The sequence below is a fragment of the Schistocerca americana genome, chromosome 5, assembly GCF_021461395.2.
Source record: "Schistocerca americana isolate TAMUIC-IGC-003095 chromosome 5, iqSchAmer2.1, whole genome shotgun sequence".
Taxonomy (NCBI): domain Eukaryota; kingdom Metazoa; phylum Arthropoda; class Insecta; order Orthoptera; family Acrididae; genus Schistocerca; species Schistocerca americana.
Window position 1 is genome coordinate 310511874 of NC_060123.1, and position 72089 is coordinate 310583962.

Consider the following 72089-nt stretch of genomic DNA (forward strand, 5'->3'; position numbering starts at 1 on the left):
TCAATGGTAGGCTGGATAACTGTTCGCATAAGGACGAGATGTGGACCAATCCATTATTAACTTTCTGAATTTGTACGGTCTTTCTCTTAAATAAATCATCCATTTTTTCTGAATTGTAATCATTTGTTCGCCTGTACATGTTCATCACAACTACCAATTTCTACCCCATTCGGATAATTTCTTCGTGGTGCGTCTTTTTTTTGTCTTTGAGTATATAATCGCGATTCGTTTTGTGCCTTATTAGCTGAAACGACACACTCCTGCTGTCGTTAGTGGTAGCAGCAGCGCCAAATTTGGGAACCCTGATACACTTACCTATTTATCTCTTGAATTTGTCACCTCAATTTTTCAAGTAATTTTTTGATGCTGCTTAATACATCGCATTTGGTTATTTCTTGTGCAGGGGGCATTGTGTAACTCCGATGCTTTTTGTTTTTCATCAATGCGGAATTCTGCTGCTAGCCCATGCATGACTGTCCCCTGCAACATGGTGAGTGCACATAGGGCGCTGGTCGCTGAACCGGAAGATCACAGTCCGCTGGCCGGCGCGTTATCCCGTTTGCACGCTTTGCAGTCACCCGCTGCGCGCGCTGCATGGCTATGGACAGTCTGCTGGCCACAGCAGCCGTATCGGCAGTGTCCAGTGGTGGGGATTTACAATTTCGTTGCAAGTATTTACAACATTATCACTTTAAAATTCGAATCGTATAATTTAGAGCACGAAAGGAACCTGCCACGTTTCAAAGTTCCCATGTCTACTGCCTCTCTGCTACTCATAACAGTTCCGAAAGGCCCTGTGACAAACAAAAGGGCTGATCACTATGGGACTTAACATCTGAGGTCATCAGTCCCCTAGAACTTAGAACCACTTAAACCTAACTAACCTAAGGATATCACACAGCCAGCCGGAGTGGCCGTGCGGTTCTAGGCGCTACAGTCTGGAGCCGAGCGACCGCTACGGCCGCAGGTTCGAATCCTGCGTCGGGCATGGATGTGTGTGATGTCCTTAGGTTAGTTAGGTTTAATTAGTTCTAAATTCTAGGTGGCTGATGACCTCAGAAGTTAAGTCGCATAGTGCTCAGAGTCATTTGAACCATTTGATATCACACACATCCATGGCCGAGGGAGGATTCGAAACTGCGACCGTAGCGGTTGCGCGGTTCCAGACTGAAGCGGCTGTGACAAACATGTAGTGGAGAAAGATCTACTCTTTCAAGGGAAGCATACACGCAACGGGTCTCCAATTTTACTCATCTTTCACACTAATGTAGTTCATACGTTAGATTTCTAGTCCTACTCGTGCAGCTACACTTAAAAACTAGTGTTTTTAAGGCTACTAGTCCACAGAATACAAGGATTTGTCCAGAAGAAATGATTTTAGGTTAGACTTAAAAATTGCTTTGCGATCTGTCAGCCTTTTATCCTCTTCGGGAAATGGTCAGAAATAATTTCTTGCTGCATATAGAAATCTTTTTTGACCCCCTGACAGCTTCAATGATTGGTAATAACGGTAAGTTGTTGGTATAGTTTTGTAGGTATGGACACCAATGTTCTTCTCAAATCGTGATGAGTTATTTATGATGAATTTCATTAGGGAATATACGTATTAAGATGGTGCAGTTAAAATACTTCTTGAAGAGGCACCTACAAGACAATCGCGAATCAACACCACATGTTGTCCTCACTGCTCGCTTTCGTATAAGCAATACTTTCTTCTTGCGTGATTAATTACCGCAGAATGTCATTCTGTAAGATATTATTGAGTGGAAACATGCAAAATATGTGAGGAAGTTGGTTCGTTTGTTTCCATGACTAGCAATTATACGAGGAGCAAAAGTAGCTGAAATTAGTTGTATAAGCATCTCAGTGATAGTGTTCTTCCAGCTGAACTTTTCACCAGCATGTACGCTCAAAAATTTGGAACCGTTTGAACGGTTAACTAACTCCTTTTCTAGTAGTACGTTAATTGTTGGTATGACGCTATGAATGATCCCATAATTGAACCTTTTAGGACTTCCTTAATGATTTCTCCCAAATCGCAAACTTTGTTTCTTCTTGCAGTACTGTTTGAGCTACTTAGCACTAATTTTTGCGCTCTGTTTAAGTATGATTCGAACCAGTTGTGGTAAAGCCATCATTTTCATGAAACTTGAGCTTTTCTGAGGAAGTAACACGATCTACCCAATGAAATGCCTTGAAGAGGACACAAAAAATCCAACTAACAATATCTTATTGAGGCTGGCAATATTTGGCGAGTCAATTTGTAAACAGCAAAGGTGCCTTTCTGGAATCCAAACTGGTATGTGCTAAGTAAATTATTTCTAAGTTAGAGACTACTTTTGAATACATCACTTCTTCTAATATCTTGGTAAGAGATGTCAGTAAGGAAATTGGGCGATAATTATTTAAGTCTTATTTAAGTCTTTCTTGGTACCTTGTCTTTTTTTAATTTGTCTCGAAGACTTCCATGTGTCAGCAGTGATGCATTACATATATCACTAAAGACGTTGCTTATTAAGTTACAGTAACTTTTCCGAATTCTGTTTCAAATTCTATAAATATTATATGAGTTTGTTTCTTTCTTTTTTTGTAATATATTCTCTTGCTTATTCTCCCGTATAATTTAATCCGATTCTTGATGTTACATTTAGAAAGTGTAACGAATGCTGCTCTAGTATGATGCACTTCTCAAGATTTTCAGAAAAATCAGGATTCAAAGTTTTACGGGTCCATTTAATATGATAATCAGCACGAGCAGTCTAGCAGCAGTGTTATCTCTATGCTACTTTCGTTTTCCTGGGAACACTGTTCGCAGATCTTCATGGCGCTACAGTTAGGTGGACAACAGTGCCGCCTGTGTTGGAATCCATTGCGTGCTATCGCTGTGTGGAAGTATTTTCGGTACTCTTGGAGGAATTTTGGGGTTGCAAACGCGTCTTAGTTCTGCTCACAGATATGCTGAATATGATTTTTCAGCTAAAAGACCATTCATTTCTCGGAGTGACAGTTTCCAGAAAGAACATATAGTTAATCAGAAATGATAGTGAGATGATACTGTGAATTGTGAAGCCAGGGAAGAAAAAACAAGGTAACCAAATAGAAACTGGGTAACATTTTTTTTACGTTGTAATAGTCTTTCAGAATATTTATTTTGGTATCAGTACTGTTCAGCAACGTCAGATTTCCCTCTAATTTAACACAACAAAACCTTACTAAAATTGATGCATTATGGAGAGATCTTTAATGTGGTGTAGCACTGGAAATGCATATTTTCGTAATACACAACTGTAAATACGACAACCACCAAATATGGCCTGTAAGCTTCGCAGACCTGTATCAGTATGGCAGTTGTTCAGTCTGATTCTGCCAGTCAATCACAGCACACGACATGAGACCTCATCAGCGAATCACGGCGTAGGGTACATGACGGATTTGTCACAAACTGAATACATTAATCTGATAACTACTTGTTTCACTCGCAGTAGTGAATGAATTGAAAATATTTTCAGAAATATTAAGTATGACTAATGTACCGAGAAAACAAACAATTGCACAACAGAATAAATAAAAAGCCCACATAGTAAGAAAGACAGAAATCATTAAAGCAGCGTTAGAGTAAGATGGTGGTGATGCTGTTATTGATATTCAGCCTAAAAATGTACAGTTTATCTCTGCAGTATATACAGGGTGTTTCACAATTCACGTTACACCCTTCTAGAGGTTGTAGAGGGGCTTAGTAGATCAAGTTTTACGTAAGAACCAATGTCGGGAAACGTCATCCAACGACGCTACAGGGCGTCGAAGTTACAGGCGCCGGCGCCGATATATATATGTATACATATATATCGGTGCCGGCGGCACACACACACACACACACACACACACACACACACACACACACACACACACACACATATATATATATATATATATATTCGTCCCAAGGTTCCCATGTACATTGGTACCTTTAACATTCAGACCCTAATTCAACCTGGAAAATTACAAAACTTAGTAACAGAGCTAGACCAACAAAAAATTAAGATCTTAGCGTTACAAGAAACTAGATTCACGGATGAAAATACAATAGACTATGGAAACTATCGCATCTTCAAGAGCAAGACTGACAAACGAATTGCCAATGGTACGCCACTCCTGGGCATGGCATTTGCGGTGCACAGAAATACATTAGGCTCAATTAGAGAGGTCTCTTCCATAAATAATCGCCTCATGACCATGCGTATCCAGTGCGCCAACAAGAAATACACATTGATAAATGTTCATGCACCCACAAACATAGACAACAAAAAACGCCAGCTACAAACTGAAAAATTCTGGACTAAACTTGAAGATGTCATGGCCAAAATTCCCCGGGATGATATCAAAATCTTAATGGGAGATTTCAATGCACAAATTGGCAGAGAGAAAGAACACCAAAAAACTGTAGGAAAATATCCAGCACACAGATTCACCAACAGAATCGGACTGAGATTTATTGAACTATGCCAACAAAATAATCTAAAAATAATGTCTACATCTTTGAGAAAAAAAAACTAGAAAACAAAAGACTTTGAGGTCCCCCATACAAGAGATCGGCGAATATCAGATTGACCACATTGCCATCTCCTATTTCGTACAGAAAGAGATCCATGATGTCCAAGTCCGCAGAGGGGCGAACATTGACTCAGACCACTACTTAACACGCATTAAAGTGAAATTCACCCCAAAAAAATTCTATCCGAAGAAAACACACATGATGAAATTTGACACACGAACAATCAAAGAAACCAATCTGAAGGAGGAGTGGGAAAAGGAACCAGCTGACTCTTGGGAAGAATTTCGAACAAAAATTACAAAGAAGGCAAAAGAACTGATCCCATTGAAAAAGAACACAAAACACCCCTGGTGGGACTCTGGATGTGAAAAAGCGCTGGAAGAAAGAAAGAAAGCCTTTCTGAAGTATAACAGTAAAAAATCCCCAGAAAATCTAGATCACTTCCACAACACCAGAAGACAAGTGGCAAAAACAATCAGACAAGTCAAGAGGAAGTACCTCAAGGAACAGTGTGAGTCTATTGAAGAAAATTTCCGTAACTATAATGTACGAGACTTCTATAAGACCTTTGCTGGGAGACTCAATGGATACGGCTCACGAAACCTATGTTTCAGAAAACCAGATGGAAAACTAGCGCTCACAAATCGGGAAAATGGTGAGGAGCTGGCAAGATACTTTTCCGGACTCCTCAATTGCCCTGAACCTTCTTCAAGATTCCCTCAAGAAACTGCTATCTTCACAAATCCAGAATCCCCACCACCTACACTAGAGGAGATCCAAAGACATATTCATAGACTGAAAAACAACAAGGCATCCGGAGAAGATAATATCACTGCAGAACTACTTAAAAATCTTGGACCAAATTCCCTCAAAGAACACACTCAAATCATCAGACATTTGGCAGACAGAAAAACTACCAGAAGATTGGAAATGCGCCCTAATTCATCCACTGCATAAAAAGAGAGACATGGCAGATATAAACAACTATCGAGGAATCTCCCTTCTCCAAGTCACTTATAAAATCCTCTCAGCTTGTCTTCTTCAACGAACACAAGAACAACTCGAACACAGTATTGGTGAATACCAAGCTGGCTTTCGCCCTCACCGATCCTGTGCAGAACAAATTTTCAATTTGAAGACAACACTAAAATACAAAGCAGTCAGAAACAGTCCGATCATTTGTTCCTTTGTTGATTTCGCAAAGGCTTATGATTCAATCGATAGGCAATCTCTCTTTATTACCCTTGAGGAGGTAGGACTCGATCCGAAAACCCTAAACCTTATCAAAGAAACGCTCACAAACACAACTTCTAAGATAAAATTCCTGGGTGAAATATCAGAGCCCTTCCTGATCAAAACCGGCGTCAGACAAGGTGACGGCTTGTCTCCACTCCTCTTCAACCTTGTCTTAGACAAAGTCATCCGAGAATGGGAAAAAGAACTGAAGAATCAAAATTACTGGAAGCCTATACAACTAGGAAGATCTAAAGATGGAATTAAAATTTCATGCTTGGCATTTGCAGATGACGTGGCCATTCTAGCAGAAAACGAGACCACAGCAATTAAACAGATAGACATTCTCAAAGAATGCGCCGAAAAAGATGGGCTACAAATTTCCTTCCAAAAAACCAAATTCATCTGCTCAAAATTTGAAACTCAAAAACTGACTACAAAATATGGACAAATTGAGAGAGTTCCATTCTTTAAATACTTAGGCGAGGTCCTAGAACCCACAGGGGGAGAGAAAACTGCACAAAAAGTTCGACTGCAAAAACTGAAAAGAGCATACTGGAAAACCCACAACATCTACAATAAGAAGTGTCTCTCCATTCACTCAAAAATACGACACTACAATACAGTAATCAAGCCCGAAGCACTATATGCCAGCGAAACACTCACACTCCATAGAAAAGGCGACCTGGAAGGCATCCTGGAAGAGGAACGCAAAATTATCAGAAAGATTCTTGGCCCAAAAAGAACGGAAGATGGATACAGGTTACAGTCTCGGAAAACTACAGAAAAATTATCTAACCTCGCCGCAGACATCCGGAAAAGAAGACTAAAATTTTACGGTCATATCCACAGACTCCCAACACCCAGACTCTCCAACAAAATTTTAATATACATTGAAAAATTGAAAACCATACCCTGGATACAAGAAACCAAAACAGATCTAGCAAATGCACAAATAAATTCTTCAGAAGTTATAAACAGAAATGTATACAGGCAAAAAATCAATAGTTGGAAAGTACAACCCGAGAATGAAGTTTGCAAGAGACAGGGGACAAAATGGACAGAGGAAAGAAAGAGAATTCATGGGGAATGAATGAGAGAAGTTTGGAGAATTAAAAAATTGAATCGGAAAAGCTTTGCGTGATCCGTATGGGTCCAATCGCACATAATAATAATATATATATAGGATGATGGAGAAGGATAAATGTATCAATTTGATGTGAGGGTCACTGTAAAGGAAACGACCGTGCCGAAAGTTATAAGCAAATACGTTCTGATACTTGAGACAGTAGGATACATGTATTGGTACTGTTGTTGCTAAGATTGTAGGACAGGCAGCTTTCAGAGGTAGTAGTATGGACCAAAACAAGAAACAAATGTCCAGTAAACATGGGCTCTGAAATGCATAGCTTAAGAGCTACCAGCATTTGTTCAATAAAGGAGATTTGTTTTACAGTAACGATGATGGAGAAGTGCTCATAGCTCTTAAGGTATGCATTTTAGAGCCCACGTTCATGTTACATTTGTTCCTTGTTTTGGTCCTTACTAACACCTCTGGATTTTGTCGTACCCTGCGGTCACAACTACAACAGTACCAGTACATGTATTCCGCTGTCAGAAGCATCAGAACAGTTGTTGCTTATAACTTTCGACTCATTTGTTTCCGATACGAGGACCCTCACCTCAAGTTGATACATTTACCCTCCTCCATCATCCTAGAAAGTTTGTGATATCATCACAGAATCGCCCTGTATATACATACATTTACAGGTGTCGGCGTATATAACTTTGACGCTTTGTATCGTCATTGGATGACTTTTCTAGACATGGGTTCCTATATAAAACTTCATCTGCTACGTTTCCTCTGCAACCTATAGAAGTGTGTAACATGAACTGCGAAACACCTGTGTAGCATTCTCAGTGAATCAGTGGTATAATTAAGACTGCTCACAGTATTGGCTGTAATAGAAAATAATGCTCATACAAGAGAAACGTTATCAAACATTTTAGAACTCCGAGGAAGACACGTACTAAACAAACATTTCTGCATAGGCATGTTACAATAGGAGAGTTGGATGATTTATGATAGGCTAATCTTGTAGATATGTAACGCTATTAATGGGAGAATAAAGATTTTAAACATATTTTAATGCTCATCGATACATATTATGGAAGTCTGGGTATCGGGAAGTGTATGTAAAAAGATGTCCTTAAATAGGTGGCCCGAATTAACATCTTCCCTATCCTGGTCGCAGAAGGACTATAGAGCCTGAACCAGCTGCAGACGCTGTCAGAAGGGGCTAAGTTTAAGAATTATGTTCACTTAAGCTGTTGTGAAACATGCGTGAGCTGTTATCAATTCCTGCCAGTGGCTGAACGTTTCTGGTTTCGTTCTTTTCGTTCTCTAGCTGCGACCTACATGGCGTCTTGCTAGGGGGCAGCCGTGTGGCCTGAATGGATTTTAATGGGTGTGTGGTGTCTTGTCTTTTCTGGCTGTTTGTCCCGCACACTAACAGGGCTGGCTCTTCGGGGACGGAGGTGTGATTATCGTGTGTTGGTTTGCGTCTATATAATGTGGAGAGTTTTCTGACGCCATCTGAAGAATAATTTCTTCCCTCTGCCTTCGCAGACGAAGGAGGTTTCCTTCTGCTGGGTGCCGGGGCACGTGGGTATTAGAGGAAACGAACTGGCGGATGTGGCTGCCAAAGATGCATGTTCCCTCCCTCACGTTGTTGCATGCGCCGTCCCCCTCCATGCTGTTACCTCCCTCCTGCGTTATCGCGTTCTACGTCAGTGGGAAGAGGAGTGGCTGGCAGTCGGTGAAAATAAGCTGCGTCTGGCCAAGGCCACCACGCGGCCATGGCGCACGTCCTACCAGTCATGCAGGCGGGATGAGGTTCTCCTCACTCGCCTCCGCATCGGGCACAGTCCCTTAACGCATGGTTTTTTACTCCGGCGGGAGGACCCCCCAATCTGCAGTGCTTGTGGCGTCCAGATTACTGTCCGCCACATTTTACTTGACTGTCTTTTATTCTCAGACCAGAGGGCGGTGGTTTCTTTGCCACGGGATTTGCCCTCTATTTTACAAGATGACGCAACGACTGTAGTTAAGGTCTTACGGTTTTGTGTCCTGTCCAATTTGTTGCCTCGGATTTTAGGGAGAGGGTTTTAATGTGCTGCTGGTTGACTGGCTCACCCAGGTTTTAAGTAAGAGGTCAGCCAGTCACGATTACCTCCCTGTTTCCCTTCGGTTTACGTTCTCTTTTCCTTGTTTCCCTTCCTTTTTAGTGTGTCCCTTCTCCTCTTGTTTTGCCTCTGTATGTGAGGATTTGGAACTGCGTCAGGTCTGTGTCTTTTAGCCATTCTCCTTGTTCGCTGTTCGTCTTAGTCCCTTCACTGCATGTGTTCCTGTTTATATGCGTTTGGGCGCTGATGACCACGCTGTTTAGCGCCCGTAAACCTCAAACACACACACACACACACACACACACACACACACACACACACACACGCCTTCGCAGACAGGGGTTGCGTCTTCTGAGTCGGCCATTTCCCATTTGTACTGTCTGGGCTGATGGATGTGGTCCTGTCAGCATTCTTTCGGCTCCCCGATCTGGCACAGAAATAAATGGTGGGCTCTTCGTTCCTGATTAAGTGTTGGATGCTATTTGCGGAATCCCCTGTTTTTTGCAGAGCTCTGGTAATTAAAACTTGTGTTGGGCTCTCAGCTATAACATGTATAGCTCTCCCTAGCGGCGGTTATTTGGCCTTGATTTTATAGGTGGATTCGCATCCTCGAGAATTATAACATGCAAGAGTTATTTTTAAGGCAACTGTTCAGGGTGTCGCATTTTAGCTGGATGTAGTTCCATTTTACCTGATTAATCACTGAGATTGTTTCTTTGTACCCCATACCTGTGTCTTACAGCGAACGTTCAGGATTTCAAATCTTGTATTATATTTTGTATTTAAAGCACTTTCATATTGATTATTTACAATAATATATGAATTTTATTCTGAATGATTAGATGTTCAAATTGTTTTAAAATATTTCTGTATTTAATTGTGTTTTTGCTTCTGTGAGCCAAACGGTTTCTCTTGTTCTCAGGGCTAGCACTCACGTGCAATCTATAATCTGCACCTGTTATGTAATTTTAATGTTTATTCGGCATATGTTTGAGAATCTGAGCTGAACCAAGTAACTGTTGATGCATTGCCAGAGCTCAAGTTGATAACCTTACCTTGATTAATGTATTACATTTCAGTAACATTTTAACTATGCTCTAAATCTGTTAATCAAAGTATTTGTTGTTCCTTTGTGGTGATTAACTCATTTACAAATTTCCATACTTTGATAACTTTTACTGTCTCAGTAAATTTAAAAGATTACCTGAATTAATTCATTTTTTGGATTTAAAGATATTTCCTTTAAATTTTTATGATGGTTGTTCTAATGCTTGTGTTAAAGTCGCCTTGTAATTGTATTTCAGAACTGTGAACAAATGCCTCTGATTTTGGCTCTTTGGTGGATTGTCTTTTAAATGCGTATTTTCTTAAATGTTACTCGTGTTAAAGTATCCTTCTGAGGAAATTTCCAAATCATCGTTAATAATCATAACTGACTCTAAGGCAAATTCTTAAATGTTTGTTAGATTTGAAAAATCACATTTCAAAAATAAGTAAATAGTAGTAAAAGTATGAAGTGCTTGAGCCTTGTATGCCCAGGATCTTACCGCTCCCAAATTCAGGCTCCCTACCATTTCATGTAGGCTCCCTACCAGTTCATGTTGTAACTGATTAAACACCTATCGAACTGCAAATTATAGTACATTTTTCTTCACCCTGCACAAGCTAAACGTTTTTTTAGTCTCAGACATTAAATCATTTTCAAGGAATAAAATGGTCAGTGCTAATTTACGTATCAATTACACTTCCAAATAATACTACTCAACCTATAAAACTTCAAGCAAAAGATAAGATTGCAATATTATCACTCAATAACCTTCTATTCCACAAAGTTCAAATCTACTTATCAGAAAAACAAAATTCTTCATATATTCTTCCAACGTATATGCCATAAAATCCCTGATTAGTTTTCGCTTCAATATTAAGTACATTCAACACTGAGTATAATCTTGGGCTGATGCAACAATCGCTGCTCAATACAACACAACGAAGAACTCAATGTACAACATAAATTTCTCATATATTTCCTTACACAGCTATATGGACTGAAATTCTTTGATGCTTGGGATTGTATCCCCGCTGTCGTTGCTTGCTTATTCTGCACCAAATACTGTTTCCTAGACCAGCATGTCAGAATATAATTTGACTCATTCCAGTACATAGATAATAGAGTCTGTAACACGTTTATACAAACATTAGCTTAAATATATTTCCCTATTAGAAGTTTGCCTGATTGCTCACCAGTCGTTATCAATAAAATTCTTCTGTTGTTACCATTTACTCAAGGTTTAAAATAAATGTTGTTGGTGCACTAGGTGAACTTTCATATTTCTTCTTGCTATGATGAAGTAAGGGTTTCCAAATACTACCGAGTCAACTCAACCAAACCTGCAGCAAGGTCAATTTGAACTGGCCTTTACAGTAAGACAGTTATAACGAAATCCCTTTTTGAAAACTGCATATACTACATTTTTTTCATTCTTAATACATTATGAATAGTATCACTATAACTATTTCCTCATTAGAGCTGAGAGTGGGAACCACAACTACTGGCTCAGTATGTCCTGGTAATGTTCTTCCCTGTAAAAAGTTATAGCTTATACACAAATTTAATTATTTTATCTCACGTCTCTTTTACTCCTATGTATACTTTCACCATTATTATTTTTCTACATTCCCTTACTTCCAACTCAATAAAAAGTAACCCATTCCTCATCAGTCTCTCTCCAGATTCATGATATAAATTAATTTCAATTACTCTTTCGTGTCATCGCTGAAAAATAAAAGTACCGTTACTTCATTGTACAGGTTTACTAAACACCGGTTGAACTATCCCATTTCACCACAAAATTACATGTGATTTTAATTTTAATTCAGAATAACTTGTGTGATATGTAAAGATATGTCGATTCCTTCCATTACGATAATAATTAATTCACTGAATCTTTTCCAACTACGCAGTTATCATTTGCTGATTCCCCTCATTCATTGTTCTTGCTAAATATCACTTAACATAATGTAACATAGGTTCATTATTTTACTTTTTCATTACAACCCATTAACAATGGTGTTTATCATTCTACACATTGTACGACTCAGCACTAGTTTAGCTTAATTCCATACTTTTTCACATAATATACATTTATTCTTAAAGGGATAATATATCCATAAACACAACACATTGTAATTATGTTATATGCCAGCATGGCACTTATTTTATTTTTAGTATGATAATACACTAATGGAAAAATCGCAACACCAAGAAGGAACTGTGCGACATAACGAAAGTTGAAGGCGTGTTTCTACGTCTGAATGATGAATGTCTATTCAAATATAGCGTCAGTCGCATACTAATGGCGCTAGTAAAGCCACTATGAGGATGCAAATCACGTTTGCTTTAAATACACGCTGTAACGGTCGCGAGAGTTAGATACTTTCGAGATTGGACGTGGAGTGTTCGCGTTAGTCAACAACGCCTTTAAAGCGATAAAGACGCCCTTATCAATACATCACTGAGTTTGAATGAATTCGTGTAATAGGGCTATGAGAAGCTTAATGTTCCTTCTGCGATGTTGCAGAAAGACTGCGCAAGAATGTAGCCACTGTACATGATTGCTGGCAGCAGTGGTCAAGAAACTGTACGGTCGCCAGAAGATCGGGCTCCGGACGGCCATTGGCACTATCAAGAGGAAAGACCGCCGTATTCGGCATTCACATCGCACACGTCTTCAACAGCAATCTGAACAGCAGTTGGAACGACAGTGACACAACGAACTGTTACAAATCAGTTACTTCAAGAGCAGCTCCAGGTCAGCCTGTCTGTGTGCTGCACACGCTGGACCTGTAACTTGAGTTTTGGTCTTGGGTGCAATTTCGTGTGACAGCAAGAGCACTGTCGTGTTTGTATGGCGCACTTTGACTACAAATTTGTACGTCAGCCTGGTGATTCGACCTGTTATGCTGCCATTCAGGAATAGTATCCCAGTGGGTCTTTCCCAACAGGATAACGCTGGCCCGCATACAACTGTTGTAACCCAATATGATGTGCAGGTTGTCGACATGTTGCCTTGCCCTGCTTGGTCATCAGATCTGTCTCCAATCGAGCACATATGCAACATCATCGGACGTCAACTCCAGCATCATTCACAAACAGCATTAACCGCCACTGAAATGGCCGAGCAAGTGCAACAGGCATGGGACTTCATCCCGCGAACTGACATCCGCCACCCGTTCAACACAATGAATTCACGTTTGCTTGCGTGCGTTGAACATTCTGCTGGTTATACCGGTTTTAATGTACCAGGCTTTCATATTTGCAATGAATTCTCATGCTTACATTAACCTGTGATATTGCAATATTAATAAATTAAATATGTGACCTAGATAAATGTATTCCCGAAATTTCATCACTGTAAATTAATAAATTTTTGGTGCAGCAATATTTTCCGTCAGTGTATTTAGTTATTGTACTCGATTAACAGTTAAGAAGTGCAGTCAATCTTCAAATACCAAAACAGCACAGCAAATGAGCTGCAAGATACCTTCTTTCAGTGCATATCACCGTTGGAACGAATACCCTAGATGTCACCTAGTTACGTATGAAGACCTGTGAGGGTATTACTTACCCTTGTGTTTTAGTGCATACACACTAGGCCAACAATTGTAACTACACAACTATATCTCACAGTTGCTAAAAAAATAAAAGCACGTCAACATCACATGTCACATTCTTTGTTACGCAGACATAGTTGCTTAAAAAAACAAAAAGGACGTTAACATCACGTTTGTTGTTACGCTACATGCTATTCAAACTATTCATTATATTCTTTTCAATTAACCAGAAGTAACAGAAAATAATGCCAGATACGCCTCTGTACGTATATAAATTACACCGCAGGATCATATTCTTCGTTAATATCACTTAGTTCAATGTAACATACCTTCCAACTATACAGATAGAAAGGTGTTAAGCCCACGTATTTTAGAGTGCCTCACATTACCAAAATTCTTTCTCAATAGTAAAAATATGCGTTCGGTTTAAGATTCCAATCTAACAGCAACGTTTTAGCGCATGCAAAGAATTAATTTAACGGTGAACTTACTATGAAGTTAAGAAAGGAGATAGCACTATAGACTTTACGCTGTACGTTGTTTTGAAGCCAGAGTGGGCGGGGCCTGCAACCATTTTAAGAAGACCAAAACATTAGCAGAGTATTGTTTACGATTGCTTCTTGCTCATTATTTTTGTAGTGTGCATGCAACAAGTGCTTCAAATACTAAAAATTACAATGCTTGTTTGAGTAACATTGTATCATGCAGGCATTTTCAAACGTTTTTCTGTTCTTGAATTCGTATTTGCTTTAGCAATACGGCCACATTTGGCAACCGTTACTATAACTTGATTTGTTGATGTATTTCGAATAACGAAGAAGAGAAGGATGTGATGTGGAAGGAATACTTTCGTAATGCATTTTATTCCACTTTATTTTTACCGATAGCAGATGAAGCTGGAACTCCGAAACTAATGCCTGCTTACTTACTGGCACTGCTTCTTGTTAGTCACATTTTCTGTTTTCAGCTCGTACGCACAACATTTTTAATGTTCATGTCTCCAAAACTAGTTAACTACGAGTTCTTTGCTATCCCAGAAACGTGTGCAATGAGGAAAGAAGCATGGAATGCTATCGTATCTTGTGCACGCCAACAAAGTGAACGATTATTGAAACGTCAAAGAAACCTCCATGCAGAATAGACTTCTTGTTTTATTAGATTGGCAGTGAATTAGTTTCACTGTAGTTTACATATCTTCTCACTTTGGAATCTTACCTTTGATGCGTCATTTAGTGTGTGGCCAATAATAGCGACAAAAAAAAAAAAAAATAGCTCTGAGCACTATGGGACTTAACTTCTGAGGTCATCAGTTCCATAGAACTTAGAACTACTTAAACCTAACTAACCTAAGGCCATCACACGCATCCATGCCCGAGGCAGGATTCGAACCTGCGACCGTAGCGGTCGCGCGGTTCCAGACTGTAGCGCCTAGAACCGCTCGGTCACTCCGGCCGGCCCAGTAACAGCAATTTACAGAATAAGAAAGATATATTTTTTAAACGTCTTCCAACATTATGGAATGCTACAAATGTGATTGAGGGAATACTCTCAAACGCTTAAGGCCCCATAAAATGGATGGTTTTCTTCAACACGTTTGTGAGTAATTTTTTTCAGCAATGATTGATAACCTGTCTAAGATGTGGGTCAATCTTTCGAACAGTAGCGTATTTGCTTCTTTTCCCGGAATTTTTCTCGCTAGTAACACTGTCAGTGTTTTCAGGAGTAGCCGAATATATCACAATATGAATGTACATCTACTTTGATCACCTGCGATACAGCCTACCAGCTTGATTTTACTTTTGAATTTCATTTTAAAGTTTTCAAAGTATGTACGCCTATACCATGTTTTGTGATATACCAGTAGTTAGTTAGATAGTTAGTTAGTTAGTTCCATGTTCCTTGTATCATTTGCATTATTAATCGTATTGATGTGGAACAAGTCATCATGTTTGCGAAACAGACATAATGTCTGAGGGGATAGCAGCAATCAGTGATTGTATAATGTTACTTATAACCCGTCTTGATTGCAAAATTTTTTTAAATTCATATGACCGGTTTCGGTTCATTCAGAACCATCTTCAGATCTGTAACGATAATGATACTAATTTACTATTTCACGAAAGCAAATCTTTTTCATCCTATCTAATCAACATCAAATGTACCAGAACGTACCCGATATTTCAGTTACAGGAGTAACCCGTCCAAATCTAGCAACTTTCACATGCTGCGTCACATAAAATTGGTTGGCAGAATGCACGTCATTTATATTAATTATAACACTGTTACCGACAGGTGGCGTCTGGTACATTTGTTACATACCATTTGCACATACTGTATACTGTAGATTTTTTTGATTAACTTTTATCTCCAAAAATACTTAATTAAAATCTGTAGATGTCAAGGTTAAAATCTGTACTTATCAAAATTAAAAAAAAACAGTAAAATTATCATTTTTATACATCTGAAAAACATAGGGCGATTTATGTATCTATGGCGCTGGTGTGGACTTGTTTTCCTCTACGGTCTGCTTCCGTGGTTCCCGCCATTTCGGTGTTGTGCCGCGGTCCGCTCAGTCGTCTGAGGTCCATCGCCGTGGGCAAGAGGGCCACGCAGGAGGGCCCCGTCAACGACGCCAGGCGCTGCTCGCGTCTTCCAGCTTCTCCATCACGCACCATCTCTCATTTCTCGGCCTGGATCTCCACACGCAACAGTTGTCATCTTAGTAAGTAGTCATAAATGCTAAAATAGGCGTTATGATTGAATGCGCTTTGCTGGTTGAGGATTAAATCCGTATCTTTATTTTTGTGTATGTGTGTTTCAATTTCTACCAAAATGTTACGAAAATGTCCCTCATGAGCTCTATGCAGGATGTCTAAATTGTGTTCAGTGTTCGTGACTGAGTGCTTTGAGGCAGCCATATGCGCCCCAAAAGCTGTTTTGAGAGTAGGTGTGCTCCCTGAATCTGGTGTCAAAGTTCCTACCAGTCTGCCCTATATAATGATTACAACAGTCAATACATTTGATCTTATATACACCTGAATCCCGAAATTTACTCCTACTATTACATATTTTGTGCTGGAGCTTCAATTTTAACGTGTTATTTGTTCAGAACCCTATTTTAACGTCGGATTCACGAAAGCATCTTTTAATCTTATCTGTAATTCTTCCACTGCAAGTGAGAACCACATATTTTTTTGTTGTTCCTCTTAACTGCGACTTGACTTCCTTCTATTTGTTTCATTTGCCTCTTCTTTATCTTCCTATAAATATTCATCACCTGCTTACACGTATATCCGTTCGTTACGGCCACTTGTTTTAAAATTCTTAGCTCCTTTTCTACATCCTGTTGGCTTAGTGGCAATCTTAGTAGCCTGTATACCATCGACGTAAAATATGCCCATTTGTATCGCGGTGGGTGACAAGAGCGCTCATTGATAACTAAATCTGTACACGTATTTTTTCTGAATATGCTAAATCCATGCTTTCCATCTTTCTTTATTAGTGTTAAATATAAGTAATCTGTACGGTTGTCTTCTTCAAATTCCATGGTGAATCTAATTTTCGGGTGTTGAGAGCTCATTTTTTTGTGCTAAGTTTTCGATAACATTTATATCTCCTTTGTATAATAAAACAGAGCCGTCAACATATCTCCTGTAATATACAATTTTCTCAGCGATATTAGGATTTTCATCAAAGAATTCGTTTTCCAAGTGATTTACAAAAATTTCAGCCAGCGTCCCAGCTAAAATGTTCCCCATTGCCAACCCATCTTTCTGTTGATAATTTTTACCATTGAAAGTAAAGTAATTGAACAAGACTTGTTCCAACATTTCCACTCGTTCAATAACTTCCCCCACGGTGCCAATTTACCATGAGTGAGGAGATTGTTCTTAACGATCTCAATCGTTTCTTTTACGGGAATGTTTGTGTACAGATTGGTGATATCCAATGAAGCCAGTGACGCATTCTGAGATATAAGTACGTCTTTAATTTGCTCGGCAAATTCGTAGCTGTTCCTAATGTTGAAAGTCCGACGATATGTATATGCCGCCTTCAATCTGTTATTTAGCTCTTTAATTACTTTATAACTTGGGCTACTGGTATTATTAACGATTGGGCGAATCGATTTTTCAACCTTATGGAGCTTTATTTGTGACCGTAATTCGGGGATTCGCGGATTCATTGGTTTCAGTTTAAACTATTCCTCCTCTGTGAATAGAAACACACTGTTATCTATTTGTTTCCTTATGTCTGAAATTTCTTGGTTGGATCTTTCTTGACTTCTGCTATTCCGTTCTCCATAAAGAAAAATTTCTTAACATTTTGGAAGAAATTGAATTATACACCCACAAAAAAAGCTCCGGATTTAATCCCCAACCAGCAAAGCGCATCCAATCATAATGCCTATTTTAGCATTTATGACTGCTTACTAAGATGACAACCGTTGCGTGTGGAGATCCAGGCCGAAGCATGAGAGATGGTGCGTGATGGAGAAACTGGAAGACGCGAGCAGCGCCTGGCGTCGTTGACGGGGCCCTCCTGCGCGGCCCTCTTGGCCACGGCGATGGACATCAGACAACTGAGCGGATCGCGGCACAACACCGAAACGGCGGGAACTACGGAAGCCGACCGTAGAGGAAAACAAGTCCACACCAGCACCATAGATACATAAATCGCCCTATTAGTAAAATTAGTAAAATTATCATTTTTATACATCTGAAAAGATGTATAAAACTGATAATTTTACTGTCTTTTTTTAAATTTTGATAAGTACAGATTTTAACCTTGACATCTACAGATTTTAATTAAGTATTTTTGGAGATAAAAGTTAATCAAAAAATCTACAGTATACAGTAAGTGCAAATGGTATGTAACAAATGTACCAGACGCCACCTGTCGGTAACAGTGTTATAATTAATATAAATGACGTGCATTCTGCCAACCAATTTTATGTGACGCAGCATGTGAAATTTGCTAGATTTGGACGGGTTACTCCTGTAACTGAAATATCAGGTACGTTCTGGTACATTTGATTTTGATTAGATAGGATGAAAAAGATTTGCTTTCGTGAAATAGTAAATTAGTATCATTATCGTTACAGATCTGAAGATGGTTCTGAATGAATGAACCGAAATTGGTCATATGAATAAAAAAAGAAATTGCAATCAAGACGGATTACAAGTAACATTATGAGTCATTATGTATCATTATGTATTGACATCAATTTCTCTTTGCAAATGTGCTGATCATTTATTAGTTTTTTAATTAAAGTCAGACGGATGTTAGTTAGTAGTTCCTACCCACCATTATTCACACATTACAGTAATAGATAACCTTCTGTGGAAGAGGAGGAGTTGTCAAAGAGAAATGTTTTCAGTTTACTTTCAAATTTTAGTTTGCTGTCTGTCAGGCATTTTACATCAAAGGGTAAGTAATCAAAACTTGGTTGCAGCATTGTGAACCCCTGGTTGTGCTATAGACCACCTTAATGTGGCGTAATGAATGTCATTTTTTTCTTCTGGTATTATAATTATGTACAAGATTGTTCCTGTTGAAGCGGAGTGGTTTATTTGCAACAGCCTTCATGAGGGAATAACCATACCGTGGAACGGACAGATTGCTACTTGCATGCCGAGCAGCAGGCAGGTGTGACGAAAAGAGTTTTGAGCCGAAGCCTTCTTCAGAAAGGAAGCAAAGCACACATACACATTCATACACTCATACTCACAAAACTCACACACACACATGACCGCTGTCTCCGGCTGTTCTAGCCACAATCTTCTTTAAAGGGGGAAGAAATGTGAACAATGAATAATTATGGGCGGGAGGAATTTAGGGCATAAGATGCTGCCCCAACAATCAGCACGGTTGCGTAGCCGTGTGTTGTGGGGGGACGAGACCGTTGATACAGCGTGGCTCTGACGTCGGAGCGTTCGCGATTTGGAATGCAATCAAAAATACGGGAAAGAACGGACATTGAATAAAGTAAGGCAAATCCAAAGTCAAATGGTAGAAATCAAAACATTAAAGTAAAAGTAAACAGTGCAACCATAATTCTCATGTACAACAAAAAAGAAAAAAAATATTGCTTGAACGGCTCCACTTACGCTTGAAATGAGATACTTTTAAACTTTAGACTAGGATCGGATTGGTTATCATATTTGTAAACAACGCAAGCTGGCATTTCTGATGAAAGAACTAAGCCTCCACACAATCAAAGCGCCCAGCACGGTCGAAACTGGGCACGGATACGTGAGAGTGACGTCACGGGGAAGTACCACCTAATGTTTTGGGCTACTTAAAATGACCGACGTGGGCTTCAAGTTTGTAACGTAATGACAACTTCATTATTTTTCTACCTCCTCGAAACTTACGCTTTGCCCCTGAGCCAACGACCCTATTTAACCCCTATTTAACCTTTAAATTCTCTGTAGGAGCAGACAAAAAAATTGAATGCTTAAAAATATTGCTTGCTCTAGCCAATAATATGAATTCCTCTTAACGCTATTCTTCTACTTCAATCGTAAAGAAATAAATGTATAAATATGGCCATTGCCTTCAGGCACATACATAAAAGGAAATAAATACAAAGCACTTTAATAGTTTAACTCGTGCTGTTTAACCTCTAAGCAATTGAAAGCTCTTCCAGTACATGATCAGTAATTACATCCGCAATGATCTCCAGTGTCCCCAACACAAAAGAAATCGAAGTAAATACTCTAGAATCCGAATCAAGAACAACTGTCAACATGGGTAACTTATAAGTAGATATCCTCGCTGTAGCGAAGCAGCTTAAAGAGTTTTAAAAAAGCGAGGCTTCCGATCTAGATTGTATACCAGTCAGGTTCCTTTCAGAGTATGCCGATACAATAGCGCCGTACTTAGCGATCATCTACAACAGGTCGTTCGTAGAGACGTCTGTAACCAAAGACTGGAAAATTGTACACGAATACCTAAGAAAGGAAATAGGAGTAATCCGCTGAGTTACAGACAATATCATTAACGTCGATCTGCTGTAGGATTTTGGAACATAAAATGTGCTCCAACATTATGAATCACCTACAAGAAAACGATTTATTGACAAATACCCAACACGGAGTCAGAAAATCGTTCTTATGAAACGCAACTAGCCGCTTGTTCCCACAAAGTATGTGTGTATAGACAGGGGACGTCAAACTGATTCTGTATTTTTAGATTTCAAGATTGACACCGTTCCTCGCAGGTGACTTCTAATTAAATTACATGTCTATGGAGTATCGTCTCAGTTGTGTGACTGGATTCGTTATTTCCTGTCGGAAAGGTCACAGTTCGTTACGACTGACGGAAAGTCATCGAGTAAAACAGAAGTACGAGTAATATCTGGCGTTCCCCAAGGAACTGTTACAGGTCTTCTGTCGTTCCTGATCTACATCGATGATTTAGTAGTCAATACAAGCAGTCCTCTTATATTGCTTGCAGATGATGCTTTCATATACCGTCATGTAAAGTCATCAGATGATCAAAACGAATTGCAAAATGATTTAGACAAGATATATGCACAGTGCAAAAGTGGCAACTGGCTCTAAATCATGAGAAGTGTGAAATCATCCACATGAACACTAAAGAGAATCCGCTTATTTTCGGTTACACGATAAATCACACACATTTAAAGGCTTCAATCTCAGCTAAATACTTATGGATTGCAATTACGAATAACTTAAACCGAAACGACCGCAAAGATAATGTTGTGGTGAATGCAAATGGAAGACTGCGAATTTTTGGCAGAACACATAGAAAAGGTCTACTAAAGAGACAGATTACACAACGCTTGTCCGCCCACTTCTGGAGTATTGCTGTGCGGTGTGGGATTCGCATCAGATGGGATTGACGGAGGACACCCGAGAAATTAAAATAAAGGCAGCTAGTTTTTCTCGTATCATCGCGAAATAGGGGAGAGACTGTCATAGACATCATACACGAATTGGGGCGGCAGTCATTAAAACAAAAGCGTTTTTCACTGCGCCAGAACCTTCTTATGAAATTTCAATCACTAAATTTCTCCTCAGATATTGAAAACATTTTGTTGGCGCCCAGCTACAAAGGGAGAAATGATCATCATATCAAAATAAATAGGAGATCGCAGGGAAATATTTAAACGTTCGTTGTTCATGCTCGCTGTTCGAGAGTGGAACGGTAGAGAAGTAGCTTAAAGGTTGTTCGATGAACCCGCTGCCAGGCACTTGATTATGGAATTGATGAGTAATCATGTATATGCAGATGTAGATGAACATGAAGTAATATATCCACCACCAGGATTTGGACAGTAAAGGCATCTCAGGTCCTTAATACCTACCATTCCTTTCCGTAACACACTTCTTACTTACACATACAACGCCTCTGCATAACGTACGAGGGCAGTTCAATAAGTAATGCAACACATTTTTTTTCTGAAACAGGGGTTGTTTTATTCAGCATTGAAACACACCAGGTTATTCCCCAATCTTTTAGCTACACAACACTATTTTTCAACGTAATCTCCATTCAATGCTACGGCCTTACGCCACCTTGAAATGAGGGCCTGTATGCCTGCACGGTACCATTCCACTGGTCGATGTCGGAGCCAACGTCGTACTGCATCAATAACTTCATCATCTTCCGCGTAGTGCCTCCCACGGATTGCGTCCTTCATTGGCCAAACATATGGAAATTCGACGGTGCGAGATCGGGGCTGTAGGGTGCATGAGGAAGAACAGTCCACTGAAGTTTTGTGAGCTCCTCTCGGGTGCGAAGACTTGTGTGAGGTCTTGCGTTGTCATGAAGAAGGAGAAGTTCGTTCAGATTTTTGTGCCTACGAACACGCTGAAGTCGTTTCTTCAATTTCTGAAGAGTAGCACAATACACTTCAGAGTTGATCGTTTGACCATGGGGAAGGACATCGAACAGAATAACCCCTTCAGCGTCCCAGAAGACTGTAACCATGACTTTACCGGCTGAGGGTATGGCTTTAAACTTTTTCTTGGTAGGGGAGTGGGTGTGGCGCCACTCCATTGATTGCCGTTTTGTTTCAGGTTCGAAGTGATGAACCCATGTTTCATCGCCTGTAACAATCTTTGACAAGAAATTGTCACCCTCAGCCACATGACGAGCAAGCAATTCCGCACAGATGGTTCTCCTTTGCTCTTTATGGTGTTCGGTTAGACAACGAGGGACCCAGCGGGAACAAACCTTTGAATATCCCAACTGGTGAACAATTGTGACAGCACTACCAACAGAGATGTCAAGTTGAGCACTGAGTTGTTTGATGGTGATCCGTCGATCATCTCGAACGAGTGTGTTCGCACGCTCCGCCATTGCTTGACCTTGCGGCGATGATGACACACGCTTTGCCCAACGACTCACCGTGCTTTTGTCCACTGCCAGATCACCGTAGACATTCTGCCAGCGCCTATGAATATCTGAGATGCCCTGGTTTTCCGCCAAAAGAAACTCGATCACTGCCTGTTGCTTGCAACGCACATCCGTTACAGACGCCATTTTAACAGCTCCGTACAGCGCTGCCACCTGTCGGAAGTCAATGAAACTATACGAGACGAAGCGGGAATGTTTCAAAATATTCCACAAGAAATTTCCGGTTTTTTCAACCAAAATTGGCCGAGAAAAAAAATGTGTTGCATTACTTATTGAACTGCCCTCGTATAATGCCTGACAGTACGCACAGTCCACTGCTCGCAAACTTTCACTCTGCAGACAGAGATTCACATATTAACTTATGTAGTATGTATCTCTTACTTAATACCCCTTCCAGATATTCATTCATGTGTATGTAGTAACCATAACAGAAACTGAAGCTGATCACACATAAGGAGGCCCACTAGTAGTTACTCTTCCTCGACAGACACCGTTTTCAAGAGTTAAATCCGCAGCTGCATGCTAATTAGAACTTAAATAACTCTTGGACTTAGACTTAAGTTAGTTATACAAATCAGCATACTCAATGGGACACACAACTGTTTTCTAAAATGCTTCTTGGAACTGATCTAAAGTTTTAAAGGAGATTTTGATATTTAATTACCAAGCAGCAGCTTCTTCTCTTAACTGACGGACCATAATACTAATACTCCTTACACTTTTCCATTGTTTGGGTAAAATTCTATCGACTGACTTTAAAAATACAACTGGGGGTATAGTGTCCAGGAGATTGTTGTAACTAGCTTGGAGAGTACAAGTCCATCATTTTTCACTGACTACTTGTTAAACATGGTCCAATATGTATACATGTATTACACTCCAAGTGGATTAATTTGTTAGATAGGTTTTTCACACTAGATTTCAGTTCCTTAGTTTGATTTACCTACTTCTCCTCTAGTAGTCAAACCTTTTAAATCACATCAGATTTCAATTGGCTTATGTTACTAGACTGTGTTTCCATTACTCCAGGGTAGTTGTTACATCCCACTTCTTAATAATTCTCGAGTTAATAAAATTTCTTATTAACAATTGCCATGTCCTCTGCAACTTCTTCCTTCTACTTTATAAAATTCTCGTGACACTTACTTGTTACTTCTAGCTGAGTCATCCCAGCTTCATGTTACAATTGACTGAGATCAATTTTAAACTCACTTTTTAATGGATTAGCTTATAATTTTATTTCCTGCGTTAATTAACTGTTATGAGTTTGTAAGTCAGATTCTGATGTTGAGTAATTAGCATCTAGCTGATTTTCTAATTCACCAGAATCAGATTTTAGTTCGTTCACATCAGACCAGACATCAGTCACAGTTGTTAGTTACCGGCTTTCAGCTCTCAGTTACTACACTCTAATTTATTATTAATTACTTGGTTATCAGAATCAACTCTTGGGCACTAGAGTGAGGCTTAGAATCTAATTTAGATGCAGTAAATTTCAGCAAGTAATAACGAATACTCTGTTCAGGAATTACAAGAGGAGGAGGTATACTTGGAAAAGGCAGGGTGATGCGGAAAAATTTCGTTTAGATTACATCATGGTCAGGCAGAGATTCCGAAATCGGCTTGTGGACTGTATGGCGTACCGAGGAGCAGATGTACGCTCACAGCACAATGTACTAGTGATGAAGAGTTGGCTGAAGTTTGAGATATTAGTCCGGAAGAGTGAGTACGCAAAGAAGCGGGATACAGAAGTACTAAGGATTGACGAGATAGCTTGAAGTTCTCTAAGGCTGTAGATATAGCAATAGAGAATAGTCCAGTAGGCAGTACAGTTGAAGAGAAATGGAAATCTCTAAAAGGGCAATCACAGAATCTGGAAAGAAAAACTAAGGACAAAGAAGGTAATTGCAAAGAAACCACGGGTGACAGAAGAAATACTTCAGCTGATCTATGAAAGAAGGAAGTACAAAAATTTTCAGGGAAATTCAGGACTACAGAAACACAAGTCTCTGAGGAATGAAATAAATAAAAAGTGCAGGGAAGCTAAGACGAAATGATTCTGTCTACAGCACCGCGTTGGACACGTCGACGAGTGGAGGCATCTAGAAGACGAAGGTTGTCAGGCTGAATTCACATCATCGTACCGGCTCAGCATCTGGTGTGATGATGTAGGATGTCATTTGTTACAAAACACCATCACCTCTGGTTCGCATAGCTAGTGACCTATTTTCGATGTCTATTTAACGTTATCTTTCAGCAAGTTAACGCCAGACAGCATGTTCCACTGCTGTCCTGACCTACATCGATCCAGAGGGTGTTAGACTGTTGCCTGACAATCAAATTTTCGAGATCTCTTACGTGTTAACAAATCTCGTCAGGAACTGTTGAGAGACTGACACACCGCCATTCACAGTGATGGATGAACTCTGATACGGAGATGAAGCACCACTGTATATCGTATCTATAAAATAACTGACCTATGCTGTCAGAGAGAAGTATGCGTACTTCAAAGATGAACGACCAACAGTTATGAAGCGTGAAGCCTTCTCAGTCGGATGTGGCACGTCTGGTGTCTCTAGACAAATGAGAGTGGCTGTGGCCTGCGTTTGTGTAAGAGGTTTTATTTTGTCTCGCCGAAAAAATGTAATTTGTAATAATAGGTATGTGTAATAATATAGCCACTAACTGGCGTGAAGTTTCAAATTAAACTTGGAAAAACTGCTATTGTAACCTCTCTTTTACTAAAGGAAGACTGTTTATCACGTACACGAGTTTTTGAGTAGTTCCAAGGTGGCCGAGAAGATGTCGAAGATGACGCACACCAGGGATCATCTTCAACACCAAAAACGGATGAAGATACTGACAAACTAGGACATTTGATGTGACAGTCAATTAAGTATTCGATCGATTGCCGAAGCTGTAGGAAGTGACAAAGAATGCGTACAGCAAATTTTAAATAACCAAATTAACAAGAGAAAAGTGTATACGTAACTGGTGCCGAGAATTCTGTTTGTAATGACACTTTGAATACCATTGAAAATGATTCTAAGTCCTTGGAAAGAGTGATAAGATGTGACGCTTCTTGGTTTTTGTCTTACGATCCAGAAACTAAGCGCCAATCCATGCATTGGAAGAGTCCAACTTCATGGAAAGCGAAGAAAGCTCAAATGAGCGAATCAAGGTTCAAAGCGATGGAGACTTTTTATATTCATGGAACTATGTATCTTCACTGGGTTCCTGGAAGTCATATTATTAACCAAGATTACTACCTTGATGTTCTCGCTCAACTCTGTGAGAAAATAAAGAAAAGACCCAAATTATGGAAGAACAAGTAAGGGGTTCTGTATGAATAAAACACACCGGCTGCTGCTACGAGGTTTCCAGCGATGTACAGCTTCCCAGAGATAGACCAACCATCTTATTGGCCCCACCTAGCACCCTGTGACTTTTGGCTATTCACCAAGGTCAAATCTGCATTAAAAGGAACGAGATTTCAGTCCGTTGAAGCAGTGAAAGGAGAAGCGACTCACGTTATCAAGGAGCTCACAGAGGAAGACTTCCAGCAGTTTCCAGCAATGGAAAATTCGCACGTAGCGTTGTAGGGATAAACGTGCGGAGTATATTAAGGTTGACGATAACTAAATAAGTATGTTTTTGAAATAAAATGTTCAACAGCAATAGTCTCGTTACACAGAGCTACACAGGTTTCACGAATATTTGAATAACATGCAAGGCAAGATGCAGTTCACGATCGAGCACAGAAGAATGGTGCAATTCCATTCCTACACTTGGAAATGTATAGGACAACGGAGGGTACACTGGGACACCGAGTATGTCGGAAGCCTACACATACGGACAGGTATTTGCACGCCAAATCGAACCGCCATCCAGCCCAGAAGTAGTCTGCTATTTATTCTTTGGCTATCCACGCACAGTGCCTAAATGATGCTCAAAACGTCACATGAGCTCGAAAGGACGCGAACGGCGTCCTTGGATAATGGTTACAACCATACATCGATCTACACAGCCATTGCAACGAACAAAATATAGCGGAACGGGCAAGAAATCGACAAAATGCAGCCAGTAGCGCGCTTAGCTGACCGGACTGGTACACACCTTACTGGGTTAGTGTCCTGCCGGTCTTCTACAGCGGCCGCAAGACATAGAATGTGCTAAAATCTACCAAAGACAAGGTACGTATTTTACACACTGCGTGTTCGAGGTGGAATGTCAGTATCGAGAAGTATATATTGGTCAGATCGGTAGGCCAATAGGAACGGGCTTACGGGAATACGAGCGCAACATTATTCTAGGGCGACTCAGCAAATCTGCAGTGGCCGTAGTCAACAATACTGCGGGAAGGAAATAAAATTTAACGAAACCCGCATACTTACCAAGTAATCAGATTTCATTAAAAGCAAGATCAGAGAAGCCATCGAAATACTATAGCATCCTAACAACGTGAATAAAGAGGATGCCCCATCTTGGCTGACAGCCCTCAGAGTCGCAAGGCCGCAACAACACGACACCGTCGCTATCGGCGAGTAACTGCCGCCACGCGGCCTGCATCCGGCAAGAACCAATAGAAAACAGCAGATTCCCACTCTTTCCTCCTTAGTAACCTATTACAATAAAGTTCCTATTCCGTCCGCCTTAGGAGACTAGTTATAACAACGATCTTTTTAAAACTGTGACGTAATATCATGCGCAGGAGCCGTAATAACATAATATAAATGACTACATAGCTAAAACGTAGCAGTAGACGCATAAGGAGACCTCTGTAGCCGTGGCCGATACGTTTGTTTCTTCCGTATAGTTTTTTACATTATTATGCAGTGCTCCACCCAGCCAACCTTTTTGTTAAGAAAAATTTCGTTACGTGATTTGCTTTTCGCTGTTGTAATTTCAATGCTCGACATTTTAATATTGCTTATAAGCAAATTCTGCAGGATTAATCTATACACCTAATATGAAAGAGATGAAATAGGCTTGAATCCGTAAATATGTAGTGTGGCGAGTGTGTTTGTCGGCTCGATGAAAATGGATGTTCAAGTCTGGTTGACACAGGTCGGCGTCCGTCGATCGCGACAGTTCCGATCTGTAACTGTTAAAACAAACTCCTCGCTTTGTTTGGTTGATTTGAGATACTATCTCCCTTTGAACAGATATCCGCGTATCGACGGTGCAGCACGCCGAAATGTATAAGCGGCCCTCGCTTATAATTGAAGCAATGGTGTTCGAAGGATGTCTGTCTTCTTTACCGCTACACACAGCGACTGCACCACTCGGTACCGCAACTTCCTTTATCTGAGACAATAAACCAAATATCCTTCGCGTGATCGCGACGGGCTTATAAGTTTACGTGGAACTTGATAACAGTAGTTTTTATGCCCGGTTTGCAAATGAATGTCCAAACGTAGATAATACGATACCTCGAATTATTAGTTCCACCATTCAAGCTGATGCCACATTATGGTCATGCGAGGATGTTGATTCGTGAAGTATTAAAGCGTCGTTAATGCGTCGCTACGGTGCTAATTCAACAACCCCTACGTCGTAAATCCAGAGATAATGTATTCTCTAAATAACGTACAGTAAGCGTCGTAATACAACGTTCAGTTACTGTATCTTGTTAATAATATCACTCAGTCACCTTTAGCTTAGGCGTTCTATCAAGAAAATAATTATTCACAGTTACACAATAAAGTTCAATTAAATGATGTAGACGACATGAAGTATTAAAGTTATAACTGAGTTTATTGAACTTCTGAATTATCTAACCACTGCACTGGAAAGCACACCGATCTGTGATTCATGAAATTGAAGCTGTGATTTACATCAGCAATTCTGACATTGACTACAGCTTCCGACAACACGACGTACCTGTGAATTCTTCAGGACAGCGTGTACATGTTTCCTACTCAAGTCTGTTTGTAGAGTATATGTCAGCGTCTGGTACATTGCTGTGTCCTTCAATGATCATTTCAGTCACAGATCACGACGACTAAGTCCCAGAATTGATTATTACACGAGTATAATATCTGTTCCGTTGTTTGGCTAAACGGTAAATGTTCTAATCATATTCCTCAGAACTTCGACTAATACGTCAAGACGATACCTGAAAAACTTTAAAATTCCAGATCGGTATGAAACAATCTAATATCGGTCAATAAGCGTGTTTATATCGCGACGTCCACAAGAGAGCGAATTAAATCTCAATTGGAGTTTTTGATTGTAGTCGCAGCGAACTTACAGCTCGATAAGGCTACAACTCTTTTCTTGGATAAATGTTATCTCTGATCACTTTATCTCGTCTGGGTTTTAACCTTCGTAAAGCATATATTTTGAATTCCTTATTTAGAGTTTCATGCTTCGTACATTAAGTGATCATTTGATAGTCTTTCATTTAGTTCTTTCCGTGCAACAGATGTTGTTAGTTCCCTAGTATTTATGATGGTCAGATTTTCAATAGTGTTAATATTTTGTTGCCAGGATAACTAATTTTTAAATCTTTTGCTGTCAAAAGGGATGTAATTAGGGACTCTATATTTGGGGTGTTATAGCAGGATACCTTTCCCTAAAGATAAAGCAAAGTCAAAGTGAACATCCACCCTTCGTTGACGATGGTACCGCTTCTCCGTTCAAGGCGGAGATTTAACAAGATCTCCAGCAAGTTTGTCCTGTCGTGCATCAGGCAGATGAACAGATCGTGAGACACGTGCTAGTTAGTGTCAAGACTCAGCTACCCACATCATTGTTTAGGGATTGAGTTTTGAAGGAAATAACGATAATTCGTCTGGCCAAGGTTGTAATGAACCAGGTCAGTTGTCTCAGTATGGAAGTATGTTGGAATCAAGCCATTGCTTTGACTACCTCTCAAAGAACTCGCTGCCGGACAGCTTTAATGGACGATTTTGCATACCGAGCATTTGTTCGCAGGCTATGTTCGCCTACAGGCCAGAATGCGCTTAAAATGAGATACTTTGCCACCTAGGAAGTGTCTCTGAGGAATCAGTGCCACTGGCCACAATGATTACACTGAACATCAAATTTGAAGTGAAAGTGTGTAAATAGCATGATTTTGAGTCAGTTATGTTTATTTAAGTATGAAATGATACAAAATCATCAATCTTCATAAATATTTAGCTCTAGTTTTTTTAAGATTTAAGTGTCAGAAAGTCGTTTCTGAAAGTATTTGTATGGAGTGTAGCCATGTGTGGAAGTGAAACATGGACGACAAATAGTTTGGACAAGAAGAGAATAGAAGCTTTTGAAATGTGGTGCTACAGAAAAATGCTGAAGATTAGATGGGTAGATCACATAACTAATGAGGAGGTTTTGAACAGAATTGGGGAGAAGAGGAGTTTGTGGCACAACTTGACAAGAAGGGACCAGTTGGTAGGACATGTTCTGAGGCATGAAGGGATCACAAATTTAGCATTGGAGGGCAGCGTGGAGGGTAAAAATCGTAGAGGGAGACCAAGATATGAATACACTAAGCAGATTCAGAAGGATGTAGTTTGCAGTAAGTACTAGGAGATGAAGAAGCTTGCGCAGGATAGAGTAGCATGGAGAGCTACATCAAACCAGTATCAGGACTGAAGACAACAACAACAACAACAACAGTTTTTTAAAAAAGTACTCTACGTTTTGCATAAATAACTAGATATGCATTCATGTTCCAAGATTCGGCATAACAAATTTTAAGTGAATAATTACTTGAATTACGTTATGTGTTACGCATTGATAAATTTCAATGCCATTCTGGAAGTACAAAAGTAAAGTATTAGGATAAAATGAAGATAATATTACATGAATAAAAATACTTTGTAAGTCTACTTCGTACTAGAACTATGTAAAGCACAAAAGAAAACATGTAAATTAACTGGTCACAAATGAATATACAGGATTACAAATGTTAAATGTTCATATGTACAGTATACACAATTACATATTTTGTTCTGAGAGAAATTCAGATGATGACCGTTTTCACTTGGCTTGACGTTTATACATATGCTGGGGAACATCCCTTATGACAATCCTGCAGTAATCTGCTAAAATAGTAGGGCTCCATTTTCCGGCATACCTATTCTCAAATGTGGCAATATCTTGATGAAATCGCTCCTCATGTTCATCACGTACTGCACCACAGTCTTTGGGGAAGAAGTCAAGATGACTACGTAAGAAATGCATTTTCAGTGTCGTTGCAACCAAGATCTTCATAAGATGACGACATTTTATCTACAATATCCTTGTAATTTATTGCTCGTTTATTCCCTAAGAACTGTAAACAGACTGTCTTAAAACATTCCCATGCATGTTTCTCATCACCTTGTATCATTCCATCAAACGTATGGTCTCCAAAAAGGTCTCGAATCTGTGGGCCTAAAGAGATGCCCTTCTTTATTTTGGCTTCACTTAAGTAAGAGAATTTTTGCCTGAAGTACTTAAAAGCCTCATCATCTTTGTTCAGTCCCGTAACAAAGTTTTTCATGAGACCCAACGTGATGTGCAAGGGCGGCACCAGAATCTTTTTAGGGTCTATTAGAGGTTCAATCTTAATGTTCTTTATACCTGGTTGAAGAGATTTTCTAGTGGACCATTCACGTTTACTGTAATGGGATGCATGAGTTCGGCTATCCCATGCGGAGAGAAAGCAGAAATATTTAGTATACCCTAACTGCTTACCTAATAGCAGTGCAACCACTTTCAAGTCACCACTAATCTGCAATTGAGAGTCATTATACTTGGTGGCTTCTAGTAAAATTTTCATGTTTTGGTACGACTCTTTCATATGCACACAATGCCTAACTGGAATAGAAGGAATCTCATTACCAATATGTAAAAACACTGCTTTTAAGATCAACTTTGACGAATCAATAAAGAATCTCTACCCATCAGGGTTGTAATTAATTCTGAGAGCCTTCATTAGACCACTTATGTCTACACGTGCCATAAGACTATGTTGTTGTTGTTGTTGTCTTCAGTCCTGAGACTGGTTTGATGCAGCTCTCCATGCTACTCTATCCTGTGCAAGCTTCTTCATCTCCCAGTACCTACTGCAACCTACATCCTTCTGAATCTGCTTAGTGTATTCATCTCTTGGTCTCCCTCTACGATTTTTACCCTCCACGCTGCCCTCCAGTACTAAACTGGTGATCCCTTGATGCCTCAGAACATGTCCTACCGATTGATCCCTTCTTGTAGTCAAGTTGTGCCGCAAACTTCTCTTCTCCCCAATCTTATTCAATACTTCCTCATTAGTTATGTGATCTACCCATCTAATCTTCAGCATTCTTCTGTAGCACCACATTTCGAAAGCTTCTATTCTCTTCTTGTCCAAACTATTTATCGTCCATGTTTCACTTCCATACATGGCCACTCTCCATACAAATACTTTCAGAAACGACTTTCTGACACTTAAATCAATACTCGATGTTAACAAATTTCTCTTCTTCAGAAATGCTTTCCTTGCTATTGCCAGTCTACATTTTATATTCTCTCTACTTCAACCATCATCAGTTATTTTGCTCCCCAAATAGCAAAACTCCTTTACTACTTTAAGTGTCTCATTTCCTAATCTAGTTCCCTCAGCATCACCCGACTTAATTCGACTACATTCCATTATCCTCGTTTTGCTTTTGTTGATGTTCATCTTATATTCTCCTTTCAAGAGACTGTCCATTCCGTTCAACTGCTCTTCCAAGTCCTTTGCTGTCTCTGACAGAATTACAATGTCATTGGCGAAACTCAACAATTTTATTTCTTCTCCATGGATTTTAATACCTACTCCGAATTTTTCTTTTGTTTCCTTTACTGCTTGCTCAATATACAGATTGAATAACATCGGGGACAGGCTACAAGCCTGTCTCACTCCCTTCACAACCGCTGCTTAGAATTTGAAAGAGAGTATTCCAGTCAACATTGTCGAAAGCTTTCTCTAAGTCTAAAAATGCTAGAAACGTAGGTTTGCCTTTCCTTAATCTATTTTCTAAGATAAGTCGTAAGGTCAGTATTGCCTCACGCGTTCCAACATTTCTGCGGAATCCATATGACTATATTGCATGTTAAAAACGGAGTGAGTTGTTGCTCTCTTCTGTGGTAGAATGAAACAAAAAATGTTCAAATGTGTGTGAGTTACTAAAGGACCAAACTGCTTAGGTCAGCGGTCCGTAGACTTACAAACTTCTTAGAGTAACTTATGCTAATAACAACACACAGCCATGCCCAAGGGAGGACTCGAACTTCCAGCGAGAGGGACCGCGCAGTCCGTGTCATGACGCCTCAAACAGCGCGCGGCCGAATGAAACATTTATATTGCTGGATCTTGTGATGTAAATGGTTCAGGACATTCAGAATGCCCATCAGAAGTAATCTAGTACTCTGTCGGTGGTTCAGGTATTGGCAATCCTTCCCCTATGCAGAACTAGACGTAAGGCAGATGGATTGTTAGGATAGATCACTGTCCGCTTCTTCTTCTTAGATGTTCCCTTCTTGATAGGATGAACCATGCAGAAGTAGCAGTCACTGACATGGTTAGTTGGCTCACGCCAGATCGACACTGCAAAGGGTATTGAACGTCCTTTCCCACGCATCCAATTCCTGAGGTTGCTGACACAAGTGTTGCAGATCACATATGGAGTCCAGGGTATATCCTGACCACCTATTTTGCACCCAAGATAACTACTGTAAGCTTTTTTAATCAATGGAGTTGTTTGCTGTTTTTGCGAAGCAAGTGTCACCTCTCCACACACCTAGCAAGACGTGTCACCACTATTAACACAAACTCGTGGCATTTTTGTTCACTTTAATGGCAGTCAACTTGAACAACTGGTAGTTAATCTGGAAACAAATGTGCAAAAATTATTACATGCATTAATAAAATCACTGACGTTGAAGAGGAGAGAGACAAAAAGATCACTAAAATTGGTATCAAAATGTTTTTATCCAAAGTGTTGCACACAAGTAAGACCAGCGACAATAATATAATCCATTGTTACTAGTTATTATGACTTTGACAAATCATTGTAATATTTGTTTATAAACTTAACAAAAATCGGTACATAATTATCTCAGCATAATTTTGAATTGTCTTTGTGATATTCGCGATGAGCACATTAGAACTGATAGGAATTGGCTATTTTTATTCGATTTACATTTTCATCGTTGCACAGTGTTATGAGATTAAACAGGACGTGAATAGCGTAGCTTTAGTAGGTCGACTTACTCGACTGTTTGTGGCACTGGAATGGTAAAAGCAGTGTTTCATCGTCCTCCTGATCATCTTGATTTAGGTGCTCCATAGTTACCTCAAATGACGTCAGGCAAATGCCAGCGTCCCTCAAACACAGCATAAAGTCTTTCTCCGGTGGTCTTAATTGACCTCATGGTCGGTGCTTTATGAATTCTTCGACGACCACTCTAACCCAATCTCATCCTTCTTGCTTTCATACTACTGTTGCCCATTTTGTCGAATGGATATCACAAAACTTAATAGTCTTGATGGCAATACGAAAGTAAGTACATAACCGGTTTCGGTATCATTACATCAGATGGTCTGAAGATAGTTTCTGTTCAACCGAAATTAGGTAATTTTGATACGACTGGATTTTATTGTGATAAGACTATTAAAATTTCGTACTAGATTATACAGATCGCCGTGTCTTTTCCGAATGACGTGCAAATACCTGGACGTTTCCTTTTTTCCTCGAAAAAACTGGCACTGTTGTTTATTTGAAATACACACTATTCACTGATTTTATTTATTTTATTTCCACGTTGCAGAGAATTACAGTGCCGACGTCTTGTGGATTTGTTTTTACAGGGAACAGAACAATAACGTTGATTTTTGTATGTACGATTTCTTCTGCAACCTGTGCATTATTTGTTGGTGGTAACGGTTGGCTTTTTACTGATTGTATTACAAGCTTTTTCTGTATTTAAAGACAGATCTTGAACACTTAAAGGCAGCGCCGTAACTTGTCCATAAAATGGAATCACAAAAATCAACATGCGTATTGGTCTATTTTCAAAGTAAACACACCTGACGATGAAAGTGTAATTATAAAAAATACGCTGTGGAGACAGAAATAAAGTGACTGATTACAGAAGAAGCTACCAATTGAAATACATTAATAACAGTGACGGCTAGGCTTGATCTAAAATTTTAGAGTTCAAGATTTTATTTTAGTTAACCTTAGAGACAAGCATAGCATACGCTTTATAAAAATTAAGATTACTGAATTCATTATCATATTCACAGCAAAACGTAGCTTTTCGACATGAACCTTTTCACTAGTAGCCCAATGAGACAACTGTTATGATAGGGGTAGCGTTATACTACAGGAAAAAGATTTCGTTCTCAAATAAAGCGCTCACATTTTTTTCGTCCTACGAATTGGATTTTATGTTAGAAAAAGTAAGCATATGATAATCAAATGTAAAATTATTAAAAATGTATAAACTTTATGTGAAACGTTTTTAAATTTCCTAAAATTTTCAATATATTGTCTCAAATGGTTCAAATGGCTCTGAACACTATGGGACTTAACATCTTAGGTCATCAGTCCCCTAGAACTTAGAACTACTTAAACCTAACTAACCTAAGGACATCACACACATCCATGCCCGAGGCAGGATTCGAACCTGCGACCGTAGCAATATTGTCTCGGTCGCATTTAACAAGGGACAGTTTTTTTACAAAATGATGATCATTTCGGTAGGTTAACCACCATGTTTTTATAATCTGATAACAGACAAACTAGAAAAATTGCCTTAAGTAACAGGTTATGTAAAATTGCTGTTGGCTTATTTTTCAAAATTTATTTGGAAGTACACGAGCAGTGTACAACTCTGTTGCATCATCCATAACATTATCATTTTAAATCTTCAGATAAAATCTGTTATGTGCAGCTACTCTGTCTGTGACAGATTACCCAATGATTTAAAATAGGAATGTTGTTGGAAACTCCTAGTGTAATTCCCTACAAATTCGTAAAAATAAGTCAATAGCAATTTTTACATAACTTGTTACTTAAGGCAATTTTTTATGGTTTGTCTGTTTTCAGATCTGGAAACTTTGTAAAAAAAACTGTTTAATGTTAAATGCGACGGAACGAACATACAGAAAATTTTTGAAAATTTTAAAAAGTTTTACAGAAAGCTTATGAATTTTTTTATCATTGTATATATGATTGTCTGCTTACGATCGCTTTCTTCTATTCTGATAGTGTCAGATATATTCAGTAAAAATATGAGTTCATCACTGTTTTAAATTCAGGTAATTTTCGGTGAAGTAATTTCCGCCACAATATCTTGACAATGCATATACAGGCCATGCGTGACCGGTGTGACGGAGAGAGAAATTCTGTCCGGGTAATCCATCTTCTCAGAGAACAGGTAATCAGGTAATGGACCTGCGCACACTGTGTTAAAGACCTTAATCCGTTGTTGCTTGTGAAAACGACTTGTCACGCGAATGTTTCTGTTTTGTATCGTCCCGTCCGCTGCGTCACGGCAAGAAACGCAGTAGTTTCTCGTTGTTTGCTCACTGTGCCGTTATAACGTTAGCTTCTTGGGAACTGGCTGGTTTGTACTTTCATCTGTGCTATACGTAACAGCTATATTAAACACTAACTACATTACTTTCTAAATTTCTTTTATTGCTTCGCCATGGCAGTAAAATCGTTTGTGGCTACTTCCTGCTTATTTTTATACAGTGATTGTACCATGGTATATATATCCTTGTTTAACGTTAATGTAATTCGAAATCTAATAGTCGACACTCTTTGATCAATTTCATGAGCGCGACTGTTTCTAATAATCTTGTTTGTGCACAAGTCCAGAGCTCGATAAGTTTGTCAAAAGAAAACTTTGTCCGTTCGAGCCTGTAAAATTTTTGTCTTTATTTGCTATTGGCCAGTGTCGACTGTATAGTCGCTTGCGACTTTGCACTGGACGAGAAATTTGGGATAAATGCTAACTAGGTAATGAGGAAATGCTGAAGAATACTGTCTCTGAAACTAATCTGGGTCTCCAACTGGACCTCGTGACTTCGTGTTTTCAAGTCTTCCAGTTGCATCTCAGCGGCAGGAATGCCTACTAGTGCCCTTCGGTACGAGAGTCTGAGCAACAATACTCCTACGTGAATTCTCTCATAAACGCGAAATTTAAAACTTCAGTTTTTCTTTTGTTATCTTCTATTGCCACACCACTGGACGACGAGTGACTGGATAGAAGCGTTCGAGTCGAGTGGTGATTTTACGTAGGACCAGAATTTCCCTAGATTCTTGGCAATATCTTCCGCTAATGTTGTATGGAGGTGAAAGCTTTTTATGCTTTGTGCACTGACCTTTCTTTATAGACTCACGAATTTCTACAAACTTTTATTCGTCGAAATTTCCAAGTTATTTTTGAACTGAGACGGCAACAGTCACTGCTTCCTCAGCATTTTCAGAAATTTGTTATTAAACCGCGGTGGGTCTTTTCCATCCTTAATCCAGAGGGACTGAAAGATGTCGTCGTTAAAGCACCTCTTTAAGAAACGTCATAGGAGAGATGTCAATAACTACTGACCTCTTTTACTGCTGACATCATTCTCCAAAATTTTTGGGATGGTGATGTATTCTAGAATAGTATCTCACCTTAGCAACAATAGTATCCTTAGCAAATCTCCCTTTGAGTTTCAGAAGGGTTTCTCTACTGAGAATGCCATTTACACGTTCACTCAACAGGTTTTACAAACATTAAATAATGAGAAAGCGCCGGTTGGTATTTTCTGCGACATCTCTAAGCCGTTTGACTATGTGAATCACAGTATTCTCCTCGATAAACTGACGTTTTATGGGATTGATGGTGTAGCCAACCAATGGATAACGTCATACCTATCCAAAGCGAAAAGGAAAGTTGAACTTAGTAATTCAAGCAATGTAGTTCAGAAACATAATTCTGATTGGAGAGCAATCACAAATTCTGTTCCCCAAGGTTAAATCTTAGGTCCACTACTGTTCCTTATATATGTAAACGATCTTCCATCTAATATACAACAAGCAGAATTAGTTCCTTTTGCAGATTACACTAGTACTGTAATCAATTCAAGCATATCTACAGAAACAGATGAAATGGTAAACAACGTTCTTAAAAGGATCATTGACTGGTTTTCTGCGAATGGTCTCACTCTCAATTGAGGAATTTGATGGACTATGGGCGTAAGTCCGAAAAATGCTTTTCCAGTAAAAGTGAGTTGAAGATTTGCGTATTTATATCTTATTGAAGAACAATAGTATTTCAATAATGTAATAATTCAGTCTTGGACCATACTTTTAACATAAAGGATCATCCCTTAAAACTGAATATATGTCTTCTGTCTGTGATATATTATTCAAAATATAATGAGCGGTTTACGCCCGTTGTCCGTCATCAAAATATCATGAAAATTGAGTTGATATACTGCTTTTGTTGTTTTATTATTCAGTTATATGGTACACTAACAAAAATTTGTGTTTATGACCATTATAGTTTATGTTCTTGTTCAGGACCAGTAGCTTCTTCACTGTTTACTCTCCTGAAAGTTTCTTCATACCAGCCTTTTACTGTATAAGGAAGGAAGCGCAACAGGTCTTGAACGTCCTTCAACTTTGCTGCTGCTGCAGTTGGTTTCTCTATTGATGACAAGATTGAAATATCTTCTGGGAGTCTTGTTGATTTCTTAATAAACTTAAAGGATATAAAGACCTTAAAATATTATTTTGAACCTCCGATTGTGCCATCACTGCCAAAGTGCATCACGCAAAAGCCTGCAACTGGAAAGGAAATTTCCCCTGTGTGTTTGATGAGAAGAAGTCCACTAAAATTGTCTTCCAATCTTTAATAAGCTCACTTCCGTCAATGACTTGAAATGGCTCTGGTTTTTTCCTGCATTGTTTAAGAACTACGACATAGTCTTCCTTTTAATGTACAGTTTCCCTCTTCTTCAACTTTTTCCATAAATGTTGAAATTCCGGTCACACTGACTACATGAATGGCCACGTACTGGGCGGGAAAATGTGTGATACTCGTATTCCAAGTACTTTTGCTCACCATGTGCAAAAAACGATCATAACGCAGTTTTTATGGCCCTCCTACAGCGTCAGAAAAAGTTTATTTTCTTAATATTTTCAGTCTTCAAGCTTCTTGAATATAAAGTCCTGAGCAAACAGAGTTTAGATCCTTCTCACCTCCGAACTCCATAAAATAGTAAAAAGCACTTGCACCATAGTTTATGGCAGTGTACATTAAAAACGTACATCCAGAGGAGTCGTTTTAAGACTGTGCATTCACCACCAGTTTTGGTAATGGAAGATTCTGTGTACAATCAAATTCTAAGCACAGAATACTGTCATCTAATTTACAATGTGCAATAAGCTGCTTTTATCTGCATAATGGGCCTCAACAGATTATTTGTGCAACTCTAATCTACATTCGAGCTTCTTGTTTACTTCACATTTAAGCCTTGTAGTAGTTTCAGGTCAAAAGTCAAAAATGTCTGTACTAGATTGTCTGAATGCAAAGTTCAATGTTTTGAAGAACTTATGATATGCATGGTACTTCATATTAACTTGATTACCATATTTTTCCCGGTAGTACTCTTTAAAGAGAATGAATAATATCCTGATATTTAAATTTGGGTTCTCAAAATACAAATTGCTTTATTTTAATGCTGCATAATGTGAATTTATGTGGAACTGTTACTAAATGTTCCTTAATACGCTCCCTAATTTCCTCACCTATTTTATGGGGTCTATTTTCAAGTTTACTCCTTCTTTCTTCAAAGCTATCATCTTGCAGAAACATCTTCTGCACAGTTCTCAAATTCTTTCCAGAAATGTTCAGCACACGAAGTAGCAAATTTCTGCAGACAGGCTGTTCACAGCCTTGGACAGAAAATGAATACACCCATACATTCTCTCTGTTCTTAGTTTTGGGCATCTTCTTTATTTCTTTAACATCCTTTCTCTTTAACATCCTGAGAGAAATGGATCCTGTTGAAATTTATGATCACAACGATAAAAGATGTTAAATATCGTATCCTGGATCTCGTCTGTCACTATTGCACTATGCTGTTTTGGACATCATCGATCTACGGGCCTAAGTGTTTTTGCTCCCACGACCATTCCTTTCTTGTTTCTACAACTTTCCCCGCCGTTTCTTCTCCTCTTTTTGTCAGTAAAGTCATTTCTCGATTCATTACACTCACTTCACTCATTAGCCTACATCATACAGCTTAAGACACATCGCAGCTCACAGTCGGCACATAAACTATATGCTGTAAACAAGGTGACAACTGTCTGTCATCCACTGCCTTCTTAGAATAACTGCTTAGCCTACACGAAAGATATCGAGCTGAAATTGTCAGGGCGGGTAATTCAAATGTGGTTGTATCTATTTAGCACTTTGTCGGAAAAAGGGGGTAAAGTAAAATACGTGCATAGTCCATATTCAGTTCTGCACATCTACATGTACTACACCAAAGTTAAGTGTAACACATTGTGAAGAAACAATAAATAGGGTGAAAACTTCAGAATTCTTAGGAGGTCCATATTGATGAGAATTTAAATTGGAAAAAACACAACTTCAGCCACATTTGCGCTGACAACCACTGCAAACCTTAGGGAGAGAAATCAGTAAGATAACATATTCAGCATATTTTCATTCATTATTACCACGTGGAATAATATTCAGGGTCAACTCATCTTTAAGAAAGAAAGTCTTCATTGGTCAAAAACGTGCTATAAAAATAATATGTGGTGCTCACCCACGGTCATCTTGTAGACATCTTTTTAATGAGTTTGCCATTGTGACTACTGCTTCACAGTATATGTATTCCTCATGAAACTTGTAAATAAGCCACTGCATTTCAAGAGGAACAATGAGGTACATAGTTACAACGCCAGAACGAAAAATGACATTGATTACTCCACACTAGTGTTGTCTTTACCACAAAAATGGGCACACAATGCTACAACAAAAATTTTTGATTACTTACCAGTGATATAAAAGGTCTGGCAAACAGCAAAGTAAAATTTGATAACAAATTGAGAAAGTTTCTCCTTGAGAATTCCTTCTGTTCCGCAGAAGCATTTCTGTTATTGTACAGTGCAAAAGGTCATACGTAGGAATTACCAACTTACATTTGTGTATATTTTATTCTTCTTGTAAAAAAAAAACTTGGAAGTGTTCAGAATGTAACCGTACTTACCAATAAATTTTCGATGTTAATGTAAAATGACTCTTTTCCTATCATTACGATCTATCGTGTGAAATGATCCATGGAACATGTAGCTAACTAACTTACTCAGCACAAACTTACTTCTCAAACATACTTCTCCAGATCGCAATTTACAGTATGTTCCACGGAACATGCACATAACTAACCAAATAAATAAATAGGAAGTGCAGGGAGGATAAGGTGAAATAGCTGCAAGAAGACGTGAAGTAGTCGAAAAATAAACGTTCGTCAGAAGGACTGACACAAAAGAAACTTCGATGAAATTAAGGGCAAAGGCTTAATAGTTGACAACTGGAAAGAGTACTTTGAAGTCCTGTGTGAGGGGTAGGACTCGTGGGGTGACATGACAGAAGAACAAATGTGAATCAGTTTAGCAGACACAAGGAATCCAATATTAGTGTCAGAGCTTAATAGAGTTTTGGAAGACTTACAATTAGATAACGCGAAAGGCGTAGTTACATTTATTAGGAATTCCCAAATCACTGGAGGTAGTGGCAGCCTAACAACCATTCAAGTTTGTATGTGGAATTTATGAGTCCGGAGAAATACCATCAAACTTCCGGAAAAATATCATCCTCAAAATGCCGAAGAGATTGAGGACTCAACACATAATCAGCACAACAGCTCATACATCGAAGTCACTTACAAGAGCAGTACCGAAGACTGGAAGATTAAGGATCTGTTAAAGTAGATTATCATGGCTTCCTGCGTCCTCATGTATTACCGCTCATGTGACAGTATTGTGGTACCATTTTTCAAAAGGATAATGCTCGCCCACGCATGACATGTGTCTCTATGAACTGTCTGCATGAATCTGAGGTACTTCCACAATCAGCAAGATCCCCAAATCTCTCCAAATATCCTGATATCAAGGGCCAATTAAACACTAGTGGGTTGTATTGCCTCAGAAGAGAATAAAATGGATTTATGACACCCTTTCCAACGGAATCAGTGCATGCGTCCGGACCAGAGGTTTTCAACATCATACTGGTAACTGGGTCCATACTACCAAGTTCTGTGTAAAATTGACTCGATTTTGTAATCACTGGAACAACACCAAATGTCCTCTTACCCTGTGAAGTTTTATTTCGTAAGAGCACAAAAGAGACTTTTACGACGCTCCGCTTGATAGTAGGAACAACATCAAAAAAAAAAAAAAAAAAAAAACAACATCAAAAGCTGTTCATAGGATCTGATGACCTAGAGAAACTGTTCGACAACGTAAAATGATGGAAGATGTCAGAAATTCTAAGGGAAATTGGGACATGCTGTAGGGCAAGACGAGTGATACACAGTACGTATAAAAACCAAGAGGAAAAAATACAAATGGAAGTCCAAGATTCAGCCTTCGTTATTTATGATTTCACGGTCCGTTGACACTAAAGTAAAAGTGTAGTAATGGTTCCCGCGCTTAGGAGTTCTGTCTCAATCCCTGTCCATTGGTACTTTGTGGCCGCATATTTGCGAGGTGGGGCTTGCTTCCCTCCCCCCCCCCCCCACCCATCCACCACCCTCTAACCACCCCCTTCCTCTCCCCACAGAACCTTTCGGTAATCGGCCACTAGGGCGCGCGCGCCCTGAACGTGACTTGGTGGCGGGTCACGTTCCTCAGTATTACCTTGATCACACAGAGCGCCCCCTCTTGGATGAAAACCGAGAAGCGACAGACGTGCTGCTCTCCCGTCTGCGCGCCACTGCCTGGAGGCATAGAGCTCAGTGCGTAGGGGTGGCGCTTGGAAAATCCGCCCGCCTGTCATATAGTTTCTTGGTCGTTTCTAGTCATTTGTCTCCCTCTGCACCGTTGTCTTGTAGTGGTTCAAATGCTGCCCTTTATAGCACTGTCGGTCACTAAAACTCCTCTTACGCGTGAAAGCAAATATAAAAATTTACCCTCACCATACAAGAACAAGTTATCTATAATGTAGCTACTATGGATGAATTTAGTTTCCACCGTGATCGAGCGCAATGAAAAAGGTATCGGGCTATTTTTCGTTAACCGAAAGATTATGTTTTGATTTTGTTTGTTGTTATGGTCTTCAGTCCTGAGACTGGTTTGATGCAGCTCTCTATGCTAATCTATCATGTGCAAGCTCCTTCATCTCCCAGTACCTACTGCAACAGACATCCTTCTGAATCTGCTTAGTGTATTCATCTCTGGGTATCCCTCTACGATTTTTACCCTTCACACTGCCCTCCAATGCTAAATTTGTGATCCCTTGATGCCTCAGGACATGTCCTACCAACCAATCCCTTCTTCTAGTCAAGTTGTGCCACAAACTTCTCTTCTCCCAATCCTATTCAATACCTCCTCATTAGTTACGTGATCTACCCACCTAATCTTCAACATTCTTCTGTAGCACCACATTTTGAAACCTTCTATTCTCTTCTTGTCCAAACTATTTATTGTCCATGTTTCACTTCCATACATGGCTACACTCCATACAAATACTTTCAGAAACGACTTCCTGACACTTAAATCTATATTCGATGTTAACAAATTTCTCTTCTTCAGAAACGCTTTCCTTGCCATTGCCAGTCTACATTTTATATCCTCTCTACTTCGACCATCATCAGTTATTTTGCTCCCCAAATAGCAAAACTCCTTTACTACTTTAAGTGTCTCATTTCCTAATCTAATTCCCTCAGCATCACCCGACTTAATTCGACTACATACCATTATCCTCGTTTTGCTTTTGTTGATGTTCATCTTATATCCTCCTTTCAAGACACTGTCCATTCCATTCAACTGCTCTTCCGAGTCCTTTGCTGTCTCTGACAGAATTACAATGTCATCGGCGAACCTCAAAGTTTTTATTTCTTCTCCCTGGATTTTAATACCTACTCCAAATTTTTCATTTGTTTCCTTTACTGCTTGCTCAATATACAGATTGAATAACATCGGGGAGAGGCTACAACCCTGTCTCACTCCCTTCCCAACCACTGCTTCCCTTTCATGTCCCTCACTCTTATAACTGCCATCTGGTTTCTGTACAAATTGTAAATAGCCTTTCGCTCCTTGTATTTTACCCCTGCCACCTTTAGAATTTGAAAGAGAGTATTCCAGTCAACATTGTCAAAAGCGTTCTCTAAGTCCACAAATGCTAGAAATGTAGGTTTGCCTTTCCTTAATCTTCGTTCTAAGATAAGTCGTAAGGTCAGTATTGCCTCACGTGTTCCAATATTTCTACGGAATCCAAACTGATCTTCCCCGAGGTCGGCTTCTACTAGTTTTTCCATTCGTTTGTAAAGAATTCGCGTTAGTATTTTGCAGCTGTGACTTATTAAACTGATAGTTCGGTAATTTTCACATCTGTCAACACCTGCTTTCGTTGGGATCGGATTTATTATATTCTTCTTGAAGTCTGAGGGTATTTCGCCTGTCTTGTACATCTTGCTCACCAGATGGTAGAGTTTTGCTCTCCCAAGGCCGTCAGTAGTTCTAATGGAGAGTTGTCTACTCCCGGGGTCTTGTTTCGACTCAGGTCTTTCAGTGCTCTGTCAAACTCTTCACGCAGTATCGTATTTCCCATTTCATCTTTATCTACATCCTCTTCCATTTCCATAATATTGTCCTCAAGTACATCGCCCTTGTATATAGACCCTCTATATACTCCTTCCATCTTTCTGCTTTCCCCTCTTTGCTTAGAACTGGGTTTCCATCTGAGCTCTTGATATTGATACAAGTGGCTCTCTTTTCTCCAAAGGTCTCTTTAATTTTCCTGTAGGGTTTATCAATCTTACCGCTAGTGAGATAAGCCTCTACATCCTTACATTTGTCCTCTAGCCATGCCTGCTTAGCCATTTTTCACTTCCTGTCTATCTCATTTTTGAGACGTTTGTATTCCTTTTTGCCTGCTTCATTTACTGCATTTTTATATTTTCTCCTTTCATCAATTAAATTCAATATTTCCTCTGTTACCCAAGGATTTCTACTAGCCCTCCTACTTGATCCTCTGCTGCCTTCACTACTTCATCCATCAGAGCTACCCATTCGTCTTCTACTGTATTTCTTTCCCCCATTCCTGTCAATTGTTCCCTTATGCTCTCCCTGAAACTCTGTACAACCTCAGGTTTAGTCAGTTTATCCAGGTCCCATCTCCTTAAATTCCCACATTTTTGCAATTTCTTCAGTTTTAATGTTTTGATAGGGAGCAATATAGTTGAACTTGTGGAGACCGAACCAATGCTCAGGTGGTTATAAAGTAAATTGTAGTTAAAGGAAAGAAAAAAGGGTCGCCAGCTAAATTAGGCAAAGTAGTGCCAAGGAATTATACTGTTATTTAAGAAAATTAATTACTGTGTATGACTTTACTTGGCACTAAACCCTGTTTAATAAATAGGACACGAAACGCTAGAACTATCTAGTAATTATTGCTACAGCAATTTACAATGAACAACACAGATTGTCGCCTAAACGTTTTAAGATGCAAACAGGCTCTCACTAAAAGCACTGTCTGTATTCAGTATGACACAAGTATTGATTACAAGAAATCAATTACTGATGGAGGAGCACAACTAATATCAATCTGAAGAGGTATTGCCGTTTAATTATTTAAAGACACTGATATAGCAAACATCTATAAACTGCAATGACAACTGATATGGCTACTACACGTGTATTCTTCCTTTGGAAGTATATACTCCTTTGTACTAAGTAGATCATAAATGAAATCTGTTGTGCTTTGAACAGTTGTAGCCAGTTAATGTTTAAATAACACAGAAGCTGTTAAAATGGATGCTACGTTTCACAACTTTTTCTGTAATAATGATTATTATATCGTCTCAACATTTCGCCTGGGAGCCAAGAAGCTATTTTACCAGTTAACTGAGGTCAGAACAAAATACTCCTGGTTCGACACTATGAGGAAACCCTTTTAAACGGAAATAAAAGAATATAATCACTTTTACAAACCTGTGCACAAGTGTTAATTGGTTCTTAAACTGCAATGGCCAATAACCATTTGTTATGATCGTTGTTTTATTCAGTTACTTCTGATACTGAATTAAGCTTTTGAAAAGAAAGAAAATTAAGCAACGTAAGCAAAATAATTACTTCCTTTCTGTGCATCTACACTGTAGCAAAAATTTAACAGTTCACTAACAGAACTAACTGAACATTTAAGGGACTTATTACTCCACGAAAGTTAATGAACGCTATTAAAATAATAAATACTCTACATATCAATGAAACAGGTCACTCGGCTATATTGCATCACTAGGAAAAGTATCCTGTCTGGGTAACACGACAAAGGAGTAACCCAAGATTTTCGACACCAAGTTGAACTAAAAACAATTATTATTCGAAAATAAAGCAAATACGTGGCCCATGCAAGCATATACAATACTAATATTTTACTTGAGATGCAAGTGATGATTGTGGAGAACTTACGTGGCGAATTGTTTCACTAAAGGCTCTCAAATTTATCTTCTCGGCACCCGATTTTTACGATTCAGAGACAACCCATTAATGCCGTGAATAATTAGCGAGTATTCGTAAACAAGCATTATTAATCAATCTTGTTGCTCACCTAGCCTTATTCAGTGCACAAGATGAGAAGGGTTTGCATGTCAGCAAACGGCCGACTGTGTCACAAAGACTCGTTGCGGTTCTACAGCCAAATATTTAAAAAATAACAAACTCTTTTTGTTAATATTGCGGCTCTGAATGTAAAACATCAAATATTTTATTAACAGATTGTTGCAGTCGCTTTTGCTGATTTGTCGCCGTCTGCATTTTTTTAACTGCAGGCTGTACCTTCCGTTATACTATTAAAAATCCAATACCATTTGTTGACTGAAACTCTTTTACTTTCTTACATTAATACAGTATTGCTATTCATGCATCCAGTGTATGGTACTTCAATAACAATTTACAATAGTAGTCTTTTTGTATTACGTTTTTGGAGCGTTTCAGTTTAGATTTCTACCACCTGCCCTCTATGTTATTCTCCATGATACTAAACAAGTACTGAATTGACGAAATTTCTTCTGATTTTTGCTGATAAGATTCAACGTCACGTGTTTTTAACTGAACCCTTACAAAAATGTAGTATACTATATGCAACATTTCTTTGTAACTTCTGTACACAAATACTGTGAAAACAGGTTAAAAAGCTACGATTTAACTGTGTGATAATGGTCCATGGAAAGATCAGTTTTCATTTTGTTGCCTTTACTTTTTGATCAGTCGATTCCTAAATTAAACAGTCTAGTGGGTACCGACGTATTAAGAACATACTGCAGTACATAATAACCACCATAATTATGTAAAAGAGGTCTTCAAAACCGCGTCTATGAACCTAATACCGCTTGCATTTGAACTTTAACTTACACATTAAATGTGGGACACAATTTACATGGCCTCCACCCTGTTCTCTCCCTCCCTCTTACGCAGCGAGAAGAGCAGAGACTGCTTTTCAGTAAATATTTCCTCGTGTTCCGTAAGACATTTTCACATACCTTTGTAACACCACCTCTTTATCATTCATTAGCCATCTCAGATTGCTGTTGTATTTTCAGTCTACAATATCCCTCAAGTATTTTCTAGGTAGTAGGTAGGAATTCATTTTTCTTGTAGAAATTACTCTAACAAGTGCAGCACTTAGATTCACCATCGACCACTGAACCGTTGTAACTTAGCTCAATAGTTTCTTGACTTATGCACACCATCCACTAGCGTTACTTTTAATGAGAGGGTCCAAATTTTTATGATATGCTGTGCAAGGCTTATTCATTACCACGCGCTTTCGTCTTCATACAGAACGTCTGCTGTATCGCTTAGCACGAAAGAAGTTTCATTGACTTTTATTTAATACTTAAGCTGCCCAACAAATCATATACGAGTATTTTCAAGAACTGATACTTTCACGTAACTAGTTATACATTCTTAGTAAATTGTTTTTCATTCTTCGCGTGAAAGAAAAAAGGGGAAACTCCGCCTGGCGCAGAGTCGCTGACCTCTGCTCTTTCCTCTGTCCTTTTCTTACCTGTCTCCTTGGACGCACTGTTGGAAGGAACTTTGCTGCTGGCTTCTTCCGGAAATACCGACGGCTTCGGCTGACATCTAACCATATAATCCGGCTCTGGAGTACAATAACGAAGCGTCTAGCACCTGATACACGACAAACACCGGGACAGGTGATATCTAGTTAAGCTAAAAATATAAAGACCTCAATAGTATATCGAATTAGGTAAAAAAAGGAGAATTCCTGTTTACTAAAGAAAGCTTTCCGTAGCCAAGATATAAACAGAAGTCTTGAAATATTTGCCCATGTCTGTTTAGACTTTGTTTCGGCCCTTTTCATCTGCTTAAAATTGGAGTTTCTTCAGATTTTAGTCTTCTGGAGCTCCGCTTACTATTGGTGAGAACAGCATTGTTACCTTCTGTAGGAGAAGTGCCCATCAGGAAATGCTAATTAGGTCACTGTCCTGTTTACGTACTGCACTATAGTTTATGTTCTGCCACTGCCCCATAGACGAATTAAACGGTTTCCCTTTGTATCGAGCTCCTAGTGCCTGTAAGGCAGTGAAAGCGAACGTGGACTAACAGCATGTCTTGTTGTGTGATGTCAGAACGTGGAGTTTCACGTTGCGGAGCATTTCCAATCGTGAGAGGGAAAATCAGACACTTATGATTTTTGCTTCCTGAAAAGGAACTGATGAATTAGATTTAACATCGCAGTTACATCACAACCATAACTTCAGAGACACCATTTCGGATCGTCATTTGTGGTTGAAACTCATATTTGGTGGTTCCATATTCTAGCTTGCGTTTTTTGAATATGTTTCAAAGCACTGGTGCATTGAGGATTTCTCGAAAACATGTCGTTTACAGTACGATTCCTTATAATAAAATGACTGAAAACGACATTTTGGTGGCTAAAGGGTTTTCGTCTTTATTGCTTTTAGATTTGTAATTTGCGGGCTACAAAAGCATGCAGTTTAAAGGCACCAGGGCGTTGAAGGTTTATCAAAAACACATCATTTCTAGTACAGTTCCTTATAATTCAACGTCAGTTAACAACATAACAGACGACATGATGTAACAAAGAAATAGACAAAGTCCATGGAAAAAAAAAACTGTGATGTACTGGATAGAGTAATGAGTTCGGATTTGAAGAGCTGCAGGTTCACATCTTGCTTTTACACATGTTTCATCTTTATGTTTTCCAAAGGATAGAAGCCGGCCGCCGTGGCCGAGCGGTTCTAGGCGCTTCAGTCCGGAACCGCGCGACTGCTACGGTCGCAGGTTCGAATCCTGCCTCGGGCATGGATGTGTGTGATGTCCTTAGGTTAGTTAGGTTTAAGTACTTCAAAGTTCTAGGGGACTGATGACCTCAGATATTAAGCCCCATAGTGCTCAGAGCCATTTGAAACAAAGGATATAAGGATGTTGGGATTTCCTTTTTGAATGAACAGAAGTGCATTCTGTAGTATTTCATTTTATGTACATATAAGAACGCTCTCCGCTTAGATGTGAGTTTGTTCGATTGTTTGAATGTACCAGCGATCATGGACCAAAATGAGTTGCAAGATTACTGTCTACATAACTTCCTGATTGGTTCGCACTGCATTATTTAATTATTTATTTACACATCCAGAAATCTTTCCAGATTGTGTAATACTGTAATACATAGTTTATTTATAACTGTTACTTATGTAAGTGTGCACGCACCCATAGGCTCACCCACCCTCTCTCTCTCTCTCACACACACACACACACACACACACACACACACACACACACACACATGTACTCAGGAAATTAAATTAAATACAGAAAATTTAAGAGTATTATTGCAGTAAATAAAATTTTTTGACTTTGTGTAGGAGTGCCTGCAGTATCTGCAGTAGGAGATTTTGCACTTTGTTCCAGATCTCTTACATTTTACATATTTTAAAAATTCTGAACTGAGTAGAAGCAGTGATCTAATGAGAATACAGTTACAAGTTTAGTAAAATAGATTGATGAAATAATTGTAGCTTATGCGAAAGACTTTGTATTCACTGTTTCAACGGAAGTTTTAAAAACTGGTGTCTTATTCGTGTATATTACGGACAGAGCAACGTAGATAGCATATGGACAAGGAAGAATATGTGCATTTTATAGCTCTAATACAGCAGTTGTTCGTCGTCTACATACGTAAACAAAATTGTGTCGCGTACGTGCCAGATATAGCCGACAACTGTGGCTGTAGAACACTACGGACCAAAATAGAAGAGCAGCACGTTCCAGTTCGTTTCTGAGCGGGCACCAATACGATGGAAATCACCTTTAGTCTGCTTTGCGATGAGAAACACGTGCGCAAACCGAGAGTTCCTGAATTTGTCCATTACGAAGCTAGGAGACTCGGGCTGTGCCAGCTACAAACTTGGAAATACTTTTGACAAATTTTCCTTTTCACTTTTATACGGATAAAGTTTGTGGCCATCCGTAACCCGGCTCGAATAACCCTTTCGTTTCCCGTGTACTTCTCAATCCTCATATGCTGCCTTGCCTTTACCAACACGTCCCACCAACTTTCCACCTGTACACCCTCCACATACTCTCTCAACAACCATCTCCCACTCTCAGATCATGAACTATGCCCCAACATTTTCACATCCTACCAGTTATAGGTCCACACCACCCAGTACCCCTTATAAAGAATTCCTCTCCATTCCCTTCCCACATTTACTTACTCCCTTTTTTTCCCAGCTGACTTTCTTTCCCCAGCCCCGTTCTCCCACCAATTCCCCCCTCTACTCCACCCCCTGTCTTGTCCTAACAGCCACTCCTACCCCATCGCTGCAATACACCATCTCAATCCTACCTTCCTTACCGTCCAACGTTTCCCCTTCAACAACTGCCTCCCTATTCCGTGGCAGTTCCTTCCAGTTTTTAGTGACAGCAAAGCGCTTCTTTCAAATGTCTGTGTTTGTATTTCGTTTTACCTTTTATTATTATTGGTTTTAACGACTGGTACAAAAAGTCATCTATGATATATCTGAAAACTACCGTTTTATTTTTCACCTTTAAAATGTTTTAAATTCGATATAAATATCTCCGCTATCTGTTTCGTGCTTCTTCGTGTAATTTATTTTTTATTGTCAGTTGACAGAATAACGGGTTGCCTGTACCGCTGCATAACAACAAAGAAAATAAAAAAAGTTTGTGACCCACACCTACCGTCACAAACCGCTTCCTCCACCACAGACTGCATGATAACAATGATTTTCTGCAGCTGTACTAAATATACTCTTAAAACTTAGGTACTCGCTTCGACTGCGCTGACAATAACTTTAAAAGTGTTTTAAAGTTAGTATGAATCCCAGTTAACTTCTTTCTGTCGAAGGAATCCTATTAAAAATTTGCTGTGCCTGGAGAAAGCACCCTAGCAATTCCCATTGAATTAACCAGTTTTGTGTCCCATGAGCGAAGAAGGTAGCGAGTGCTAGGCTAAACATATAACGTTCTTGTATCGCCTTTTACAAAAATGTCTTCGATTATTTAATCTGTCACATGTTATTGTCTGTTGCTTTTGTTGCTCCAGGAATTCATACTGTAGAATACACTAACGGCTTTACGTCACTACAATATACATGAGCATTTTCATACTTTGAGGTATCTTCAGAAAACTGGTATGAAATCCAATATTTCTTTTTCACAAACTGTCTGTCAGAGGTTGAGAAGAATAGCATCTCAGTGCCTCAGTCTTAGTCCACAAAAATTAAACACCGCAGCTCTCTTATACTTGGGTACATCGTCTAATACCTTGTCGCATGTGGAATGCACAATGTCTTCTCTGACATACTGTTCATTTTTCTAAAATATAATTTTTCTTCTTTTCATTTGTGCTACAGGTAACTCAGTTCTGGATGAGGTAATGGTTCAGAAGCCCGGGATCCGGACCCACAGCGATAGCTGTGACATGGAAAACGCCTTAACGTAACAACAGCTCCCGAACATGCCAGAGGCCTCCAGTTCGGTGACTATTGTAAAACTGTCATAGTACAACACTCTAAAGCGGCAAGCAATCACATTTTGTCTTTGACTGCACAAATGCCATTTACTTGCCTTAGTCGTATATTAGAAGTGCTTTCTAAATGAGTGTAGTCACTTTCAGGTTTCTCTGTAAGGTTTTATATGTATTTTATAACTGCTGTTCGTCTTGCTGCATTAGCGTAAAAAATGACGCGTGCCTCACATAAAGAAGTAATAGACTTCATGTGCTGTGTATTGGCGCTGTTCTCGAGTACTTCGGACGACTCTTGCTTCATTGTTATTCCGACGTTTCAGCAGTACGAGCGTCTGACATCATAAAGCAATAAAAAATTTCTTGTGTCTAGAGCCTCCCGTCGAATAGACCGTTCGCCGGGTGCAAGTCTTTCGATATGACGCCACTTTGGCGACTTGCGCGTCGATGGGGATTAAATGACGATGATTAGGACAACACAACACTCACTCCCTGAGCGGAGAAAATCTCCTACCCGGCCTGGAATCGAAGCATCTGTCGACAAAAAGCGGTGATGGAACACGAGGATCTACATTTGCTGAACACCTGGTCCAATAGGCGCATGCTTCCAAGCCTCTAAAAGACGCAGAGCTTTTGCATAATGAAGTCAAGGGATGCAGGCTAGACACCCTCGAAGAATTGCAAATTTTTAAACATCTTATTATTGATAGAGACAACTTACTTAATGATCAGTTGCAACTAAAAAATAGAAGTTATTTCGAAGGATTTCAACCTTTACTGAGGTGGAGTTGACCCACAGTCCGCTTCGAATGGCCGATGCTGTTTCCCTATCTGCTTTGTCCCTTTATTATAGTGCGATTGTACATGTGTGTCTTTGTATTTCGTAATATGCTTGTTAATGACACATAGTTGCTAAGGCGTTTTTATGTTAAAGAAATTTTATGCTTTGCACGCATGGTTTCGACACTAATTTTTTAGTTACTGTAGCGGGGCTTCGCCCTCTTACTATAATAGTTAAATGTAAAAAAAAAAAAATTAAAAAATAAAAAAATTTTTGTACCTTGGCTTTGTAGTTTGTTCTCAGGTAAATTGTTTAATGTTGCCATACCAATAGATAGGTTTGTCCATTTGTAGGACGGCTTTCGGTCACATTTTGTTTGTATGTAGATTTGCTCTAAATAATTTTGAGACAGTTTGTCTCTCGCGCCTGCGGCTGCGCCTGCGCTTGCGCTCGTGCATGCGCTTGGCCGCGGCCGAGCCTCGCCGCGAAACTGCTCGCGACGCCTAGTTTCCGTGCCGCTCACTTGTGGTCCTTATTTCTGGCCGGCGTAGCTCCGTCTACGTTCGCCTTAATGGTTTTAATCTTGACAGACATAATCTTACGATTGTGCGACTTTATTGTTTTAATTTTTAATCTGTAACATGGCCAGTGTTTGGCTCTCAAAATAATTTAATTTTTTGTAAGTACCACGATTTCTTTATTATTCAAACATTAGAGTGATGATGCATTTCAGTGGGTCATATATGTCCGTATGTGGTTTAATTTATAGGTTCTGAAGAAGATTCCATTACTGGAATCGAAACCTAGGTAAACAAGTAAAAATTACCTTGCAACTGAAGGCTGAACAAATTGTTTATTTTCTATACATATACGGTTGCATTATGTTAAATATTTGTAAAAGAAGGGAAAGCAGAAAGGTGGAAGGAGTATATAGAGGGTCTATACAAGGGCGATGTACTTGAGGACAATATTATGGAAATGGAAGAGGATGTAGATGAAGATGAAATGGGAGATATGATACTGCATGAAGAGTTTGACAGAGCATTGAAAGACCAAAGTCGAAACAAGGCCCCGGGAGTAGAAAACACTCCATTAGAACTACTGATAGCCTTGGGACAGCCAGCCCTGACGGAACTCAACCATCTGGTGAGCAAGATGTATGAGACAGGCGAAATACCCTCAGACTTAAAGAAGAATATAGTAATTCCAATCCCAAAGAAAGCAGACGTCGACAGGTGTGAAAATTACCGAACTATCAGTTTAATAAGTCACAGCTGCAAAATACTAACGTGAATTCTTTACAGACAAATGGCAGAAATCGACCTTGGGGAAGATCAGTTTGGATTCCGTAGAAATGTTGGAACACCTGAGGCAATACTGACCTTACGACTTATCTTAGAAGAAAGATTATGGAAAGCAAATCTACGTTTCTAGCATTTGTAGACTTAGAGAAAGCTTTTGACAATGTTGACTGGAATACTCTCTTTCAAATTCTGAAGGTGGCAGGGGTAAAATACAGGGATCGAAAGGCTATTTACAATTTGTACAGAAACCAGATGGCAGTTATAAGAGTCGAGGGGCATGAAAGGGAAGCAGTGGTTGGGAAGGGAGTGAGACAGGATTGTAACCTCGCCCCGATGTTATTCAATCTGTATAGTGAGCAAGCAGTAAAGGAAACAAAAGAAAAATTCGGAGTAGGTACTGAAATCCATGGGGAGGAAATAAAAACTTTGAGGTTCGCCGATGACATTGTAATTCTGTCAGAGACAGCAAAGGACTTGGAAGAGCAGTTGAACGGAATGGACAGTGTCTTGAAAGGAGGATATAAGATGAACATCAACAAAAGCAAAACGAGGATCATGGAATGTAGTGGAATTAAGTCGGGTGATGCTGAGGGAATTAGATTAGGAAATGACACACTTAAAGTAGTAAAGGAGTTTTGCTATTTGGGGAGCAAAATAACTGATGATGGTCGAAGTAAAGAGGATATAAAATGTAGACTGACGAAGGCAAGGAAAGCGTTTCTGAAGAAGAGAAATTTTGTTAACATTGAGTATAGATTTAAGTGTCAGGAAGTCGTTCCTGAAAGTATTTGTATGGAGTGTAGCCATGTATAGAAGTGAAACATGGACAATAAATAGTTTAGACAAGAAAAGAATAGAAGCTTTCGAAATGTGGTTCTACAGAAGAATGCTGAAGATTAGATGTGTAGATCACGTAACTAATGAGGAGGTGTTGAATAGAATAGGGGAGAGTAGGGGTTTGTGGCACAACTTGACAAGAAGAAGGGATCGGTTGGTAGGGCATGTTCTGCGGCATCAAGGAATCACCAATTTAGCATTGGTGGGCAGGGTGGAGGGTAACAATCGTAGATGGAGATCAAGAGATGAATACACTAAGCAGATTCAGAAGGATGTAGGCTGCAGTAAGTACTGGGAGATGAAGTAGCTTGCACGGGATAGAGTAGCATGGAGAGCTGCATCAAACCAGTCTCAGGACTGAAGGCCACAACATCAACAACAGAGAGATACTTCCCCAGCTTCGATCAGAATATCGTTAGTTGGGCTAGAGAATATCTCTCCCATAGACAACATTATTACACGGAATTGTAGAGCTAAAAGCTACCTGAGAACAAAAAGGGATGTGTTTTCGATCACAGTGCAATTGTATTCAAGGTTCCAGTTATTCAACTGTGTCTATGAACTAAATTGGAGCAGCTTCACGTCACACCCTTGTGACTAATTGAATTGGATTAAGCAATGTCGTGATCCATTTTTACACCTATGTGGATACCTGGCACTCAGGCTTCAATGCCTGGTGTCAACATCTAACAGTATTAATATTGGAGAAACAGAGGAGTGAATCCAGAAACGCGAAGTGATAGGTCCCAGTGACTACATAAACCAACAGTCTTCTAGAGTCGAGAGCGCTAAAGAAAGGCATTCTACGAGTAGTACGGGATCTGCCGTCTGCGAATGGAGAAGTTACAGCAGTCGGCCCCGGACCCACCAAACTCCGCACAGGCGTCAGTTGCTAAAATATTTATACCAGAAATGACAAAGAACGCTCCATTTCGACGACACTCAAAGGGAAATTAGCACACTTCATATAATCCCGTTACGCCTCGGAAATCTATCGCAAAGGGTTCGCCGCCTAGCCCCAACTCAGGAAAAAGGGATCCTAGCTTGTAAAACCCCATGCCATTTTTTTCCGAAACGATTGTTTTCTTGGCGTCAGTCATAGGTGCACCGAACCAGTGATGGCGCGTATCAGGCCAGTTAGGTAGAATTTTGCGTTTTCGCGTCTCGTCTCCCAGCACTTAGCACTGGCCTCTGTACCTCTTGTAGGAATTAAGATTTTTGTGCAAACCATCTACACCAACTACATGCTTTTTAGTATAGATGCTTAAGCTCAAAGACAGAAATCACATAACTGCTGAACTTCAGTGTTGGTTCCTTGCAGTTTCGCTTTTTCCAATGATTTCCTCCAACAGCCCAGTAGAATACTGATATCCCTACCATAGGACACATAGCCACCCCAATTTTCTGACTTAATCTTACAAAAACCTTCCAGTCACAACAGAAACTTTTCCTTATTTTTCCTGTTAGTTGAAATCAGTAGTAACGTCACATCGACGTCAGTTGCCAGTCTAAATAAAGCCCAGAAATAATTCCAACGACTTAAATGTTAGTTGAACCATTCCAAGTTACATTGGTATTGCTTTGAAACTTATTTATTGTGTGCAAATACTAAGACGAGAAAAAAGAAAAACGCACCATAAAGGAATTATCCGAATGGGAAGGAAGTCGATAGATGCGACGTTTATGATGTACGGTCAAACAAATGATTATAGTTTCACAAAGATTGGATGTTTTATTTAAAAGAAAGAGCTTCAAAAATTAATCAACTCAATAATGCTTTGGTCGTTGTGCAAGCAGCCACTCTGCTTGGCACTGATTTTCAGAGTTGTTGGAAGTCTCCTGAGGGACATCGTGTCATATTCTGTCCAACTGGCGCCTTAGATAGTCGAAATCTATGGGTCCTGCCCATAATACTCCAACTGGGGAGAGATCCAATGACCTCTCAGGCCAAGATAAAGTTTGACTAGCACGAAGACATGCGGTACAAAAACCTCACCGTACGCGGGCGGGCACTATCTTGCTGAAATGTCAGCCCGGGATGGGTTGGGGAAGGGCAACAAAATACAGCGTAGAATATCGTCGACGTACTGCTGCCCTGAAGTCCGAATTCTGCTGCATCTATAGGAAACTGTCGATCAACAGTTATTCTGATAAGGACAGGCCGCTGCGAGCTCCTACGAAGAATTGTTGTTGGAAGTTGTGCTGTTACTGATGGGCTAGAAAAGAAAGTAAATTATCTTCCTTATTCCATCAGGCTAATAATCTTAGCAGACGAAATCTGGTTTAAGAAATAAGGGGAGCCTTGGGCTCGAACTCTCGACTTATTTCAGTGTAAGGCGATCATCGACAAGTCCTGTTGCCCCACATCATTTTTTTTGAGTTATGGTAGCCTAATGGATTGGTTGTTCCGTAGTATTCAGAAGGCCTTGGGGCATTTCTCACTTGCATCAAAAGCTTTAACATGCTTCAAAAGATATCCTTTACCCCTAGCACGCAAGTGAAGAAGGTCAGGTTGCTCGTTTGTTCGGAATTCAATTTGAACATATCACTTCCCACTTTATTGTTGGTGTTGTGGTCTTCAGTCCAGGGACTGGTTTGATACAGCTCTCCATGCTACTCTATCGTGTGCAAGATTCTTCATTTCCACTGCTTAGTATATTCATCTCTTGGTCTCCCTCTACGATTTTTACTCTCCAAGTTGCCCTTCAGTACTAAATTGGTGGTCCCTTGATGCCTCGTAACATGTCCTACCAACCGAGCCCTTCTTCTAGACAAGATGTGCCACAAATTCCTCTTCTCCTCAATTCTATTCAGTACCTCCTTATTAGTTACATGATCTACCGATCTAATCTTCAACATTCTTCTGTAGCACCACATTACGAAAGCTTCTATTCTCTTCTTGTCTAAACTATTTATCATCCATGTTTCACATCCATACATGGCTACACTCAGTATTTTGCTCCCCAAATAGCAAAACTCATGTACTACTCTAAGTGTCTCATTTCCTAATGTAATTCCCACAGCATCAACTGATTTAGTTAGACTGCAGACCATTATCCTCGTTTTGCTTTGTTGGTGTTCATCTTATATCCTCCTTTCAAGACGCTGTCCATTCCATTCAACTGCTCTTCCAGGTCCTTTGCTGCCTCTGACAGAATTACAATGTCATCGGCAAACCTCAAAGTTTTTGTTTCTTCTCCATGGATTTTAATTCCTACACCAAATTTTTCTTTTGTTTCCTTTATTGCTCGCTCAGTGTATAAATTGAACAACATCAGGGATAGGCTATAATCCTGTCTGCCTACCTTCCCAACCACTGCTTCCCTTTCGTGCCCTCGACTCTAATAACTGCCAACTGGTTTCTGTACAAATTGTAAATAGCCTTTCGCTCCCTGTATTTGACGCCTGCCACCTTCAGAATATGAAAGAGAGTATTCCAACCAACATTGTCAAAAGCATTCTCTAAGTCTATAAATGCTAGAAACGTATTCCAACATTTCTATGGAATCCAAACTGATCTTCCCCAAGGTCGGCTTATACCAGTTTTCCATTCGTCTGTAAAGAATTCCTGTCAATATTTTGCAGCCGTGACTTATTAAACTAATAGTTCCGTAATTTTCGCACCTGTCAACACTTGCTTTCTTTGCGATTGGAATTATTATACTGTATTCTTCTTGAGGTCTGAGGGTGTTTCTCCTGTCTCATACATCTTGCTCACCAGACAGTAGAGTTTTGTCGCTGCTGGCTCTTCCAAAGCTCCAAAGCTATCAGTAGTTCTAATGGAATGTTGTGTACTCCTGGGGCCTTGTTTCGATGTAGGTCTTTCAGTGTTCTGTAAAACTCTTCACACAGTATCATATCTGGTTTTCCATCTGAGCTCATTGATATTCACGTAAGTGGTTCTCTTTCCTCCAAAGGTCTCTTTAATATTCCTGTAGGCAGTATCTATCTTAATCGTAGTGATACATGCCTCTACATCCTTACATTTGTCCTCTAGCCATCCCTGCTTAGCCATTTTGCACTTCCTTTCAATCTCATTTTTGAGACGTTTGTATTCCTTTTCGCCTCTTTCATTTATTACATTTTTATATTTTATCCTTGCATCAGTTAAATTCAACATATCTTCTTTTACCCAAGGATTTATACTAGCCCTACTCTTTTTACCTACTTCACTCTCCTCTGCATTCACTGTTACATCTCTCTAATCTACCAATTCTTCTTCTACTGTATTTCTTTGTCCCGTTCTTGTCAATCGTTCCCTAATGCTCTCTCTGAAACTCTCTACAACCTCTAGTTCTTTCAGTTTATCCCGGTCCCGTCTCCTTAAATTCACTCTTCTATAAGTGGAGGAAATGTTTTTATGTGAGGGTGTGACATTTTATCAAGCAAGTTCTTTCGTAAACCTGTACGTCAGTGAGATAGCGACACTCTAGTTTTTTGATGCTATTTATATGGTCTTTCCGTTGTTCTACAGGAACTTGATGATGGTCTGTGAACTTAAACTTGTTGTTCAATAAAGATATTTTATCAGCACCTCTTGGGGGAAAATCATGACGCTCCTAAAATACAGGATTTACGAACTGCCAGGCCATGAGCTGTAAGATGATGACAGAAGTAAATATCGCAAAAACCGAAAACTCTGGTCGTTACTTGTGTCATTACAAGAAAATAAAAAATTTAAAAAATCACTTTTCGTTTGCGAACATATGGTTTAGATAAATTCGTAGGGCGCTACATAGAGCTCTGTTTTTTTTTCCTTAGTATCTAGATTTTTTTCAAGTTGCAGAGAACGACCGTCAACGACCACAATAATTTCTTTGTACTGTTTTGCGATTCTTCAGTATGATTAAAATTATCTATGCGTTTTTATTTGTGACAACAAAAACTTAGTGAGCAGTACAAGTATATAGAAACGCAACAAAAACGTCACAAGGACAGGGCACGAACCACCGAAGTTGATGTTTGTTGACCAGTGGTACATGACGTCAGCTGGTCAGAGTTAATAAGTAAACTATTTATCTTTGTAGCAAAATTAGTTACTGTGATTTCTCGTTTCGAATAATCGTTTGTGTTGGTATATGCAGTCGTATGATTATCATTAATTATTTTAATGAAGTGACTATTTTGGATTAGTTAAGTGCTGCTGCAAAGTTTCACTACCGATTGTCATCGTTTTATTTGTGGATATTAATGTATGGTGGGCCTAAAATTTTACTCAATTTCAGAAACTGGAAAATTTGTTCATCTGTTATCTGTGCTCTCAAGAGACACTGTAAGTAAAGCTAGCATTTACTGTAAGCTGCGACTCAATGGTTTGCTTTTCTATTAACACTGTTAGAAAGATTGTTTCCACATGGATATACGACGTCAGGAAAAGTTATCAAGTTAATAATGTATGCGCAATGGAAATTGTCATCAGTCACATCACAGATAGCTTATATTTCTCGTACGTTTAAATTTATATTTAAATTTAATTTACATTTAATTTAATATTTCAATTGCTACGTCTGCCGTAAGTGTTGAAGACTAGTGAAGACAATAATTAAAATGCAATTTTCAGTTTCAAGAAAACCATCTCATGAAAACAGCTGTCGCCGTCCTACTGCCTGTTAGAGCTAGTTGGTGGAAACTCTCTCACGGCGGGTCGAGAAATGGTTAGGCGCTGTAGGCTCATATCATAGGATGTTGTTGTTGTTGTGGTCTTCAGTCCTGAGACTGGTTTGATGCAGCTCTCCATTCTACTCTATCCTGTGCAAGCCTCTTCATCTCCCAGTACCTATTGGAGCCTACATCCTTCTGAATCTGCTTAGTGTATTCATCTCTTGGTCTCCCTCTACGATTTTTACCCTCCACGCTGCCCTCCAGTACTAAATTGGTGAGCCCTTGATGCCTCAGAGCGTGTCCTACCAACCGATCCCTTCTTCTTGTCAAGTTGTGCCACAAACTTCTCTTCTCCCAATCCTATTCAATACCTCCTCATTAGTTACGTGATCTACCCACCTAATCTTCAACATTCTTCTGTAGAACCACATTTCGAAAGCTTCTATTCTCTTCTTGTCCAAACTATTTATCGTTCATGTCTCACTTCCATCCATGGCTACACTCCATACAAATACTTTCAGAAACGACTTTCTGACACTTAAATCAATACTCGATGTTAACAAATTTCTCTTCTTCAGAAACGCTTTCCTTGCCATTGCCAGTCTACATTTTATATCCTCTTTACTTCGACCATCATCAGTTATTTTGCTCCCCAAATAGCAAAACTCCTTTACCACTTTAATTGTCTTATTTCCTCATCTAATTTCCTCAGCATCACCCGACTTAATTCGACTACATTCCATGATCCTCGTTTTGCTTTTGTTGATGTTCATCTCATATCCTCCCTTCAAGACACTGTCCATTCCGTTCAACTGCTCTTCAAGTCCTTTGCTGTCTCTGACAGAATTACAATGTCATCGACGAACCTCAAAGTTTTTATTTCTTCTCCATGGATTTTAATACCTACTCCGAACTTCTCTTTCTTTTCCTTTACTGCGTGCTCAGTGTACAGATTGAATAGCATCTGGGGGAGGCTACAACCCTGTCTCACTCCCTTCCCAGCCACTGCTTCTCTCCCATGTCCTTCGACTCTTATAACTGCCATCTGCTTTCTGAACAAATTGTAAATAGCCTTCCGCTCCCTGTATTTTTCCCCTGCCACCTTCAGAATTTGAAAGAGAGTATTCCAATCAACATTGTCAAAACTTTCTCTAAGTCTACAAATGCTAGAAACGTAGGTTCACCTTTCCTTAATATTTCTTCTAAGATAAGTCGTAGCGTCATTATTGCCTCAGGTGTTCTAACATTTCTACGGAATCCAAACTGATCTTCCCCGAGGTCGGCTTCTACCGTAAACCAGGGTATCTCTTTTCTGTCCCGGCAACAAATAAGGCCTGTTTGTAATGGTCGAGGTGGTTAGCAGCTTTCGTTTAACTTAAATGTTTGTGAGTCTGGAACAGAAGGAAAAATTTATCTACATTTTAGTAAACTGAAACGTCCCCTTTGAAAAATTATACATGACTGTGCTTAAACTGACACACAATATTTTTAGCGCAACGCAATTTGACTTTAAAAAATCCCTGCAAAAGAATGGCCCTGCCTAACATTAACCTACACCTTTCACAAATCACTTACCTCACAAAAATCTGGCAGCTAAATAAAAGATTCAAACTACGGCATAGTTAGCAAATGAAAGATCTTAATAGAGAACAAACAATGTATTTACCTTAATAGTGTTGAAAAATCATAATATACATAGCAAATCATGACATCCAGTCTTACAAATTTCAAAACTCCGCCATTTCTCTCCCCACATCCACCACTGCTGGCGGCTCACCTCCAACTGCGCAACACTACGCGCTGTTCGCATCCAGCTGCCCAACACTACAATAGCAGACAACAATGCAAACTAGCCACAGACTGCACACAGCACAGCCAGTGATTTTCATGCAGAGCGCTACGTAATGTTGCCAATAAGAAAACATAAACAGCCTACTTACATAGCCCCCATGCTCCCCACAAAAAATTTTACAAATTGTTTCGGGCAGTGGCCAATAATGATCTGATAAAATTTTTCATAATTACAATAACAAAGATATCAAATGCACACACTTGTTGATACAATGTTGGTCAAAAGCTAAAATTTTCTCACAGCCCATAAAGACAGTCCTGATCGTTCATCACAGTAAAATTGCAGTGTTTTTCTCAAAGTCTGAGCAGTAAAAGAAAATGCAGACGGAAGTTGTGGATTTCCATGCAGTCTTGGAGAAGTAGTGTTGTCCTTCCAACGGAAAGATAGTGCTGACTCTTGACAAGCGGAGAGCTAATGGGCCACAAGAGAGCAAACCCACAGCAGAGTCATTCGACGTTTTGAAGAATATTGGTAGGTAGGTCATCACAGAGCAGACCCACTGTAGTCCTGGTAGAGATTACGGTATTGGTGGGCCACCAGAGGTGCAGACCCACTGCAGTCCTTGTAGAGATGGCCAGCAGCCATCTGCTGTGACTGTGAAGGTGCACAATCACCATTGAAGAGTCTTGCGGATAATAAAGCAAGACCATAACCACCACTTGTGCACTCACAAAGTTTCTGGAATTGTCCTTAGAACCAGCAACGCTGTTATCCAGTCCCTTGCTGAATTATTAACACACATGCAAACATTAACAGTCCCTACTTCTCACATATTGTCCATATACTATGACTAACAGAAACGTGTGCAGTGAAATGGAACTTACAAGTTAATAATATGATGAACTGGTGTCAGTTACAATTTTATGACATAAGAATATAATTACAAAGGTACAAAACAATACAGATAACATTTGTAGTACAGGCTTTACAAAAGAATCGAAATAACATATGCATCAGTGTTACAGGAATTATGACATGAGTACATATATAAAAGATCAGAATAACTTTCGAAACATCAACTTCACACATGAGCATTAAAACAGAACAGAATAAATAATGTCTAAACATCTTTACAAAGAAAATAACATATTATCAGAAAAATTCTACAACATAACTATTATTAGCTAAACACATTAAGACAGGAAAAACACAAATTCACATAGTGTAATGACACAAAAATACAGGACAGGGTTTGTTTTCAGTGTGACATTTGGTACTGCAGTCCACCCCAAAACTTCATTCCATATATCTTCCCTCTTATTTCAACATTTGTTTCCACCAAAAAAATTCTATCCAAGCATGCTTTCTGTATTTATATGTTCACACATTTCTTACCTCATTAGTTGTTTTCCATTATCTTACCTCATCATTAATTTCCAAGAAAATCCTACCTAAACCTGTTGTCCCTAAACCTTATTTTTTTGGTTCATATCCTCTTTCAAAATACTTTTCTGGCCAAACCATTTTCTTATAGCTTCTTAATGCATTTCTTCCAATTCATCACAACTTGTTCTCTTATATGGCCTACCCCATCTTAAGCTAACTTAAATCTACTGAGCTCAGATGCTAAACTAAGGGACGAGGAAATGCAGCAGCACAAAACAATTAACACAAACAGCAATGACAAAAAAATGCAAATTGGCAAAGCAAGCAGCAATATTACAACTAATATAAGGCAATGAGCAGCAAACAAGAAAAATAAATCAGTAGTAAAACTGGCTTAACAGAGTAATGTAAAGTGAAATTTAGTAGCACTATGCCTGGCAAACAGCAGCAGCAAATGCAATAACTTATATTTAAACATGACATAGCTCAAGCAGAAAAAATATTACAGTAAAAATGGCCTTGTTTAATACCTATGTCACATCTTAACACTAGAGTGATGCATCACAAAAACTTACTCTGCAAGAAAGGTACCAAGTCATTAAAAAAATTATTTATGCAATTCCTGTGAAGGGAAATGTCTATTTGTGCTCTCTTTTCTAGGAAAGTACATCATAAACGTATTCTTTACTGGGTCTGTAGACAGAAAATAGTGATATTAGTACATCTATTAAATTTTATAATAATCAATGCTGCAGTGCAGCTAGAAACTAGTTATTAAAGAAAATGAGCAAATACGTACAAAGGAAGGCATGAAACATCATTCATTAGCCATATACCATTTCATAAGGTAGTAAAAAAATCTCTTAACTAGAAAGACAGTAGTCATAATCAGGTGTATAGACATAACAATATTTCTCGTCATTTCATTAGGCATTTCAGTAAATATCATAAATTAAGAGCTCCACGGTGGTATCATATGTTTTCAAGTTTGAGTGTGTCGTATTTGCGATGTTTTCTACAAAGGAATGTCAATAGCGAGGATAATGGCCCCCCCTTTTTTTTTCTCCACCTGTGCCTCTGAAAGGCACACACTAATGGCTTTTTTCCAGGTGACTGTCGTGCTGCTGGGTGCCCACGACTCATTATGTGAAGGTGGTCACTTAACTTTCTTACTGAAATATTTACGACAGCAGTTTGCATTACAGTGACAGTCTCATATAAAAAATTTCACAGGTCGCGAATTTGCATTGCAAATGTTTAGAAACAAAATCCTATGAATATAACAGTGTTCAAAAAGTTTTCGTCGGCATTGTGATACATTCGTGCATTTACACACATTTCATAACTCTTAAAGTATGATTCTTGGTTTCCAACATCCTTTTCCACAAATCAGAGTCCCTAACCACTACTCATTATTCATATACGTATTCGTCGACACTTCTTCAATATTTCATCAAAATAAATACGTAGCATAATCAAATTCTTCATTTATGGTAGCATCATCTTATTGATCATAAACATACCTCAACAGCATAATACACAGCGTCGTCATAAAAATAACATCATAACACCTCAGTCAAATCTCAAAAACGTCGTAGCTTTCTGCAATAATTTCAAAACCTAAAAAAAATTCTCTGCTCATTTCAGTAGTGTCATCTACCTCTAACGTACTTTAAAAATCATGATCCCATACCAAATATATCATTCAAAGCTCTCATAATATCGCAGTGGTTCTGAAAAAATATGAACAGTTCACAAAGTACAGACAAAATAGAGTTTCATAAGTGTGAAGTTACCCAACTGTGTAAGTGCGTAAACATGTGTCACTGATGTAATAAAAAAAATGTTTATCTCTCAGTTAAATGATCAGATAGCTGTGTAATTTGCGTCTTAGAAAAATGTGGCACCGATGTGTAAAGTTGTATAAGCAAATACCATATTAGCTAGGGCTCCTTGTGCTTGCCAAACACATGGTGCACATAATAAGCATGTACCCCCCTGGGGATTAATGTAATTATACCCTCAGGTGTTACAGAATACAGCAATGGAATGAAATGTATCATGGAAAACCTTTGTATCATTGTAATTCAAAAATCTTTAAAAAATAAATGTTTTAAGTACAAAATTAATCACTCAAATACATGTACTGTAGCGCTAAACTGTGCGTCTTGTTGTAAGATAATCTCAGTGGAAGTGTCGTAGTTATCGTCCTCCGAAAGCTAAGTTCTGCAGAAGTCAATGTACTTACCTCATGATAAACAAAAGTGAAATGCTTTGCGTATAGATATCTTAGTTATTCCGCTTATTGCCGTGATGAAGAAAGTACTGTGCTGTAACGTATTGTTGTGCTACGAAAAAGGCTGTCTCATTGTAGGTATACCACAAAAGTTACTACTAAACATGTTTTACTTTCCATAATAATACAGAAAAACTGTGCAGATCTAAAACAGATACACCGCAAAAGCAACAATGTAAATAGTGTCACACATTAGTAGCATCGTGATATAGTCATGTAGCTGTCAAATAAACTAACCTCTGTGTCATCTGGTATCTCTCAGAAAGCACTTTGAATCCATAATGTATTTTCAAGTAAACCAAAATGTTGCAGTAAAATCTCATTAGCAGTACTGGTATATGTTCTAAGTATGTAAGCCTTATAGTCGTTACGTAATCCTGCAACTAACAAGCAAGAATGTACACACACAATAACACCGTGTCGTCTGTTCACTATAACAATGCATTCGTAATTTCTGTTTAAATAAGTTCTCTTGGTTCTTGACTGGATATTTAACTTCAAACATTGTTGCATGGTAACAGTTTCTAAGTCTGACGAAGTGTACTAGTAATGTGAAGTGAAAAATTTTGTAGCAAAGACTAAGTTAAAAAGCAGATTATCTCTCAATAAACGGTTTTACATGTGAAATGTGGTGCAATCTTTTACTCTTCATAGTACTCAGAGTTTCAACTTGAACGCAATTTTCATGCAGAATACGTCGGTAAAGAATACTGGAATTTTTCTCAAGGTTAGCGTCTATGTTATTTTTCTCTGAGCCAGCTGGCGCACGCGGCTGCCTGCGGTGCGAGTCATTGTCTGTCTCTTTGTTTGCGCGCGTCGTTATTGGGATTAGGAGACCTAACTTCTACAAATTCACCTTGCCCAGAGGGCCCAGCCCTGTTTAAATCCCGCCAGTTCTGATGAAATTCAGGTCTGTCGTTATGATTATATCGTCTGTCGTCATGTCGGTAGTTCCTGTAGTTTCTTTCTTGTGGGTTCAGTGGTGGAGAATTTCTCCCTGAATTATCACTGGACGGTGGACCGTTGCGTCTGAAGTTATTCTGTCTCCCGTGATAATAATAGTTCTGGTTGCCAAATTGTCTGTTTCTATGATTGTCTCTGTCATATTCATTACTACGGAAATGCGATCTTTCTCTGTAACTATTAATCTGCCAGTGGTTGTCATATGGGTGGTGTCTGTTTTGGTCACGATTTACGTTGTAAGAATAGACTTGTCGTGTCCAGTTATTGTTTCTGCCGTCACGGAATTGTGACGGATGTGACCTGTAGTGATTGTTTTCCTGTTTTCGCATCCCTCGACTGTCTGTGTCAATTTCTAATCCTTGTAAGAGTCCCTGAAAAGCTTCAACGTCGTCTTTGCAACGCCCTGCCAAAATAATATTTCTTAAATGTTCAGGCAATTTCATTAAGCAAATGTGGATGAGTTCTGAAGGGCTGTATGGGTTTGAAAGATATTGATTCTTATGCTACATGTATTCATAATATTTGACAAGACTGGAAAATTCAGATTGTTCAAAGTGTTTCATCATCATGATGCTATGTTTTACTCGGTCTTGTGTAGCTTGAGACCAATATGCTGAGAGGAACGCATGATAAAATTCTCCTTCACTGTGGCAATCGTGACTGACCGATCGCATTCTTACAGCTGGTTCATTCTCTAAATAGCCACACATAAATTCTAATCTGTGCTCTAATGACCAGTTGGGAGGAAAAGAATGAGAGAATTGATGGAGCCACGCTTGTGGATGAATGTCGTTGCCCGAATTCTTAAATGTTTTAAATTTATGTGTAGTAATGAACAGCTTATAGTCAAAATCATCATGACGGCGAGTCGCATATCGGTTATTGTTACGTCGTTTCGGCGGTTTCATTTCAAAATTCGGTGCACCTTGCCAATTTCTTTCATAATTTCCGAAATGTCCTGTGTTATTATTTTGTGGCTGTTCCATATTTCTATGTCCCACTTCCTGTATTGGGTCGCGAGTGTCCTCTGAAATACGTAATTCTTGTATTACCTGTGTCAGCTGATCTTGTACTTCCCGGATTTCTCTTTTGTACTGTGTATTGATTTGATTTTGATTTTGTTTGAATTTTCTAATTTGTTCATACTCTTCAGTGTCCGTGAAGGCTACAGGTCTTGTGTCATTCAGATCATCATCTACCTTTGTAGATAAGTTAGTGAACTGATCTGAAAGTTCGGCTACTTTATCCAATAGTGAAATTATTTCCTCTGTGTGGTTTTCTGAACCAAGTTTCAGAGTGTCCATTTGCGTTGAAATCGTATCTACTGTGTCCTTTAAGTTTTCCTGAGTGTTTGCAAGTTGCGATTCGGTAGATGCAACTGAGTCAATTTTAGCTTGCAAGGTGTTGTGATTTTCATGAACAATAGTTTGCAGTTCTTTTATGGCTGCTTCGTGATTCTGTAATGCATTTTCATGACGCGAAAAAATAGGTTGGAAATGCTCATAAATTTGTGTTTTTACGTCATTACAGACTTTTTGACATTTCTATTCAATGTTATGTAACTCAGTAGTTAAATCTTCACGTGTTTGTTCAAGTGTGGTGTCTAACTTCCGAATATTTTGTTCCATTGTGTCTAAGTGTTGCTGTGTTTGTCTCTGGTGTTGTTCCATTGTGTCTAACAGTTGCTGTTTTTGTCTCTGGTGTTGTTCCATTGTGTCTAGCTTTTGAAGCTTTTGCTGTGTTTGTCCCATTTGTTGTATTAATTGTAATAACAATGCACTGGTGTCTGAAACATTTTCCTCAGTGCTTTTCGGCAGTGAATTTGCACCGGCAACATTCACATTTTGACAAGCAGAAAATGTGTCTTGACTTATTTGAGAAAACGGTGAGGACGCAAAACCTGAATCTACAGTATTTGCAAGATTGTGTCCCGTCATTTCGGATTCCTGAGGCGAGCTATTGCCGCCCGATCGATCGATAATGCTTCCCTGTTCACTAATTGTTTCACTGTCTACGCCATTATTTGCCGCCCGTTCCATTTCCCTATGCACAATTACCAAATCACTAGTTTGAACATTAGTTAATTCATTACACAGTGGCGCTAACACACTGCTTTCGTCTTCACTGTCATTTCTCAGTTTACTTTGGAGCCTAGTATTACGTTTTTCACACGCCATTATTGTCACAGTATTTCACACGACAACACAGAAAAACACAATTTGAAGAGCAAAAATAAGAGAACACATTAACATAGCACTGAAAACAATATCTAGTTAATTGCAAGCTCAGCTGCGAAATACTTGGTGCAAATCTACATGCATGCTACAACAACAATGAAAGACTGCAACTACAAAGGAGATTCTCTCTACAATTACGCACTAGCAATAAACAATAGCTACACTAATTACACAAACTACAAGAAAAAAATCAGAAGATTCCAGTGAGGTATCCTCTGCTAAGGGTCGACATATGAAACGTCCCCTTTGAAAAATTATGCATGACTGTGCTTAAACTGACACACAATATTTTTAGCGCAACGCAATTTGACTTTCAAAAATCCCTACAAAAGAATGACCCTGCCTAACATTAACCTATCCGTTTCATGAATCACTTACCTCACAAAAATCTTCGTTACTCGAACTACTGCAATACAGCGTGCGCCACTACTGCCAGCTAAATAAAAGATTCAAACTACGGAAGGCACTAACTACTGATAGGCATAGTTAGCAAATGAAAGATTTTGATAGAGAGCAAACAATGTATTTACCTTATTAGTCATAATATATATAGCAGTTCATGACATCCAGTCTTACAAATTTCAAAACTCCGCCATCTCTCTTCCCACATCCACCACTGCTGGCGGCTCACCTCCAACTGCCAATGCTATGCGCTGTTAACATCCAGCTGCCCAACACTACAATGGCTGACAACAATGCAAACTAGCCACAGACTGCACACAGCACAGTCAGTGATTTTCGTGCAGAGCGTTACGTAATGTTGCCAATAAGAAAACATAAACAGCCTACTTACACAACTACGAGGATTACATTTACACATGACTGGGTTCTCATATAGAAAAAAATCGTGTTGATACCGACAAAGAATTATGCTTACAGATTTTGTAACATCCTCCTCTAAAGTTATTACTATCGGCACATTAGCGACTCACCGACACCAGTCGTCGCTCTAGTGTGTTAAAGGCGATAGAAACTTCAAGTATCATATAGCGACTGTCGATAGCTGGCTGCCCGTCATCTAACTCACGTAATTCCACGTAATGTACGCACTGATTCATTCTAACTAGCCTATCTCACGGCTATTGCTGTCTCCGTATCCTGACACTACGACGACATATAGAAAAGCATGTGTCAGTCGTGAATACCTCAAAGCGCTGGGTGAAAAATAAAATCACAAATCAGTTACTAAAACCATTTACGAGATCCGCATCTTTTAATACAAAGAAGCGCATATCACGAAGAATTTTGCTATTACTGACTATGAGGATTAAATATGACCAGCCCCCCCCCCCCCCCCCCCCGCCCCAACCGCAGTTTATGGTTGAAGAAACTGGACCTCTTTGTTAGACAGTTTTTGCTTAAAATTCATTTCTTGTTAGCTCCTAACTTCAGTTCAGTTGAAATACCATTTTTGTTTCCTGTAAGTTATTCTAGGAACACAGGGGAGTTAACAGTATGTTGGTAGCACTGCGTCTTCTTGCCTGTTATGCTGTGTAACAGACAACAGAGCTTTGCATTTCAGCATAACGAAAGGATGAGCTATATCGCGAATTTAGTACCAGTCTGTACATGCAGGGGTTGGACGGAAACATGGAAACGCAGAGTGGCTCCAGGTAAACTCTTCTGAGTTTAAACACTTCCGGTGGCCATCCAACTCCCCAGACATGATCGTTATTGGTTATTGAGCATATCTGGGATGCCTTGCAACGTGCTGTTCAGAAGGAGAAGAGATTTCCACCCCCCCCCCCTCGCACTCTTACGGATTTATGGATAGCCCTGCAGGATTCATGGTGTCAACTCGCTACAGCACTGCACTACTCCAGTCATTAGTGGAGCCCATGCCATTTCGTGTTGGGGCACTTCTGCGTGCCGCGGGGACGCCACACGATATTAGGCAGGTGTACCAGTTTCTTTGGCTCTTCAGTATGTATGATATGGCGCAAACTAAATAAGCGTAGGATTGTTTGCTAGATTAGAGAGGCCAGTAAATTGTGTCTCAAGGGAAGGTGGTACACTTAAAAAAATACGAAGTGAGGAAGGAAAAGCGCTGTAGAGAAGTGCTTTGTACTTTTAACGTTGGGGATGCTCTACTGCTCGTTGTGCGTAGGCCAACAAATCCTGCTGCATAGAACTTAAAAGTCTGGAGAAACAAATTCAGGTAAACGTAGACATAATAGCGAATAACGAATGCGTTTTAGAGGGCTGTGTCTTAGAAGATGTTATTGTCTAGTTCCATTCCAGAATTTTAAAGATTCTTATTCCTCTTCTTGTAGCATCACGGTATTATTAAAGAGCTCAGTGCGCTTGATAAGAGGAAGATATCGAAATGATCAGTAAACAACATTTACTTTATGGGATTGAGCTGTCCAACAAGATTCTACAGTTCTACAGCTGGCACTAAAGTACTAACCTTGCACTGTTGTTCATTGTTATCCTTGTGGCCTTGACTTAGGGAAGAAGTACCAGTTAATGAAAACGCATCCCGGACGCGCCGTTGGAGGACGATCGACCGTAAAAAGAAATATTAGTGACTGATGCATACACCGTATGCCTGTTCGTGGTGTAGTTTTTGTTTGCATTTTCGAGACATGGGGTTGTAAACAGAATGGATAAGACAGTGCAGTACGCAGTCAGAGCTCCACCGGTGTTGTATGCGTAGCGTCAGTTGCATTGGTGGCAACATCAAACATTAGAGTACCGAGG